The following is a 72,089-nucleotide window of genomic DNA, read 5'->3' as shown; positions in this document are numbered from 1 at the left end:
CGGAGCCAATTAATAAAAAGTGACGAGGTTTTCAGCAAATGAACACGCGCTGATAAATGAGGGTCCTGACTTAATTGCTCGGCAAATTAAGAGCTCACAATGGTGACAATGTGCGCCGGTTTTAATATTTAAAAACTCATTACACATAAGTATGTTCCGCTTAGTTAAGTATGCGGTAATGCTGCCTCACCTTTTCGAGAATTAATGGTCATTTAGAATCATGACCAACTGAAATGATCTGGATATATATATATATATATATATATATATATATATATATATATATATATATATATATATATATATATATATATATATAGAGAGAGAGAGAGAGAGAGAGAGAGAGAGAGAGAGAGAAAGAGAGAGAGAGAGAGAGAGGTATATTGTTGGCACAGAGGCATTGAAGAGAGTAGTATGGCTTCAAAGCTGGTGGTTCAGTTCTGCACGTCTGAAGTTCCACCTTCGTTTTGTGGGATTCCTTTGGCAGGCCAAAAGCACACGCTTATTCTTATTTAGCCGACATTGTTATCCAAAGAGATGTACATCTGACAAAGGCAGGTGAACTAGTTCCTGGAGTAACTGGGAATTAAGCGCTTGTTGGAGTTTTGTGTAAACTTACACAAAAATGTTCTGAGGGCAGAAAGAACATGATTGGTTCTGAGAGATAATCAATTAGATTGTGGGTCCAAGCAACTAAAGGAGGTGGGACCAAGACACCTGATTGGTTGGTCCCGCTTCCTCTAGTTGCTTGAGCCCACCTCATCTCTAATCTGATTGGTTATCTCTCTGAACCAATTGCTTTTCCTTCTGCCCTCAGAACATTTTTGTGTAAGTAAAACTTCAATGAGCAGATGAAGCCCCTTATTCAAAGGTCCCAATGGTGAAATCATTCAGCCAACTATGGAATTGGAACCAGCAACCTTCTTATCACTGATACAATATGCAAACCTACAGAGCCATAAACACTCTGACCAGAGTGTTTCTGTGAACCCTGTGATGGACTGGCACCCCTTCCAGGGTGTCCTCTACCTTGTGCTTCTTGGGATGGGATTCCGGTCCGTAGGCGTGTGTGTGTCTTTGTGTGTGTATATAAATGTAGACCTGGTCTTTGATTATCCATGTACTGTTGCAGTAAATGGTGGACGGCACTCAGTATCACAAGCCTCCAGCAGTGATGCATTACCCAGCGTTTATCATGATAGAGCGCTTTCAATAAATTTGCTTTATTATGATTTGGCAAGATCAATATTTCAGCAGTTCAGTTACGGCCGCAGATGCAGCACATGACGTGTGTTATTCATGAACTTTATCTGCTGGAGGAGGGACATTTTTTTAAAGCTGGGAAAGAAAAGACATTTCTGCAGATCCCCCCCCCCCCTCTGAACTGTGACTGAAGCAATAAGATCATGGGAACCTCTGTGGATACCATCACCCCCCCGCCCCCAATCACCACCTCTTCACCAGCTATACCCTTATGCTATTCTACTCATATATGCATTTACAGTCCCTGCCTATAGTATAAATACAGTGAGTAATCCATGGTGACAAGTCAGTATTTTAACACTGGCCACCAAGACCATAAGGCAGATACATGGATAAATCGTAATTAATTTATGCAGGATAATTGACACATTAACTGCAGACAATTTAACTGTAAGCAGTATAAGAAAGTACTTAATAACTGACGTAAGTTAGCTTTATTGTAGCTGTTACAATATGTTCTCTTCTATAACGAGATATCTATGTTAACAGCTGAAATACACAACGTATACAATATAGCCATTTTTAATTATTTTATTAGTTTATAACTTCCCATTCGTTTCTCTGTAGCAGTTGACAAACCTGATTACATGTTACTATTTGTTGTAAACCAAATGTGGAAACAACAATGCATAAATGTGGAAACAACAATGCATAAATGTACCTAATTTCATCAAAAATGTAGTTCTAATGTGAAACGCTTCATAACAATAAGTATATGACATCCCTCACTTACGCTTCAAAAATGAAATGCTTCATATAATATAATGAAATGCTATATCTGTTTTTTAACTGCATAAAACAAAATAGAATTTTGAAACTGCATATCAACCCATAACTACCACACTAACATCTTTGTTCTATTTTCCATGGACAAAGAAAATATTTCTGCATCCCAAACATGAGATGTTGCTTTGAATCACATTTCTCAGAAATTGTATTTTTTTGATCTCACTGAAGGCTGAGTTGGATCTAAATAATAGGTCTTGGCAGGGTCTCGATGAAGTCTTCCTTTACCTTCGCCAATCACATCTGAGGACATCTCAAACAGAGGTTACTAAAAGATCTCTAGAAATCTGCTGTCGAACAGATGCATGGGATCTTTCTTGCTCGATCAATTTTGTTGATCATGTGACTTACTCATGTGACTTTTTATATCAATTTTTTCTTCATTAATTTCAGGAGGAGGAGGTTCCATTCAGACAAAGATGACGATGGATTTTTAAGTGTTTTTTTTAGTTTTTCCCAGAAAGTAAAATTATTTACTAAAAAGATAGTAAATAAGCAAAAGATAAATCTTTGAATGTTATAATATTTATATGGGAATCTATCAAGATAATGCAGTGATAATGTGTCTCAAAATGTTTACGTCCTGATAATGAAGGAAGGCTTAGTTCAGACCTGGGTTTGCTGAGGTGTCTAAGGCTGCATAGGACCCTCATATTAATAATGTGCCCCCTCAGGTCTATGTCAATCCTTCCATTACTGTGACATGGTTACAGAGATCGTGCCCCCCCCTCCCCTCACTAATTTCAGATACACCCTTACTGGTGTGATTCTGGACCCGGCACTGGTCCAGCTAACAATTCTACCACATCCAGTGCATCAACCAGAATGGTGTACAGAGTAGCGAAAAGAGTGTGGCAGGGGTGGGGCAATTTTTTTTTTTTATATAAAAGCCCCCAAAATCTTTTCTGAAAGAAAAAAAATCCTTTGTAGTGCAGCCACAGTCACGGCAGAAGGCTCCCCGCGTGAGGAACGGGAGAGAGCCATGTGAAGCCAGGGCTGGGCTTGGGTCGCGGTGCAGCTGATTAGATGGGTTTGGTGGTGCCGCAGTAATAGGCTCCTCTCTGAGCTGCAGCGAGCCCCTCGCGCCCCTGGCAGTCGGCGCGACTCGAATTAATCAGCTCTGCTGGGAGCTTCCTCCATCGCCACTCGGCGGGCGAGCCTCTCCGGAGTCATTTACCGGCAAATCCCACTGTCAACCCCTCTGTCATTTAGGGCTTTTCATCACGCCTTCCCACTCTCTCTCCTGCTTGGAAAAAAAAAATAGAAAAGGGGAAAAAAAATTGAAATAGGTGACAGATTAGCCTAATGCCGGGTACTTTTTATAGACAGCTAGTATTATTACCCTTCTTTGTACCATAGTGAGAGAGTGAGAGAGAGTGAGAGAGAGGGAGTAATGATGCAAAAATGCAAAGGGAGTGAGTGAGTGAGAGTGATAGTGAGTGAGAGATGAAAAATAGAGATACAGGAAGGTGTCAGTGTATAGCAAGGCCGCCTTGCCAAGGAACCCGCAAAGTCCACTGGGCAGCCAGCTAAGTCGCCCCGAACGTGCAAACATGTGGTCAACTTTGTTCCTCATCTATGAAACCCAGAAGCCATAACTACCAATTAGCATCTGGTCCCCTCCCCTGGCGAGGATGGGGGAGCCACTGGACTGTGACGCTAAGGCCACCTAAGTGACCTATTTGGGGAGCTCGAGGGTCGGTGAGAACACCTCTAAGGTTAGCTTATCCTATGATGAAACACAGGGCAACTGCACAGTAAATTAAAAATAGGGGGAAAGGGCTTCTGTTATTACCGGAATCCTGAGACCCAGAGCATGAGGCTACATGCGACCAGATGGTGCTGATGAAGACCATAGCTGAACAAGACTGCTGTTAATCAAGAATAACAATGCTTTAAAACAGTGTTTCCCAATCCGGTTCATGGGAACCTGCAGACAGTCCACTTTTTTGCTCCTACTGGGAGCTGGGAGGGAGCAAAAACATGGACCGTCTGTGGGTCTCTAAGGACCGGGTTGGGAAACACTGCTATATAATATTGTTTTTTATTCCAATGTAACTCAGCTAAGACACCTGGCTTGTGGTAATGCATTTAAAAGAATTAAGAAAAATATTCAGGGACATACAATTAATAAGTTATGAAAAATATCAGACTGAGCGGAGAGGCATGAAGTAACACAAGGACCTCGCCAAGTTCTCCATGAACCATGACTGCTTAAATAAGTGTTTTAGATGTTCTAGTGTACAGTAAATGTGAAGAGTTTAGAATGCAGTGTGTAGGCATTAAACTAGGTTGAGATTAGTGTTCTTGAGATTGTAATATGCCGAAGACTTTCAGTAGGCTGAGATTATAGTGGTATTGAGACTGTAATGTACAAAGAATTCAGTACAGTGTGACTAGAACAGGCAAGGAACATGTAATAACTGATATTATAGTTTTTGAAACTGCTGCACCTGCAGATATCACTAAATGGAGATTGCAGCGTTTCACGATTGTAACGTAAGATTTCAGCAAGCCGCACTTACAATTTTAGGGGTAGCAGCGTAATGCAGATTTAAGTAAACTGAGATTACAGAGCTCTGGGGTCGAAACGTATAAAGATTTCACCAGGCTGAGATTACAGAGTTTTGAGGATTACAGCGTACAGTTCAGTAACCTGAGACTGTATTCTGCAGTGTCTAAATGTCACAGCAGACTGACACTGTCGAGATTTAAATGAACAGGGCAGTGAGTCAGTCCCATAATATACATATAGGGGTGGTTTGTAGCACTTGACACCTGGCGCTATGCGAGTAAGAGACAGTAAATTGACAGAGAAATTTATAACATTTTGAACCTTCTTAGTGTATTATGGCTTTCATCTGTTTACTTGGCCAATATAAACTCAAAAAACAGCTGACATTTCAAACTGAGACTGGTGACTGGAAATAAATAAACTGATTTACAAAGAATTTAGTATTGAGCCCTGAAAGCCAGGCTCCTCCGGAATACAGATAATACTAAGTGCTCTGCATTTTTTCAGTTTAGAAATACGTTGGCTAAAAAAAAAGTAAGCATGAGAAGCACTTGTTTGCTATCAAATTTAATCTATTTTCAGATGTTGCAGAGTTAAGGCCGAAATTGATAATTGCATTTAAAGTGACAGTCGGTGAAAGGTCCCCACAAAGTTATTGCTGCAAAAATGCAGGCGGAGGAGACTGAGTGACAGCATGTGTGTGTGTGTGTGTTGGGGGGGGGGGGGGGGTTGGGGGGTGGGGGAGCGGTGTGTGGAGGAGTCTTTGCCTGTGGGGTGATTAATAGGAGAGAGAGATAATGGCGAAATGAATGCGTCTCCTCGCCCATTTCTACCGTGCGGCTCTCCGACGGTGTCTGTTGTTTTCCTTCTGAGGCTGACAGGAAAAAGATGGCGTGGGGGGGGGGGGGGGCAAGCTGAGAAGAGGGACGGAAGCCGGGGTCACCGGATCGGCACAGCAAGGATACTCCGCAGAGATCCTGCCAATTAAATTAAGGGCACCTTGCCAAGTAGAAGCTGTTCGGAATGTTGTCATGTAAATACAGACGACGCTCAAGTCGGAATCTAGGTAACGGGATCCGGAATGAGGCTCTAATTGGGTGAATGTCCTTTTGTAAGCTCTTCCCGAATATCTGAACTCCCGTTTTCCCATGCAAATCTCTCCCAGAGAGCCGCACTCGACTTCCCGTGATTGCATCACGGATTCCGCTTAAATATGCGCCGTGGGACACTACCCCCAGCCATCTCACCCGCTGATTGAGTCGCGGTGGGTTTTCAGTTAACATTAAACCCTTCGGTGGAGCGAGCTTTTTACCGAAGAACAAACACCTCAAGGCAAGGAACTGGCACGCAGACACGAACACAGACGTGCCGCTTCTGCTTCCCTCGCCAAGAAACAACTGCGCACGTTTGGCGAACACCTGATAACCACTTCTGCTTCAGAACCATGTGCCATCAATGCCATGTGACCAGATAAACTCCCCCCGCAGAACCCTATTGATAATAGATGCTAAAATGTGTGGAAGTTATTCTAACCTGTATTTCCATGGACAAGTAACAAACATTTAGGCAAAAGGTTGTTTTTTAATTTTTGGAACTCATACCAGTTTAGCTATCAGGCTGACACAGGCTGGCATAAATCTATGATCATCATAAAATTGTTTGTGCTACCCAGTATATCCAGTATTCATAGCATTCCTGGGGAGTTTCCACCAAAATCCAGCAGAGACCTTTTCTTTTTTCTTTAGATCCAGCACAGCCTTCTGTGAGATTGAAATTAACACTAATTCTGAAATTAATCTGATACATGCAATTCAAAACAACATGTCATGTCTGAATGACATTAATCTTTTCCTTGTCCATGGAAAATAGGACAAAGGATCAAAGATATTAGTGTGGTACCTCTGGATGTCTATGAAGCGGTTTTTGCATGGTTTAGTTGCACACATTTAAAGTAACTCCCCGATCTGATGATTTCAAGGTCAATAGAGCCCTTTTACTCCTGGCCCTGGAGGTGAGTGATTGAACACTGGGCAGCACAGAGCCACGCGGGCAGACTGTGTGGACACCCCCAGCCGCTTGGTCAGCCACACCTGCTTATTTCCATTTGAAAAAGGCCCCCTGCTTTCCAGGAATCAGAGCGTTAATATGTTTGCCATATTGTGTTTCTTGTGGATCCACTTGCCAACAACTGCCTGTGCATAACTTAAAATGAAACAACGGGTGGTAAAACGTAGCCTACTAGCATGCTAACTGGTTATGGAGAATTTAATCTTTGCAACCAGCTGTGGGTTGGATTGCAAAGCACTGTCAATTGACCAACCACTGACCAGTTTAACCTAACAGGACCAGCCCACAGATTCCCATAAGGACCATTTCTCACATCGCATAACCTTTATGGCTCAAAGTTCTCATTAAACTATTAGCAGATACTGAGATTCAGCTTCTGATGCTGATCAGCTTCTACAAAGATTTGACTGTGCCAAGGATCCATACCGATTGAAGGACATCGATTTAGCTGTACTGGGAACCTCTGAAGGCATGAAGGCCTGGTACACAGAGGGACTGGGATGGAGATTTCTGGCTCTCACCTTTCAATACCAAGCAGATGCACTATTCCCACAAGAAGTAGGGCATCTCTTTCCACAAAGCCCTCTTTCTAGATGTTCATTTCAGAAGTGCAAAGGAAGGGGGTTGGTTGGGAAAAGCATCCCTAGCATGCAAGAAACGTGGTTTTATATTCGTAGGCCGAAGAAGGGATGTGCAGAAGGATAGAACTGCTACGTTTTGATAAATCTCATTATTTGAAGGCGATGTGCCGCAAATCAGACCAACGGCCATTAAAACCAGCAAGGCAGAAGGTGACGGAAATGCTACAAGGACCTTGTACTGCTCACGATCTGAACGATAGCACTGCTAATGGTAGGCACAGGTGGCACACTGCTAAAAGGGTATTATTATCTGGACAAACAAATAAAAGTGGATAATAAAGAAGACTCGGTCCTCTGTCCCAAAGGCAATGTGCAGACCCTGACCAGGTTGTTTGGAAATGCTGACTTCCCAGAACTAGGTGTGAGGTTGGCAAGTTAGCCGTGTGTGCCTGAGGTGGCAGTAGACATACACTGTGACAGAAAGGTGAACGCTTAACTGGAACGTGGAGGCCCAACACTGGGAGGATAGGAAGAAACATGCAATTACTAGTACATGCAAGCTTATGGAAACAAACACACAATTACAGCAAGCAATTATACCCATTTACAAAAATACAGGGACAGATGACATATAAATTTTCCTGGGCACAATTCATTATTATTATTATTATTATTGTTGTTGTTGTTTGTTTGTTTATTGTTTTTTTCCCTTAGAATGGGACTTGTACTGCAAAACTGGGGATGAAATAGCCATGTATTTTAAGACACTCTTGTGAGGTTAAACAAACTTATGGGGCAGAAATCATATTGTCTCCCACCAGTAAAATACGACAAACAGAGTTATTACCACGACTGCAAAGTCAGGCAATGGCGAACTCTGTGATTGCTCCTTCACTTGGTGTTCATCGCCATCGATTTATTCCGATGTAGGCAAATTGGAGCTAAAGGCCATTAACTTTATATAGGGAGGATCTTCCATCAAGGGGCAGCTATAGGTACAAAATGGGACATGCAGCAGATAGGGAGTGGTGATGAGGAAGGGATATCAAAATATAAAGGAAGAGCCAAAGTCACAACACTTAATTCCAGTCCAGCTGCCTCCTCATGAATAGCATGAGGCATTAATGCATAATATGGCACATGATGGAGAAGCGAAGGTAATGATACCCGTGCAACCTGTAATTAGCTGGAATTACCCAGAATGCAAAGACAAGCAACAGCATTTACTCAGCTAATGTGGGTTTGACTACATGTCTATTTACATAACTTTCAAGAAAAGCAGATCAACCTCTTAGTAGCTAGAGCGTCACGGCAGAGCTACGGCAAAGAGCTTTGATATCGATTATCCTGCTGCATCTCCTTGCCGAGCATCACCGACAAGTCAGCGCACTCTGTCACGTCCAAGTTGGCCTAGCCTGACCCTCATCTGCAGATCTTGTGTAGCAGAGAGAGGGAGAGCAGGGCAATGGATTAATGAGACATGAACTCCGGGGATGTAAAGCAAGGAGGAGAAAATAGGACCCCCTGCTCCAGAAGCAGTGAGAAGCCCATGGAGTGGGGGGGGGGGGCTGACTCAGGCCTTTTTGATGTTGATACAGTGATGAGCATGGAGACTGCACACCCTCACGCATCAAAGCAAGAGTGCGAGATGCACTTCGACGACTCACACTGACTAATGAGGAAAAACAAGGGAAGTTGCATAATCGGAGGAACCAAACTCATATCCGTCTTCAAGAAAAACAACCCGCAACACGGCTGCTCTCTTCTTTCTCTTTCCCTTAAGGGGCATATTTATCGATGTAGATACACGATTCAGCAGTTGCCTCGGAGGAGAAACCTAAAAGGAGTCATTTTTGGAGGCACCTACAGTATGACGAATGGCATCACCTAGGCTAAGACTGGTAGACAGTTTGCATGGAAGGGCAGGACCTTTGAAGTTTGGAGACAATGGTGTGCCACACAACATTTCTACACAGGACCAGTTAGCAGGAGAGGACTTTGTGGGCGTGTTTGTTACTTCGTGTCAGTTTTGCAGGTACACTGTCAGTTTATAGTGAAAAACCTATTTCATGGTCAGTGATAATGGGTGCTCAGGGCTTCTGTTCTGGAATCTGGAAATGCTTTGTAAAAGCGTACTGATTTGATTGCCTCAAACACCTAGATTGATGGAATTCTAGGACAGAATTCTGGCGATAGGATTCCTATACGCACAGAGTCAATATGGGGTTACTAATGCAACACAGTAACAGACACGCTCAATTATAAAATTAGTTATGGTCATTTGAGACACATGGGTGCAGTTATACCATAAAAGCTGTTAGCGTTGCCCATCCATGTACTTACAAGGGCTTTGAAGACTTGTCGCTCACATGATCCCTATTCTCAGTTGGGCTACATCGATACAGCAGGTCTTGCCTGTTCCACTCCTTGCGTCTTGTGTACAATTTAATACCCGTATAGGACTCTGTGAGCAGCCCCCCACTCACACCAACATCTCCTCGTGAGCCTGCCTCAGATGCCGAGGCAGGGGGAGGGAGGGAGTTTGATGTTCTGTTTGCAGCCATTTGTCACGCGCCGCTAACAGAGACCAGCAGTCCTCTGCACACAGATCAATACTCCCCTAACCCAGACCTAATCTAGAGAGAGTTTCCTCCAATTCCGCCTCCCATTCCCTTTCGGCTCAAAGCCACTTGCCTCCACTTTTATTTCCCCCCTTGCCTCTTTTCCAGCGATCATTTAGACGCCGACACTGTGGCCATTTTTCATCCTCCGGTCGGAATCGGTGACAAAGAGGGGAACGATGTTCCCTGACATGCAGGATGATGGATATGATATGGTGTGGGGGCTGAGGGGCATCCACGTGCCAGCACCGGGAGATAGATTAGCTGCCTAATCGCCCACCTGACATTGCAGATTCTCTCCCCCCTGCAACCCCCATCTCCATCCCCAGACTTCTCCTGCTTGTGGTTCTTTTTGCCTGTTTGTTCCACCAGCCTATAGCAGAAATTACAGGCAGGATGGAGATGCGTATCCTGGACCGGAACTGGGCCAAACGCTTCAGCCCATAGCTTTGCATGCAATTTAAAAATTAAAATGATTATATTGCATTATATATTTAACTATGAACCTTAACACCTACCCAGCTTTATCCCTAACCATAAGTAAGCAAATAAAATATGAGACTTTGGCTTTTTTTATCGCATTCACAGCTCTTTGTGGGGACCTGAAAAATGGTCCCCACAACTTCAAAATAACTGGTTTTTATAACATTGTGGGGAATATTTGGTCCCCACAATGTAATATAAACATATTCCACACACACAAACACAAATAACACACTTTGCAATACAGTAACGTGCATGTTCGAAATAGTCAAATATATATGTATGTGAAATATGAGCTTATCTGTGTGTCTTCAAATGTGTTAACAGGGCCCTCGGAGAAGGTGAGTCAAGGGACCCAGCACTTTATTCCACTGGGGCCCCACTCATCAAAATCTACTGAGGGGGCCCCACCCCCCCCATTCAGAAATATCTATAGCCCCCCTCCCCCTTCTGCCTGCATTTATTCAGATAGAAGGTGCCAAACTAAGTGGAGGGGCCAAGGTAACATTTTGGTCAGGGGGCCCAGAATTTTTACCTATGGTTCAGGTACTTTATACTTACATATATATGCACATATATGTATAGAGTATATACCCAATAAAAAGTCTTTCAAAGGCTTTGTTTAACTAGGACTCAAACAGCTGCCATGTGAGAGTGTGTCAAAGGCTTTTCCCTGACAGATAACCAAGCTCTCCAGTTCTCCCACTCTCTTCCCCTGGAAAGTCTCTCTGACTGACTTGCCAGTGTGACAAAGGGTTCGTTTTTCACCGCAGCCTCACAAAAGCCTGTGTCACTATGGAAAGACAAAGCGCGTTAGTGTCTGGAGTGTTTGTGTCCGCGGAGAGCGGCAAGACAGAAACTGTTTACGGCGAGAGAGTGGCTCTGGTTACATCCTCGCTCGCACAAAAGCGCCTTTCTTTCACAATCCTGCAGAACAACATGAATCGATTCTGCTTCTCGATCTGCTCCTACCTCATGCTCTGAATTTCGGACAGGCTATGCTGAGAGATTAAGTCACCAGTGTTTCGGTGACCTATAGGGCTGTGCATAGCATCTATTAAATTCCTTACACACCTTCCGGCATGTTCCCGGTCAAAAGCTGTCAATTTAATGGCACCTCTCTCACTTCACATCCACAGACAAAAAAGCACAAAAGATACATCACATGTGAACAAATTAGAAATTTAAACAGTAAATTAAAGGCAATGATAAAGGGATTAGATGAGCAACAGCATCGTCCCGCCAGTACAACTTAGGGTAAAAGCTGCATGTGACTACTCTCAATCTCAAAATTGCACTTTGAGAGCTTCTAAACGATCCAATTTCTGTCACAATATCTCCCCAGAGGTTTGAATACTATCATATTTGAAAGAGAATTGCCTTTCTCTCCCTGTTTAAAGTTTTCGTGTAACTGGCCATCCCCAGAAAACTGTCGCTGCTACCTTGCAGCTTTCACAATAATAATCTGCACTGGCTGGCGGAGCAGCAGGGAAATGACAACCTTCACCATTTAAATCTTAAAAAAAAAAAATTAGGACTGACAGAACCCCAATAATATCTCTTCACAGCAATGTTTTTTTTTTTTTTTTACTATACTGCAGGTTGATGCTCAGTGTTGGGGAAGTTACTCAGAAGAGTAACCCATGGACATTTCAGGTCCAGAAAGTACAAATCCAGACCAAGGTTTTACTTCAACCAACCAGTTGAGTTCTCTGTGACTGTGATTATATTGAACTGGTTGGTTGAAACAAAATCTTGGTCTGGATTTGTACTTTCTGGACCTGAACTTTCCATGGATTACTCTTCTGAGTAACTTCTCCAACACTGTTGATGCTGACCATTCTTCATTTCAGGCTCCCCTGAATTAATAAAGATTTTAATCTCTGCCTTATCCAACATCATGCATTAAATGTCAGATTGCATTCATGAATGTTACATTTTCATTTGTTGGTTGCTGTTATCAAGAGAGACTGGATTCCTGGGGCTGAGGAATCCACCTCCGCCACAGCACCACCTCTGTATCCCTGATTATGATGTCATAATGGCAGGGTCAACAGCCTTGTCCTCACAGCCGAGCACAAGGCCTCCAGCTGCATCCAAGCACTGGCCAAAGGTGATGCTGCGGTGATGGTATCAAAGAGCTCCTCTCAAAGCAGGCTGCATGGTCACAAACACTTGTGTCCGCTAAACTGAGGCAGTCAGTGGGAGTCGTAACACAGCTACCAGACAGATTCATTTTAACTGGTTTAGTCAAATTACTCTGGAATCAGTTCCCTCTAGGCTTAAATGAAAAGAAGGAAGAAGAGATCTAGGGTACAGAAGGGGTGTTTCTCAATAACAAGGACGCAAAAATCGTACTTGTGGTCTTGGCAAGACCAGTGTCGCAAACTTGCCTCCCAAGAATGAACTTGGGATGCAATGAATCATGGGATTGTTCTCCTTTGGCGAGGATGCATCCTTTATGTTTGGGGCTGGGCAAGAACGACATTGGGGGATCTTTATTGTCCTGTGTACTTCTTAATATTGGAACTGGCCTACAGCAATGGAAGATGACATAAAATTGGTACACGAGAACACAAGAACGGTCAATTATGCATGTCGAGAAACTCCCAAGGAGGTTCCTGATGTTCTGACCTGGATTGACCCTAATTGCTTCACCCTTAGATGTAAGGTGGTGCTAAACTCAAACTGCTCTAATATACTGGTGAAGTTATAAGGTTGTTTGCCCAAATAATAACGGCCACCTAGCCTTCATTTCCCGGTGTTTATATGCTATGACTCCCAGTCCAGCCCATTAATCCCAGAACCTGTGAAGAAAGGCGACAAAAAAATCTGTGCGCTACCGGATGAATCAGATTTATTCTATTTCGCTGGATGTCATTGTTAACACTCTCCTCCCAACATTTTGGTTCCGAATCCTTGGCCATCAGGGAGTAATGAAGGGATGTAATTCTGTGCCATAAAATATAAGCCAAGTTGTCATTCTGCATAAAGAAGGAGTCTGTGAGAATAGGATGGAATCGCGAGGAAGGGGAAGGAGAAATGTTTACATTAGAGCTGCATTCCCAGCCAAAATGCTGTTTCGTTTTGGAGGCAGGTAATAGAAAAGCAGGCAAAACGCAAGACAGGAGTCGCAAGAGAGAATAATGTGCTGTAAAACAAAAGCAGCGGAATACGACAGAAGAGTCACTTCCCTGATTGTCGAACCAAGCAAAATACAACCTCAATACACAGCGGATCTACGAGGGAACACGTTTAGCGTCAGGGCGAACCTGTGTATGTTTAGGTTACGTTTGTCTTAAGTAGCAAGGATTACTTCGGCTATAATGAACTTATAATGTACAAGCTATTACATGCTATGAACATCTAAAAACAAGTAACAGATGTCTGTGGATAAAGATCTCTGTTAAATAGAAGAGTGTATGCCTTACCTTTAGGTTAACTGCTGATAGTACCTATACCTGTTCATCCTTCATCCAGTCATCCTGGTCAAAGTCGGGGGCGGGGGGGGGGGGGGGGTTATTTAATACTGAAGCAAACAAACTACATTTGACTAAAAACTAAACCTATCCATCCATCCATCCATCCATTCATTGATCCATCCATCTATCCAAAACATACACATACGCTACATCGATTCACCCGTCCATCCACCTATCCATCCATTTTCTGTAACTCCATCCATCCATCCATCCATCCCAAACATACACATATGCTCCATCCATCCATCCCAAACATACACATATGCTCCATCTATCCATCCATTTTCTATACCTGCTTGTCCAATGCAGGGACACAGTGGTCCAAAGCCCATCCCAGAAGCTATGGGAACAAGGCAGAGAAAATTCATAAAAGCAGAATTTAAAAATATTTAAACTGAAATGATGTTGCCGCATACATTTTCATTACTATAAAAATGGTTACACTATGCTTGGTTAGTGTTAAACTAAGTATGTCAACAATGAACAACGCACTCAGGTTCTGTGATGCCCACTTTTATTTCGATCTTCAAAAAAAGCTGATGTCACTCAATCCGATAACTAAAATTTTTTAACACATTTCTTGAATTTTTGAATATTCCTTTCCATTTGTTGAGGTGCAGCAAATCTGTCACAGGTGCATTGTGGATAATCCACCCAATGATGCACCTAAACATGGATGGAAGCAGCGGACTGAGCTAGGGAGTGTTACAGAACCACATCTCCTCTCCGGCTCCCCTCTGTGGCGCAGCAGGGGACAGACCTGTGGCAGTGACATCATCCTCCTGTCTCACGCCACGGGTCAGAGTGCAGGACATGAGTGTGACGCAGATGGAACGCTTCATACGAAACCAGTCATTCAATCATGGATTTAATTACACATAATTTAATTATCAATAATTAAAGTGCATGCGATCAAGCAAATAAAAGCTAAAAAATAGAAACTACATTACCAGAACTACACAAGGGACTATTTCAGTCGTGTATCTCCATAACAAAGACTCACACACCCCTCCTACAGAAAGACTCTCCACTACCTCAGCCGACCTACTGTCCGCCACAATCTAGGCACCGCGCCAACCATAAAACCACACCGGGGACGTTCCGTGGCCATCTCTTGGGCATACACATGCTTTTGATTAATTTCCCTTCACGAGCCCCTCCAGCAGCATCCTCCCAAGATCATCAGCTACGTACGCCGCAAAGGTAACGCCCGGGCTTCCGAAGCAGGCGTCTGAAATTCAATTTGTAACTGAAATCCGTGAAGGAAAAACCTGCTAAATGCAAATACTATGATGCTGCGTCCTGCTCTGGATAACAGCCGCAGACACAGCAGCACGTTGTAGAATTGCAGCAGTAAACAAAAGATGTCAAAGAGGCTCGCAGCTGAACTCTTTGGTGTCTGTCTCATCCGGAGAAAACTGTCATTTGTGTGTAATCTAGAGGGAGAGACTATTTTTAGCTGGCAAAATATTTCAATTGTCTCTCTAGCAGGTGATTACCGACCTGTGGATAAGAAATGACTACATATGGAAGAGAAAGAGGCAAACACAGACAGGGACTGACTCAAAGCCTTTTCTCACCTTGCCCTCTCTATTTCTCTCTATAGTCTTATATAATAATAATAATAATAATAATAATAATAATAATAATAATAATAATAAAAAGAACAAAGAAGCAGATGTTTCTTTTCTGTCATGGGTGTTTTTGTGCACTCTACTTATCATTGGGCAGTCACAAGGATGTAGCCTGGAGAAGCTTTATAACAAACACACACACACACACACGAATGCATGCACGCACATGGACATACACACAAACACACACACACACACACACACAGACAGTCGTGTAAACATATCTTTTTGGGGACCACTCATTCATTTATATGGGGAAAATGCTAATGCTAACTATGACAACCTTAACCCCTACCCTGCCCTAACCATAACCATAAGTAACCTAACAAAATACAAGAGTTTTTGCATTTTTAGTTTTTTAATAGCAGTCACCGATTTTTATAAAATAGAGTTTTCCCTAGTTTACACAGACAGGGAAAAAACGGATATTTATCACGTTATGGGGACATTATGTAAACTCGCTCACTCGTGCGTGCACACACACACACACACAAAACTACTTCTATTATTGTATCCATATTCCAAATATTCTCTAATACATGGTGCAATAAAAAAATTAAATAATTATAATAGTAATATTAATACTACAGTATGTTTTAAACCTTAAAAAGTTGTCTGATTTCTTCCAAATTAAGACATAATTATTGGTAACTGTGGTCCAGGAAAAGACCGAAAATGATCATTCACCATTAGGTTTTCAGAAGAAAAAAAATCTGGTTTAGGCTGGTTCTGTTTTTCTGTATTGTGTGGACTTTGATTACATTCCTTACAAAGAAGCCAGCTGTGAAAATGTAGCCAATTTACATCGCTATTAGAGCCTGTTCAGGTGTTTTAATGACACCTTATCCACAGAGCAAATGCATACAAAAAAACAGATGTGCACCATTTCTGCATATAACTTTATTTTCAATATTTACACACTTGCCCGCTGCCGCAGGTCCACCACTGTTTGGTTCCATCCTCTTATTTATATTCCAGGCTACAAAAAGGAAAATCCAACGGCTGGACCAAAAGCCAAGAAGTCTGTGGCTATTGCTTGCGACTGCCGGCAAGACACTGACCCAAAACAAATATGTTTACTTCTATTAAAGGAAATGTCTGGGCCTAAATATCTCTAGTGTTGAGGAGTATGTTACGGATCCCAGTGTTTTGGGCATTTTTCTTTAAAGCGTTGGATAAGAGTGGCATGAGACTGAGGGGGAGGATTTCTGCCATGGAACGGCAGACTGTTTATGGAAGTAAAAAGGAAGAATAGCTCTTTTTCTTCTCTTTTCACCACACAGCTACCTTGTCTCGAAAGAATCAAGGATTATTTGTCTAATTATTTCTCTTACTGTTTCAGATGAAGAAAAATTATCAGTAATAACATCTCAGATAATGATTCACACATTTATCTGGCTGATAATTACATCCAACATCTTCTACATCCCACATGTGTGTGTGTGTGTACAGTATGTGTGTGTGTGTGTGCGTGCGTGTGTGTGTGCGTATGTATGTGCTTCTCCGTGCCCTGCGATGGACTGGCTTTCTGTCCAGGGTATCCCTCTGCATTCTGTCCTGGTCTCCAGCCCCCCCCCACCCCCTGTTCTGTATAACTGGTCTTGAAGAAAGATGGATGGACCCAATACTTAATTGTACTTTTCACATAAGTCAATAAAAGACCTTTTAAGTCCCTGTGAAAATATATAAACAGTGACTGCAACAATGTTTCTATTAAAAGGTAAAATGGACTTTTTTTTTCAAAACCATAATCTAGGACAGCAGTGAGTCGATATCTGTGAAATCGCCCTTAGTGTGTGGGTGTGTCCTGCAACAGACTGGCATCTCCTCCATGGCATCGCCAACCTTGCTGGCTAACTGCAACCCTCTATTGGATAAGACATATAGAACATGGATGAATGGAGAATATCTATGTATATTAAAATGCAAATTTAAACATTCTTGTAGCGGGTGCTGATCTCTGGATACCATCATTTCCAGCCAGATCTATCTTTGGATACTGTAATTTCGCTTTGGTTTTATTGCTCTGAACGTATGGTCTCACCTGCTGTGATTCCTCGTCTAATGCTGCAATCACGCTGATGGTACCATTATCAAATCCTTATGGCGCTTGTTTGCACCTTTAGTTGCCGCTGGACTTATCCAGGTAATGCGAGCTACAAATGTGACATTCATATTGTGATTTGCCTTGGCGGCTGCGGAGAGCGTCTTATCATCTCCTCATGTTGCCTCAGAAACTACTCACGAATCACACAAACAAAACCGGCGCACACTGAAAGGTCAGTTCATTCAACTGCATCCGTTTCCTCAAGCTTGACATAATTGATTTCCACCCATCAATTTTCCATACCATTTAGCTGATGTCGGTGAGCCCGGAATCTCTTCCGAGATGGAACAAGCCACAAGACAGGGGATGCCCTGGTTGGGAAGGGGGTCCATCACAGGGCCTATATACACACAATAAAGCCAACTGTCGAGACCCCTGTTCAACTTACTGCACAGTTTTACTTTGTGGAAGGAAACTGGAACATACATTGGAAAACCCACATGAGAACAGGAAAAACATGCAAACTGCTCACTCAGAGAGCCTGGGGAAGGGGACTCGATCCTCTAACCTTGCAGGTGTGAGACTACAGGGCCTCCCACTAAGCCACTGTACAGCCCTTAAAGCCAGTGGTTATCTCCGAGTAAATACTTTCATATCTCTTCCACTGTAAGCCAATGATTTGTTTGTTAAGCATAGACTTGAACCAGCAGCCAAAGCTTCACAAGCGCAGAATTACCCACCACTGAAGCTTCCCATGATCCGTCAGATTAGCGCTGTTTATTTACGTCTGCATCGATCCCCGCAGGCGACGCGCCAGGCCCCCGGCCACCCCTAAAACGCAATCGGCCGGGTAATGCTTGCGATGTGTCCGCCCCAAGGAGAGAAGAGAGCCGGATTTGTGATCTCACTGGCAGCCGCATGATTAATTAATCGGCGTGTACACACCAGCAGGAGGCAGCGCTGTGAGGCAAGCGGTCCTTCAGTCTTTCCACCATAAGGGAAAACAATCCTCCACCTCTGGGACCTGCATGAAAAAAAACCTCCGTTGAAACAAACCTAAAGAAGAATAACCTGGAAGGAAGCATTAAACATGTGTCCATCATGAGTAATCGGGCCTCATCTCAGGGTGGGGAGGGTGGGTTTCAGATTGTGTTGACCAAACCAAGTGCTTGAGGCTACAGTACCTAAAATGTGGCTTTCACTTTAAGAGGAACAACACGGGGCCAAGATACAAAACGAGCAGTAAGGATGCCCACCACCGCTGTCACGGTGCTACTCTGGATACGACAGCGGCATCTCCACCCAATGTTTTATTCCTCTTGGAATCACAGGCTCCTTGGAACCATCTTGGGAAGCAGGAGGTGAGGGCGGAAAGGGAACTGATCATATCTAAGTAGGAGAGCTGGGAGCTTGTATCCTTTGGGGAGTTTTCCAGTCCGTTGGCCCTTCCTACTGGTGGCATACTGGGTCAGGGTCATCGCAGGCCAGGGCTCCTTCCTCTACAGCAGCCCAGGGTTGTCAACTGATACGCTTCAACCCCGGAACAGGTGCCGTTTGTTAGTGCCCCGCATTCACGAATAAATAATGTATGACGTGGAAAAAAGGCTTAATATTCTTATGATTGCTGTTACATGACTGTGTATAAGGTGGACAAGATGAACAGTGCTAAATAAATATATCAGAAACACACATTTTAAACGGAAGGAAATGAAAGACGTTTAAAGTTCGAATTTATTTTAGTTTTGAACTGGATTCAGACAGTATATACATTGTAAACTGAGGTTTTTGTTTGTTGTTTTAGATATGTAGTTAGCATTAATGCTCTCAAAATGTCTTTTTTTATACAATGTCTTTTTTATATACATTTTTTTTGTTTGTTTCCCAGGCAGACAAACACGCATGTGATAATTGGACGTTTGTCCCTTTATCTCATCTGCGTCTTTGTACCCTGCGACTGTGGTGCTGCTTTTGCATCTTCCCACAGCAGCCGGTTGTGAAAAATCCCACACTTGGTCTGTTTTCCCCTTTTTATTCCGTATGCGGGAGAAACAAACAGCGTGATGTAATAATGGAGCCAGAGCAGCAGGCTGAATGCTGCTTTTAGCTGTTATTATCCATTAATAGGCTGGCTATTAGCACAGCCATTCTAAGAAAGCAGAGAAACAGAAACAAACTTAGCAGCGTTTGTTCGTTTGTTTACGAGAGTCGTCGAGAGGGGCCTTTGTTCGGATTCCCTTTTAGTTTCCTCTGATATATAAATTATCGCAAATTGCCACCGTTATGAGAGGCCCCAGTGAAGACACCTGAAGCACTCATTACGTGACTCTTGTCTCCGTGGAACGAAAGACGGAGCATTAATGTCTCTGGGACCGCTGAGCGCTGAGCTCCCCCAACTTGACATGGCCACATCCTGTTGATTCAAACCACAGCTGGTGGGACTGTGAATGTGTAGATGGATGTAATTTAATCAGGGGGAGAAAGGCACTTGTGCAGGAACACGAGGAAGCTTACATGGCATTTTTAAGTCGTACGATTTCCCAAGAGACACACACTGCCTATGACCTTGGTGTTGGCTTAACAAGGCCGAACGTGTAAGAGCGTTATACTTAAAAATGGGGGCGAAATTTCAGATCAGCTTTTAAAATAGAACTCATCAGCTGCTGACTTGTTACGATCACATGTACGAGAGCTTTAGTTTCTTCCATTTCTAATTGCAAATAGTCTACACTGATGAGGCAGAAAACCCCCTCGACTACCAGTGATACTCTGGGCACTTTACTTACCTTATTTATCTATCATTCACACATTTATTTTTTATACTAAAACCTGAATAGTCTTGTTTGTTTTTGAATGAGGGAAAAAATCCAATGCAGTTTCTCCTAATAGTCTCTCGGCAAACGCATCACTACGACTGTGTCAGACAGCTGCCCTTGATTTTGGTCGTTGGCCGAAACCCAAATAATTTTCCAATAAGGAGTGTCGAATCATAGTGGCCGCTTTGCCCAGGTCCCCCAGGCAACAAGGACTGAGGCCTGTTGACAGGGCGAGTGGGATGGTGAGAGTACTGGGAGGTGTGAGCACTGGCAGAGACGACAGCCCGATGGTACCCGACACCGGCAGCTATCGGAGGGGATCGCTCCATCCATTTGGTCGCCTCTCACATGATCTGAAACACGCCTCCGCCGGTGTCTCGTTGCCCCGGTCACCTGGGATATCCGAGGTAGTGTTCTCCCCCTGAGTCGTGACTGCCCTGGCAGGGAGGGGGCGAAATTCTGCACCGCCCCAGACAAGGGTTAAAACATGGTCAGTGGGACTCACTCTGACAGGCCGCCACAATGCCCCTCTGTGTTCAGTTTCCTCGTGGGGTTCATTTTTCCCCCCTGTGTTCGGCTCAGGGGTTGGGGGGAATCGCAATGCCACGACTCGCTCCTCGGAAGCCGATGTCGGACGGCTCGCCGTATCGGGTAAACGGCTCCAGTGTTTCACTCCTTGGTTCGGATGACAAATCAGGCCTGCCATCATTTTATTTTGTGGTCGGGCAACATAACATTATACCCCCACAAGGAAGGCCGGCAAAGCCGGAAAGGTGTCTGGATACAACGTCTGCGCACATCTACCAAAACAAAATACTGGGAGTTACAAAAATCTGAGGCGGAATGCAGTGATACAGAGAGCACACATTCTGACACTGCTCTATCCTCTACTCATGTTTCTTAACCCTAAGCTCAGACAATAACTGTTTTTCTACCTTTTTTTGGTTCTCTGAATCAATTCAGTGAAACATGCACAGTCAAAGGATTTATGTTTTCAACCAGAGGCTATTTAGTACAATATCCTGCTCGTACATCACTTTGTCCACATCATAGCCGTGTATATTACAACTGTACATATTGTTCCACTCAAGGCCCCCAAAAGTTACCAGAGTGTGTTTTAAAGGCTTTATGCTCAGACTTCCCACAACGCAGCGGAAACCTAGAATTGCGGCTCAGCTCAGGCTTGAGCACCAACTGAATGAATAAAGCTGTAGCCAGGCTTGCTACACATAATTCTCAGGCCTGTGACAAAATTATTTCAACCAAGCCCCCTAGATGCGCAACCCCTCCCACCAGGGCCCCACCTGGACCCAGGACCACTCCCCAGGTATTCGTCCAAAGATGGCAGGTCGAACTGCAGCCACATTTAGGTGGAAGAAGAAGTGAGGTCACTGAGTGAAGACAACAGAATGTAATGCAACAGTATGTAGAAACTTTTGCCAAGCATCTTATGGGAGGGGGGGTGGAGGGGGGGGGCATGGAGTGATGCTTCAGCAACTTGCAAAAGCGGGCACTTAGCATCAAGCTTCTGACACCCCCTTGGATGTCCTTCTAGGGGTCACTGACCCAGGACCATTTTGCGTGTTGTGATGGAACTGCTCCGCAGACACGCGGTGATGCATTGCGGATTGAACGCAGAGGACAATTCCGGAACCTGCCGACGTCTTTGCATAATTCCGTAATTCATTCACTCGGCCGGACCTTTTAGTAACTTATTCAAGGGCTTCCAGTGCATTAAATAGGCACATCAATAACCGTCCACCCGAGATGTGAATTCACAGCCATTAGGACCGCGGTGTAGCACTCGTGCTTCTAATTTATGAGCTCGGCACCTCTCCTTCACAATTTTACGTGTCCCCATCCTGGTCCCGCCGCTCAAAAAAAGAAAAAGAGAAAACAAGGACTAGTCACTTCCTTATCTTGTCCCGATTTGATGGTATTCAGGGGGAAAATAAATAAATAAGCCTTGAAATAAATAAGCAGGGGAACAGGGATCATGGGTATTTTCGGCACCTAATCTCTGTAAAGTTCCCCACATCAGAAGGTGAATGAAAATAAGAGTTTCGCAGCGGATTACGTGCGGCTTTGAGATGAGAAAGTGGGGCACATGTGTCTGCCGCTCTCTCCCCCGGTGCCGGGGCCTAATGATTTCTAATGCGGCTAAACATTACGGTGCAGTGGAGAGAAAAAAAAGCCCACGTTTCACTGGGGAAGCGCAAATCTTCCATCGCATGTTCCCTTTGTTGATTTGCGCGAGACAACGATGCCGCATGCTTATCTCCATTACAGCCGTACACTGCGGGGAGCTTTGGCAAAGCCTCTCACCCTGCTCGCCTTATTAGCAACTGCTCTCGTCTGTCTCCTTCATCCCTCCCCCCTTTGCCCCGCCAGTTCTCAACAGGAAGGAACTGAGAGGTGTGATACGCAAACCCCTCCCCCCCCCCCCCAAACATGGTGAGTCCTTCCACGGCTCCGTTTTTGGTTATTTTCGAAGCTGGTTCATTTCACCTGCCTGTTCGGCACATTCTTCCCCTAGAAGCTTTCCTCTAATTCTGAGTAAGGAGGATCGATAATAATAACAGAAATTTCATTTTTGCACGTGGTACTCTGATGCTAATTTATCATCTTAAGACGCCTTGCAACAGTCTTCTGTAAATTTGCAATTTCTATTGTATTCTGATTTGCATTTGCAAGTACTGTGAAGTGTTTCTCCTATGTGTCTTGTAAGGCTGGCCAATACGTCATGTTTGACACCAAACCACAAACAATTTTGGTAAGTTTGTCCATACTGGCAATAAAATGTACTGATTTCTGAAACAATAATTAAATGCATGCTACATAAACATTTTAATATACACTACATTTTGTATAAAATTATGTAAGGATCCATCTATCCACCCATTTTTCAACCACTAGTCATGGTCGCAGTCATGAGAGTCTTAATTAAAGAATCATATTATTTTCACTATGCAATAAAATAAAAATGCGAAAATTAATGGTATAAAATAAGGTTGGATGCAGAAGGGCTGCCACAGACCCTCGCTGTCCAACAGGCATACTGTAGCCCCTCGTCCTGAGGCCCAAAGTCTGTTTTTCAGTCGATAAGATCTTGCATTTTTTTTTTTTTTTTTTGCTTTTTGTTTGGTGTCTCACCAGAACCCGGCTGCCCCGGAGCCCTCAGCTGTGGCTGTGTTTATTTAACATGTGTTTGTTTGTTTCAGTTTCAGCCCTGGGAATAATCATCATAACCATATGTCTGGGTAATGTGTCTCTCGCCGAGCCCAATGGCAACACATACTCACAGTTTCCCCTTTTCGTTATTGTCAAAGTTCACTCAGCGTCTCCACATCTCCGGATCATTCTGCAGATCCGTTTTAGATTTTGGTAATATTATCACGGAATAAACACTGAAAACAAAACTTTCACGTTTGTTTGCTATATATATTTGTACTGAGTGTACATTTATTTGTCAGTGGGACTGGCACTCAAGTCAGCCTAATTTGAGCTGAGCTTTGTTTGTTTGGATAAAAGTTGGTCTCCTTGTATTTTCTTTAGACAGTTTGATTTTTATTTAAAAGGCACAAAATATGAAGAAGTAGAATTTGCTCAACCAAAACACTAAGCTGTGTGAAGACACAGTGTAAAGTTATCAGGAGAAAGTATTCATTGTTTAATGTCTTCAATGGTGAAACTGCACAATGAGGCTTCACTTACACCATCAGGATTGTGGTGGAAGTGGTTTTACCCAACCCAAGGTTGTTTAAGGATGCACTGTCAAAACAATTCAACTATTACATTTCCCAGCACATGTGAAAATTTGAACTGGATGAAATATTGTCAGTAAACAGTTTGGTTTATGGTGTCTCAATGTATAATCCGGTTGCCTCTTGCACCCACAGCTGGGGGGGGGGGGTCAGATCTCCCTACCTATATTCTGGAAGAGACTTTCCCTGTATTGTGTCTTGTTTGAGTATCCATCAGGGTGTCTCTAAGCATCCTGGTGTCTCTTATTCTCCCACAGAATGTGGCTGTATACGTCCTGGGGAGAACTAGTATCCCATCCAGGGTCTAACCCTGCTTGTGCCCTGTGCTTCCTGGCACAGGTTCCATGAGATCCTGACCAGAAAAGTGGATGAATTATGGGTGGATTTACTGTGTTTGTGTGTGTGTGTGTACTTGTTTAATTACTGGATGAATGTGTAATTAGCCAATGATATGTTTTGAATCAGTGAATGACAGAGGACGGAGCATTGTGGGGCCAATCAGCTTTCAGCTGGGGCAGTGTCCCTGTGGCCCTGCCCCGCCCCTGTAAACAAGAAAAAAAAAAACAGATTTCACTGTTGTCATGTGTTTGTTCATAGAAGTTGGTGAGGGGCACACAATTGGAGGGTTTGCTTTCTGTTCTCCATGACTGAATACATACTGAGGCAGACTGAGGATCACTAAGCTACTTTGTTGTCTTAGGTTCAAAATCTTCCTCTACTTTTCCTCAGGATTTACATAACAGATTTGACAGTATTCTCTTCCAGAGCTTTAATTTAATGCAAGATTATCTATTATTTACCACCTGGCCTCTCTGCCCTTCACCGTACCTACCCCCCCCCCACCCCATTTCATCACTGTGGAACCCTGCTGATACTCCCTTCAAGGACGAGTGCAGAAGATGAGGAAGCATGCTACCAGCAGTCAGGCTGAATGTGGACATTACAGGGCATCAGAAGTGCCAACGAGGTACAAAGCGCAAACATCCCGGCCCATTACAATGGTACGGCGACGCAGAGGAACAATAGACATACGTATCGTATGTCAATTAACGGGAACACCTCCGTGCATCAGCTTCTGATTTCATCAACAGTTTTAGATTGCTGCTCTCTTTCAGGTTTCCTGACATTCAGCCTGTTTCCGTGTTTATGCGTCGCAAGGTATATAATATGTACAAAATGCATAATATTCCCATTAGAACGGTCCAAGAAATCAAGCAATGCATAAATATCACGTTTCTCATTTTAAACAGACAGCACAATAAGGCCTTCGTAAAAAAAGAAAACGAATGCCAATATTTTATATAAAAAAGGCTGACAGTTACTATGAGGCAGAGCAATTTAAAAATGTATGGTAAGCGGAGAGACAATTAAAGAGAAAATGTGTTGGTTGTGAGCCCAGTCATGTACGGCTGCTCTACCTTGGGCGAGGAAGGTGCTCTGTATGAACCAGAGCCTGATTATAGTGATTGTCATGTTTCAGGGTGGACTTGCCAGTTATTAGTTCCTGCCAGTATGATTTCAGAGCAATTATGGGACATGTTTTCAGCAACCCCACTCTGCTGCCAGTTCGGTTGACCAATAGCGTGGCTGCACCGTGAGGGCGGGTGTCCCCTGTTATCTGACTGCATGCGAGCAGTGGTTCACTGGAGTTGTCCCCAAGTCTGAACACCATAATAATGGCAGAAGTTTTCAATAACGCATTATGTTTTGTATGGGATAATCATGACATGTCTTTTGTGCAAATGGTATAATGAGGTATTCCTCCTGTTCTGTCCCTGTGTGGGACATCGGGACAGACAGGGCTGATGGAGACCCTTTGCAGATATGGTTTCTTGGGTGGTAGGAGCAAAAGAGTCTTATGCAGCCATCAGATTCTGCTTACAGCTCCCGCCGCTGCCCTTACTGGCATGGTTAACCCACGCATGAAATTTAGGAAACACTCCAAAACATCAACATTCTAAATGAGGGGTCATCTCTGCACACAGGAATCGAGCAGTGGATGGAGCATGAGAAGAAAGTCCACCCTGATCATCAGCCATACTGTCACCAACCCTCCGGTTGCCTGTCTGGAGCCTAAACTGTGTGGCACCATAAATACAGCATTATATGTGTTGATTTATTTTATTTATTTTTCTACTTTATTTCAATTCAATTTTATTTTTTTGGCAAGCTAGTACAGCTCAGACAATTTCAGGGACACTCAAAACTCAGATACACTCATAATCAGGAGCAGCATAAAGATAGAGGAGTTAGACGATCCCTAACCCTGAGTGACATGAATATAATTGATCAGAGCTAGGGGCTCAGTATGACATACTTTCAAGAGTCCTGAAATCTCTGGCAGCACCCCCTGCTCATAATGACTCAAATCTGAACAGTAGTAATTGCAATGAGTCTTTTGATTATGTGTTTATGGCATGTTAAGAGTATCAGTCATTGGATACTCTTCCAACTCTTACAGAAGACTGGAGACTGTATTCAAAAGCAAGATCTAAGAAGGGTTTTTAAGAACTATCTCAGCAGCAAAAAATAAATGAATGTCTTAATCCATCCGTCTTCCTTAACCACTCAGGAAACACAGGGCGCAAGGCGAGGGCAGCCAGGCTGGGCGCCAGTCCGTCACAGAGCGTGCTTAAGCGAAGCGAAGCCAGCCAACCTGATGGCGTGTCACTAAAATATGGGAGAAAGCAGAGGACCATGGGTCATTCTCGGTAGGATCTCCGTACATACCAGATAAAGGAGGCGATCTTCAGTAAGGTCTCCCCATGTTAGCCAGCAGTCTATGCCAGAGAAAGTGAGAGAGAAAGGTCAACCCGCCATGATGCAGGCAGCAAAAGAGATTCAAGTATCAGAGCAGAGACAGATCGAAACAGCCAAAACATCCGTGAATGAAAGCTGGAAAAACAGCAACAACAACAACAAAACGAACAGTTACCGTATACAGCCACCAGCAGGAACGGCATCGATGACTGGCAGACAGGCTGATATGAATTGATGGAAGGAGCAGAAGTTGCAGATGTTTTGGTCTTTTATACCTGTCTCCCCCAAAGTCGGTGACTCGGGCTGTCAAGTGTAGGAAGACGAGCGAGACAGTCAGAAAGCACCTCTCTCTTAAAGCAGAGTCTAGTTTTAATCCCAGGTCTTGCGGCATCCCTCCAATCCATTACAGCCAAATTGCATGCAAATTTCCCCAAATGAATGAGTTTTAAGTACTTGACAACCTGTCAGGATAAGAATATTGAAACGTCCTGACGATTAGATAAACAATCAACAATAATCACTCTATGCAAATTTGATATTTCCTCCACAATTATCAGAAAAACACTATAAATAACCAGACACAAAGGAGCTTGGCATTTGTTCATATTTCAAACAGATATGGATGCAAATGAAAAATTATTTTTGATGTAATTGATTCAAATGCTGCCTGCCCCTCTGCCTTTCTCTGTCGCCCTGTTTCAATATCTTCACTATCGAGAAATAATAGGTGATGTAAATGAACCAATAGAAAAGGAGCAATGGAGAGAATAAAGACTTTTGTGTGTGCGTGTGTGTCTCTGTGTGTGCGTGTTTGGAGGGAAAGGGGAACATAATATGTGTTCATTAACTGCACTTGAGATAAATTTGGGAGGAAGAGAAGAGAAGGACTGTCCAACATACCGAAGCCCCAGGAGATTTGATGCTTGAATTCTAGGCATTTTCTAACGTGGGGAAAAATTAACACTGACAAAAACATATCAAGCTATTTCAGGCAAGGAAAAAAATGTAATAATTGTTCAGTGAACTACCTGGTTTTTAAATCCAGTGGAAAAAATGCAAAAATGTGCATAGGAATTGCAGGTGTGCTAAGGCTCTATGACAGTGGTCACCAACATGAGTCCCGCGGGCACCAGGACGCCCCCAAGGACCACAAGAGTCGCCCGCGGACCTGTTCTAAAAATAGCACAACTTACCAGTGAGCAGCGTCTAAAATGTAATTTTATCCTGTTGCTATTCTTCTTTAATCACATTTGCATTTATATAGATTTGAAAATGACAATATCAAAAAAAGCATTTAAAACATGTTTATTACACATGAAGTTTAGATAAGTTTAGGAGGGCATTTCAAACTGGTAGCCCTTCGTATGGCTCAGTACCCGTGAAGTAGCTCTCAGTTTCAAAAAGGTTTTATGACCCCTGATCTACAGTATGAGGTGCACCAGTTCGGCAATGTGACTGATTAGGGTGCAGAATATTCATTATTGTCCTGATAACAGACAACCATTGGCATCAGTCATGCTCAAAATTGAAGTAGTACAATGTCATAGTGAAATTAAAAAGAAAATTACCTATTTATTATTATTATTATTATTATTATTATTATTATTATTATTATTATTATTCCCTTCCTTATGCCCGTAGCTTCTAGAATAGGCTCTGGACGCCCCTGACCCTAAACAGGACAAGCAGGTATGGAAAATGGATGGATGGATGGATGGAAATAATAATAATAATAGTAATAATAATAATAGATGCCATGCAAATGCTGAAATAACTGATGCTGCAGACTGCAGGGATATATACAAATAAATAATGATTTGAAATGAAGGCCCCTCTGTTAATCTGAAATAATGATAACTGGTGCTCTTTAAAGGCCAGCGTTCACCAGTAAGGTGTGGTGAGGATGGGGGCGACCAGTGGAGAGCTGCTGAATCCTCCCAGACCCTCAGCTGTGGAGACAGATATAGAGAGATTGAATGGCGATCTGAAGAGAAGAAAAGGGAGGAGAGTGCCAGGCGTACAAAAGGAGGCTGGAGCTTATGTGTGAGCTGACATTTTGTAGCTTCAGCAGAAATAAAGTACAGTGAGAAACACAAAAGGCTGATGGACAGGGTCAGCTAAGGGGCTGCGGGGTGATCTCAGAGCAGGAGGGGAGGAGGGATAGACGGCGAGGAGGTGGCACAGATAACTGGGCTTAAGGGCAGTGGCTTTTTAACCATACATTTACCCTTTGTCTTTGCACCCATGATAGCCATGCAGCAAATAAAAAAAGAAATAGCAATGATATACAATTGTGGTATTTACTGGAATGTAAGGAAGAGAAAGCTGAGATGGAATCAAGTCATTGCAGCTCTTGTTCTGATAGCCATCGTGTTGAATCTGTCTTGTATATATTAATCCATTATATCCTCTGTACAGTCTACTTATTGGAATATATAATCTCTTCATTACAGGCTCATCCTTCTCGGTCCATCCTCATCGTTATGGGATCAATGATGCCCCACAGCCGTTTCGATCGGGTCACCATGTTCTCCCGCCACATGCATTATAACCTGTTTAGATTTTTGACCTCTTCGCTCTTCCTTCCCCGCCGATGACTAAGCAAGAGAAACTATACTCTGAAATAGAAATATTTCAGTGTGAATACAAAATGTTCTGATGCCCAATATAAAAATTATATAGAACCAGGAAAGAAAATGGGGGAAAAAATCAGAGGTTCTGTGTCACGCCTGGGTAAGGAAGGAAGTGAGGATGAGCATAGTGGGGAACGAAAAGGGCTTTATTGGGTAAACAAAACATGCAGGGCAAACTCAAAGGGCCATGAGGGATCAAAACAGAAAGATGTGGATTGTGCAGGGCTGAAGCACTCTAGGGCAGAGGTGGGCAATCTTATCCACAAAGGGCCAGTATGTATGCTGGTTTTTGGGATAGCCTTTAGATAAGCTATTCAAACCCAGGTGTGGACTTTTCAATCAGTCCTCTAATCAGCAATCTAATTAGGGAATTGTAGGGAAAACCTGCGTACACACCAGCCCTTTGTGGAAAAGACTGCCCACCCCTGCTCTAGGGACACACACAGGGGGCAACATCAATGACTGGACTGGGGAGCACATGACTGGGAGGCACTTTCTAACACCACTGATGAGGGAGCAAACGAGAGGCAGCTGGAGTAATCCACATGAGGGCTAAAACAAGAGGTAAGACAAAACAAGCAACAGATGTGGCTTGTTAAAGCCACATTAGGGAGAGAATAAGAGGGGCAAGCAGGCGTGGCATGACAGTCTGCTTCATCACGACCTGTTTAAAAACCAGTTGTTTCATACCTAAGCTACATCAACCATATTTGTTTTCAGCGGATGTCCAGTTGCTTTCACACCAAAGGTAAGGCATACGGTCTTGTTGGGTGGAGGATCGTTCAAGCAGAGCTGTGTTTTTGGCAGCAGAGAGATAGATTTCATCTTTGTTTTTTTTTTTCTTTTATGGAGGGAAACCTCTGGAGTATTCAGTGGGAATGGCAGATGAGCCGGGTTATCAATCATAGGCAGCTCTATTAATTTTATCAAGGCCTTGACGGCGGCTGACATTAAATGACACCGCGACGGCCACCTCCGTCCCCACGGTGGCAACGGCGAGCTGCTTTTGAAATGCAAATTGCACCTTAACCTTAAACAGACCACCGAATTATCTCGAGCCGGAGAATGGAGGGCCAACCCCCCCACCCCAGCTCAGAGCTCGCCCCCCCAGCTCCTGGTTTGTGGAGATGAGAGTTCAGGAGGTGCCACGCAGACCTGCCGGAAATGCTGACGCCAGCGATGGGCTGGATGAAGGAGCCGAGAGTCGCTGCGACGGTGATGAAGACGTTTCAAGGACACGTCTGCGTGCCACAAGGGGATTGTGCACTCCTCCAGGGTACTTTCTCTCTATTTTTTTTTTAACCTGAACTTCAAACTGTCTAATTATTTCTGACTCACGCAGGTGACTGAGAGACATGCAGAGGGCTTCTGAGACGCCCAGCGCTCTCCCGCGAAACCAGCTGAAAGAACAAACATGGGACCTAAGGAATTAAATCAGATTTTTGTTCCTATTCTGTACCTCCTATCCCCTTAGCATGCCCCGTGTGTCTTTCTGCTAATTCTTCAGAGGCATCACTTTTATGCATGGCAGGACGCCTGCAAGCTTGCTGAAATCACCTTCTTAACAGGGATAACAGGGTGATGCTACGTGATGGCTTTCAGAGCAACGGCCCTACTGTCTTGTTAGCCTACCGTTTTCTAGCGATTCTTCTGCACTATCCAGTCAGACTGTTGGCTCTATGCAACACCAAGATAACTCCAAGGTCATGATGTACCTTGATATTCCAAAAGTTTTTGATGCATGCTAAGGCCATCAGTAAAGGGAATGACAAGTATCCTTCTAAGACTTTAACCTTTATACCTACAGGTATCTTCTCAGGCCTCAAAACTGGTTGTTTCATTAGTTAGTAGAGAAAATGTGCTATTAGAGCAGCCTGTTGTTATGCCGGGATATGGAGTCGTGTGCCTGAGCATGGAATCACCTGAAGAGATTATGTTGCCCTCAGTCCTCCTACATAATTAATATTTCCGTGTGCAAACCAGCATCATGGATTATCAAAAGATTAGTATGAAACATAGTTGCTTGTTTCACAGGTATAAACTGTGGGTCACAGATTATGTGATAAATCCATCTTCTAACCTTGTATCCAGCTGTTGCAATACATAGAATGAATAATGCTAGCTGATGCGAGGTAGAAACAAATCTTAATTATTAAACTACGATCTTGCGCTGATCTTCAGGCAAGCTCACAATATTCAGTGAGTTTCGCACATTATGGTGAAACTCCTGCAGGGACCTATCATATTGGTTTATTCTCACTTGGTGTTTAACATAAAACTTGCAAATCAGTCATCACCTCCTGCTTTAATGCTTTTATCATTTCCTTAATAATAACATTAATTTTAGTTTTGCTGTATTCTGAACCAATAAAGCAAAAATATACAGATTTGGATTTTTTTTAAATATGGTTGAATAGATTTGGTTTTATTTTGGACTTATTTGCACTATAACATTGCAAGAAGAATCATGTATGTATTTCCTGTAAAGGTCATTCTTGAAAAAGAAATGTTCTTGTAAATTGTATTTCTTTATAATGTATGTTGTTCTTCCCTAAGCCATATATAACACAGTGCATCTATAATATCTGTGCTATTCTTCAAACAAATATATGTTGCAGTGCTACTATGGCTAGTCTTCATTCTAACATTACCTGTATACTGTGACGCTCAGGGAGTCTAGGGCCAAGAAATGTAATTTTTTTAGGGGACTGGCAATGAGATATATAAGGATATATGATTCTTTTACCCAACGTATTAAACATCCTAAATTTCTGTATACCTCACTACCATTATTATTATTATTAGACACTTATGACTGACCCTACAATAAACAGAATATGTTACACTAGTAGAAATGGAAAGTTAACTCCCCAATTGAGTTCATGGTCAGGAACAGTAGCCCAGATGAATGAGACATTTAAAGTGATTTAAAATCACTTTTCTTTTACCTACTACATTTCAGAAGAAGCATCAAACATCATCATGAATTTCCCGTTTTCCAAGACAATAAACTTACACAAACTGGCAGTGAAGCAGAGAATAGAAGGCCTGAATAAGATCTTCCACGTAGACATTTCCCCAGTGTTGTTTTGGGGTAATAGTTATCCAGGCTGTTTGCCTACTTCTGTTACGGCTGGCTGCACCTCTGGTCAACAAGTTCGAGTCTGAGCTGTGGGGTTCGCACAATGAGGCGCTTGTGAGATGAGCGCCATAAGTTCGTGTTGGCCCTCAGCCTAAAAACCCAAAAAGGTCCACGGACCATCTCACCTCAGGGCAGCGGCTGAGCGACCAGGAAGAACAGAGGCCCGCAAAGCCAGTCCTTGGTTTACATTTGAACGTCCTCTGGAGACACGCAGGCGACGGTGTGTTTACGCTTGCGTGCCTGTGAGACTGAGGGCTGGACTGCAGTGTTTAACAGGTGGGGGTGCTTAGGAGTTAGCCGGTGAGGCAGCGGGGGGCAAAAGAACCATATTGGGGACAGAGAGGAAGAGATGAGGCAGGTGGCCGACACTAAAATCACGAGCGACTCTTCGAAGAATCATCATGCTCAGGGTAACATTATCATTGCCATAACCTCACATCCTATACTGCAGTTGTTGACTGAGGGGTGGATAAAATTTGCAGAATGGTGCAGGGGGGTCGGTTACACAGTCTGAACTTGTTTTTTCATTCCAGACACACACACACACACACACACACACACACACACACACACACATATATATATATATATATATATATATATATATACATATGGTGAGGATAACATTTTTTAATAAGCTTGTGCATTAAAATGCCTCTGACCTTGCTGCATTCAGGAAAAGAAAAAATATGTTCTGCAAAAAAGGAGCAACGACGAGGAAGTGTGTGTGAGGTGTGGGGTTATTACAGAGAGAAGGGAAATGGGGAGGTGAGCTAAGGTGATGCGTACATGGGGGGGGGGGGGGGCGGGGGGTCCTGCTGGAGAGAGTCTCAAAGGAACAGGAGCCTCAGCAGCAAGACGAGAAAATGAAAGGAGAGAGTTGAGGAGTCCCTCTGGTCTCCTGGGAGTCCCACTGAAACGGTGACAGCGGCAGACTTCCAGCAGACAGACGGCTTTGAACCCGCGTCCCGGGGCTGGAGAAAGGCGCCACGTGACCATCTTCATCATGCTCTCGCCGCCAATCCCATAATCGCTCACAAACCTTTACCTAATGCCACATACTACGGCACACGGGTGCCAATCAAGTGATTACTGCCTTGATTTTCGCCCCTCGATTCTTGTTTTTTTCGTTTTTCCCCCTTTTCTTGTTGTTATTCTCCGTTTGTTATTTTAATCTCACAGCACTATGGCTTTCGAAGAGAACTGCAGAAACAAACCCATTCTTTCAATTCTTGAAGGGGCTGTGATTGGAGACACATGTTTGATCGTTTCAAACAAATACAATGGACAATAGGGGAAGGAGAGTCTGTTTTATTTGCAGCCAAGTGTTTAAGCAAGCATAAATGTGAAATTCATTTTAGATCTCAGGAAATTCTTCTCTTTTACTTCAGCATGGGGGCCAAGCTAGATGAGGTATCTGGGGTATTGTTTGAGTATGATGCTCTAGACATGCAGTACTGTGCAAAAGTCTTAGGCAGTCAAAGAAAATAATGTTTAAATGATCTTCAATAATGTTTGACCATATTCGCGTAAGATTACAATATTATGTCAAGCAAAGTGTGCTAGCTTAACCATTTCAAAACCTCTCCTATAGTCACCCCAGTATCTGCAGCATCCATTCAATACAACAATATATTTTTGAATTCAATGACTAGCGCACCATGTTTGGTCAATCAATACCTCATTGAGTCATTGAACTATTTTAATTAATTCATTAATTGAGCTGGTGATGAAATTTACTAAAGGTGCCCCTGAGAAAAGGTTCTGGAACCTTTCATTTAGCTATTCAACAATATATCAGTATCTTTTTGGAGAACAGAAGAAATTCTTGTTAGTTTTTGTTGTTACTGTTAATTTGCATGCGTTCTAATTTTATATAGTTTTTTTCTGAGCAATTACATAGCCGTAAATATTTTATTTGACTGCCTAAGACTTTTGCACAGTTTGTACCTAGACACAAACGTAAGGCATAGTCCTTGATCCCACCACCGGTTTAAGAGTCGGGACAAAGCAGAAGCGCCGCCATTAGCAAACGACCACACGTTGCAAAAAAACTGCAGCAATCAGCACACCAGTGAGGTATCGATCTAGAGCTGTCACCATGTTTGAATATTTTGCTACGCGTTAATCACACCGACCGTGCTGTGAATGAAGGCCTTAGGTAGCAGAGCTCTTTGATCATCCCCTTAGAATCTCCGTCTTTTCCAAAGCGTGTCAGAGGAGTCCCTCTTCGGAGCTGGGGCCACTAATCCCCCAACCCCCCCCGCTGTCGTGCTCAGTATGGATGGTACATCACTCTTACTTCAGAGTGTGGCAGTGGGCCAAAGAGGCCACATCATGATGGTTTCAAAGACACACCTGTCGGAGAACGTCTCCCCTTCTTCCTCCGGGTCGTCAAACTGTGGCAAGCACAGCCTACCGAAACCGTCAAAACCTTTTGCCTGGGTGAGAGATCACAGAACGAAAGTGTATCAACGTGGGGTAATAGTGTTACAAAATTACCTGTATATTAGACAACACATACCTGCTTGTCTCACCAGACCAGAGAAGTAAAAGTAAGCATTTCGGAGCATACAACGATTATGGGGGAATTATATCTTATTTACATTATCCTGAAAGGACAAATTAGAATGCACTGCTGCTTGTGTCTCTCTGCACCGTATCAGTGGATAATAAATCTGCAGGCTGCTGCTCTCAGCTGGCATTATTTCCTTTGATGTTTGCGTGCAGCACGAGACTTCCTTCTGCAAGCCGTATAAACGGAGTGCGCGCGGTTTCTCGATTGGAGAAGCTTGGGGAGTGGGGGGGGGGGGGGTTTGGGGGGTCTGTCTTTCCTGTGAAAAATAAAGGCCGGCGGTTGATGTGAAGAATGGTGACACTGTCCCTCACTGCGATTAAACGCTACCGGGAAAAAAAAAAAAAAACAGCTCACGGAAATGACAGGCGACAGGTCTTCAAACATCATATTGTTTTAATTTAGGCAAGCAAAAATGATTAGGAAATATACTTTTATTATATTATTATATATTTTACATCCTAGCTGGAGGTTTTAACAGAGTCCGGACTGGCAGTGATGAGGGGTATAACAATAAGGCTAATGCTAACAGTGAGTTTGGGAGTAGGAGAACTCAACAGAAGGAAGGAAGATCGTTATAAACTTCTCGCAGCCTTTTTCAACAGAGATTAACATCAACTCCGCAGCATTTCCCACCTTAATTCCACTGCATTCCTTGAGGCGAGGAAGCATTCAACTACAGCATCTTTCCCTCGTTTTCCTCACCGAAGAGAAACCAATCCTGCGTCACGTGCGAACCTCGAGATTCACTGGTGTATCAGGTGATTTACGCTCACCGTCAGGCAATAGGCAGATTACATTAAAACTAGTCAGCTTGCTCATAGCCACAATTATGAAATAAGATTAGATATATATATATATATATATATATATATATATATATATATATATACACTCACCTAAAGAATTATTAGGAACACCATACTAATACGGTGTTTGACCCCCTTTCGTCTTCAGGACTGCCTTAATTCTACGTGGCATTGATTCAACAAGGTGCTGAAAGCATTCTTTAGAAATGTTGGCCCATATTGATAGGATAGCATCTTGCAGTTGATGTAGATTTGTGGGATGCACATCCAGGGCACGAAGCTCCCATTCCGCCACATCCCAAAGATGCTCTATTGGGTTGAGATCTGGTGACTGTGGGGGCCATTGTAGTACAGTGAACTCATTGTCATGGTCAAGAAACCAATTTGAAATGATTCGAGCTTTGTGACATGGTGCATTATCCTGCTGGAAGTAGCCATCAGAGGATGGGTACATGGTGGTCATAAAGGGATGGACATGGTCAGAAACAATGCTCAGGTAGGCCGTGGCATTTAAACGATGCCCAATTGGCACTAAGGGGCCTAAAGTGTGCCAAGAAAACATCCCCCACACCATTACACCACCACCACCAGCCTGCGCAGTGGTAACAAGGCATGATGGATCCATGTTCTCATTCTGTTTACGCCAAATTCTGACTCTACCATTTGAATGTCTCAACAGAAATCGAGACTCATCAGACCAGGCAACATTTTTCCAGTCTTCAACTGTCCAATTTTGGTGAGCTCGTGCAAATTGTAGCCTCTTTTTCCTATTTGTAGTGGAGATGAGTGGTACCCGGTGGGGTCTTCTGCTGTTGTAACCCATCCGCCTCAAGGTTGTGCGTGTTGTGGCTTCACAAATGCTTTGCTGCATACCTCGGTTGTAACGAGTGGTTATTTCAGTCAAAGTTGCTCTTCTATCAGCTTGAATCAGTTGGCCCATTCTCCTCTGACCTCTAGCATCAACAAGGCATTTTTGCCCACAGGACTGCCGCATACTGGATGTTTTTCCCTTTGCACACCATTCTTTGTAAACCCTCGAAATGGTTGTGCGTGAAAATCCCAGTAACTGAGCAGATTGTGAAATACTCAGACCGGCCCGTCTGGCACCAACAACCATGCCACGCTCAAAATTGCTTAAATCACCTTTATTTCCCATTCTGACATTCAGTTTGAAGTTCAGGAGATTGTCTTGACCAGGACCACACCCCTAAATGCATTGAAGCAACTGCCATGTGATTGGTTGATTAGATAATTGCATTAATGAGAAATTGAACAGGTGTCCCTAATAATCCTTTAGGTGAGTGTATATATACTTTATTTAATTTTGTATAGCATATTATATTTAAATTCTAGTATTTTTTTTTGTTTGTTTTACACTGGTTAGTAAATTCTGGCTAAGAATAAGATGGGAGATGCATCTCTTTAAAGACAATAATATTGTTATTGCTAATAAAAATAATAATCAATCCATCCGTCCACCCACCCATTTTCCATAACACTTATCCAGCAGAGGGTCACAGTAAATGATAACGATAATACTAGCTTTAAGTATGCAGGAATGATTTCTTGCAGTGAGATATGTTATGAACGTTGACCTTGAAACAGAAAATGACACAGTATATTAGTGAGTAAACTGCACTGAACTTTTCCAGAGCCCCATTTATAAATATAAAATGAAGGTTTCAGAAAGGTGATTTTATAAGAAAGTGAGCTTCACTTCATTCTTGATGGTGCCCAATATCTTGATGAATTACATCAATATTTTAGGCACATTGAATGATAATCAGGCTTCAGCAAAAACAAACACATCGCATAATATCCAAATTTTTAAACATGTGCTACATGATTCCAAATTAACTGATACTGGCATAGAAATTAACATATTTGGAAAGGTGATGTTTCTCATTTATTTCCATTCTGAACAAATATTTGCTATTGTAGTCAATGCCAGTCCATCACGGACCATGTAGTCACACATACTCACAAATTATGATCGAATTAGGCTGTGCTTGACACATCTGCATTTTCAGAGACTGCAGTAGAAAACTTGCCTGAAAACAGAGAGAAATGGGAAGATGCTTTATTTTCCATGTGCACAGATACATTGGAATGGTCCATGTCTTATTTCCCATCTTACTCTTTGGAGACATACACAGTTGAGAGTGAAGTGTGTGTGTGTGTGTGTGTGTGTGTGTGTGGGAGGGGGGGGGGGTGTCCAAGCACAAGGTGAGGCCATTTATCTGGCTCCCCTGGAGCATTTTAGGGAGGGAGTGTGTTAAGGGTCTTGCTCATAGGACTTAGATTTGACTACTGCGTAGAGACCAGGGCTTGAACTGGTGATCTTGTGGTTTCAGGCACGGAACTCTGAGCACTGAGCCACACGACATCTCCCAGCTAACCCCCCCCCACACAAACTCCGCAGGGGCACCATCCACATGCACTATTCCTTATTCACATAACGTCGGTTACCTATGTAGCTCAGAAGAGTCTGTAAAAAAACATATAAAATTGACCTACTGGAGTTCATGCGCCTCATACAAAGAATAACCGTGATGGATCTTTGAGTGCCATTCCACTCCACCCAGATGCATTACATTATCTCCTCATTGTCCTCCGATCACTGGGGACCACACCGCTGTTCTCAACCATATGGAGCCACAATACTTTAGGAAGTCACCAGAGAGGAGCGTAATCATGCTCTCATTAAGGAATGCATTTTTAAAGATGTTCCACATATACTCATTCAAACGCACTTTCTTCGACAACTTATTTTATGAAGGCCCTGGAGGACCTCGGCTTGTCTGGATGCGCGGAATTTCTACTCGCTGGTCATACCGATAGGCGGAAGGCTTGCCATTTAGTTCTATGAGCTATTGCTACTTAATTAAGGAGACATTGACAGGTCAGCTCTTCAGGGATCATGCAGGTATTCTTGGGAAAAAAATAGTGAAGTCACATAATTAATTTCAGTGCATAACACTAAATGGGTCGTTTTGTTCCTATAATCATTCCAGAAGCAATTCAAGTGAAGCTATACAAGACACTTTCAGTTTTCGGGGATAATATTTAATCAAATTCATTAACAGGTTTAATGAAGTCTAATTTGGCAGGGTGGCACAGTGGCCCAGTGGGTAACGCTGTTGGATCGGCGGTTTGAATTCCAGCAACGCGGCACATGTGGAGCTCACCTATTCTCTCTGGATGGTATACGGGTTTGCTCTGGCTTCCTCCCCCCCAGTCCAAAGACATGCAGTTATGCTAATTGGTGACTCTAAATTGTGTGTGGACCATGCGCTGTTGTGGGCTGGCATTGTGGAGGAATATGTGGTTATGGGGAAAGAAGAGTTTACATATCCACGGAAAAGTTCAACCTATAAGAATCATGGTTTCCCTTTAAAATCACTGACTGATGCCGAATAAGCTTTGCAGCTCAGATGGAAAGTCATGGATAATCCATTCTGTATTTACCTCACCTTCCAATTACAGACAACTACTAGTGCAGTGGAGCAAAAGAGTAAAGGATGGGCACTTCATTCTGGCTTTACTCTCAGAAGATTATATATCTAGTTGTAGAAACAAAGCAATAGCAATATATAGAACTGCCTTAGCAATACTATTGCATGACATTGTCTTACGTTGGGTTTCCCCACATGAAAGAGAGAAACAGCCAATCCACAAGATGCAAGAAGACAGCTGGAATACGACGCGGCTACCAAGAGATCGGCTTGTGTTCATGAGTGAGCAATGTAGAATCGCACAACATCAAGGCAGATAATGTGAAGGTGTCACATGAGGGAAAACTGGAAAACACTTTCTGACTTCCTCCCCAGAAGGTGATGATAAGCTGAAGACTCATATCTGGCTGCGAGGTTTTGTTCATTCCCACAATTCTGTGTGCACAAAGAAAAGAAACAAAAAAGTGGACCCAGATCACAAATGTGTTCCTGCTTACTGGACATCAGAATTTCCAAGTGCCTCGACCAATAAAGACAGTTTTCCTTTGTGAAAAGTTGGATTTTACATGTTAGACTGTCTTGCACAACTGTTTTCTTGTTCTATTTGTATTTGTCATTGTTGTCATGTACTCTTGTATATTGTTTCTTTTATTATTATTCATCCCCACTCCAAAGTATTTATTGTTCGACCATTTTTTTGTTCTAGCTGTTTGGTGCTCTTAAGATTTGCAATTTTGCTTCATGTATGTGCAGTGACAATAAAGTGAGTTGGCTTGACTTGAGTTCAGGCTCCACCTGTGTGACATGTCACCAGCCTCACACGGCGGCCCTTATAATGCCAGGAAAGCAATGACAAAGTGCACATTGTCTGAGGTGAGAGAGCAACACGCAACTCCCAACACCTTCCATCACGCACCCAGACGTTCATCAGTGAATATGCATATGCTGAAGGTAATTTTGGGATGGTTACCATGGAGACAGCCAAAGCTGTGGCATGTAAGCTGTACATGTTTCACCAGATTTTTCCCATGATAAAATTTGCCCACATTTCAGTTGAGAGAAACCGAGCTGGGAAAAACTGAAGCTTAAAAAGACCCTTCTATTTATAGACAGAAGAAAGGTAGGTAAGTGTGATCATTTTTACGAGGACGGAGGTGCATTTCTGATCATTTCCCATATACCTGGAACGTCTTGTGAGGAGCTCACTGCATAATGGCTTGGTTATTATTATTATTATTATTATTATTACACAATGCATGGTACAGTACAACAATGCATCACAGTAACAACTAATAAGACATTCTCTGTGGATACGTATTCACATGTAACAGATGAAATAATATAAAACTCTTCATAGGATCTCATGTTGCTTTTCTGGGATGCAGTAAGTTTCTCTAGGTTTGAATGGTCCGTTAGCAGATTGAACTAGTGGGTTATGGAAACCTTGGATCTATCTTTCCAGTTCAGTAGTATACTGTAGTCTTTTCAGCAACGGCTATTAATATGAATGGTTTAGAATGTTTGGGTATATCTAATATACAGTAGGGGCATTGCCAAGATTAAGAATGAGGACATGGGGGGATGTTTAGGGTGGGGGCATCATACAGCCTGCTCACGGTTAGGGATGTGTAACAGAGAACTTTTATAATGCAATACTTACTGACTGTAAAAGCACTGCTGACTAAGGTATTGTAGGCCTACATATTTGCAAAAACCAATCACCTTTAGTTAGATAGATAGATAGATAGATAGATAAATAGATAGATAGATAGATAGATAGATAGATAGATCAATTACTAGGCTAAATTAATGGAAAAGCCTATAAGCAAAATGAAATAAAAACGATTTTATTTTCAGATATAATATTTACTGTAATTCTGGTCTCCCTCGGATTGTTGGAGTTAAGTGTGTAGGCTTTGTTTCAACATTGGTAGCGCCGATCGCCCAACTTCGTAAATACACACAGCTACTCTCACCATATTGGTAGGGAAATGTCCCTACTGTCTATGCCCAAATGTACGCCCTTGAGTGCAGATGATTGAGGATTTCAGCCAGGGAAGGATATGTGACTGTCACTGCTGCCAAAGTAGCATCCAGCTGATGTATTTGTATTCGGCCAGCCGAGCAGGTTTTTTTTTTTTAATAATATTTTAATTTATTTTTTATTCTACCCTTGTGGACAGGTTTTTAGTGGCAACGTAAACATGTACCTTAAAACTTACACACACTATTACAAATTGTGAAACACGGAATACAAACAACGGCACACGAGAAAAAAAAAACATATAAGAATGATGATCGCGGCACAGAGCCGCCCATGCCGCAAATCTCTCACTCGTTAAGTTACGATTTCCAAGCTACGCATCCGTGCGGCTCCTCCACTAATTGCTGCTGGTGCTAAATTTAGTGCGAGGGATCTGGAAATCGCCTTGATCAAAAGCACTGAATATGAAATCATACCCAGTCTCGCAGGCAAGTCTATCCGCCTCTCGGCTCCCTCCATCTGCCAGTCACCGGGGAATACGTGAACTATTCCATATGTCAGACTTGTCAATCACCGGCAAATGTGGGAACTGTCTTCCAGGACCGGGGAATGCTCCATTCTCAGAGATATCTTTTTCTTGCATTATTTGTTTATTTATTTTTCTCATTATGATTAATTTTTTTTTTAATAAAAAAAAAATCTATTACTATTATTTGTTGTTCTGAATTCTAGATAATTTGGGAATTTAATCGCAAACAGTAAACTGAAATGAATTAATCGTACGAATCACAAACACAAATGGCAGGGAAGGATTCTATCAGCAGCAATCCTTAATAAAGTGCAATAAAGTACTACAAAGCGTGCGCGTTCTGATGGCACTTACCTATGTTGCCCCGCGCTCAGACCATTGGTCTTGAATACACCTTGGCGTTAGATGTACGCGCGTGTGCAATCAATTAATTTGCAGGGCGTGTCAGTTACATTAGCGGCAGTAGCGTGACAAGATAAATCTTTGGGACATGGAGTCAAGACCCGAATAAAGCACGTTGTTCATCAACCGCCTGACAGTCTGTCAAACCTTTCGATTGATGTAGGAGTTAAAAAAACCTACGTAAAATAATATTAATATTAACCAAGAATAGGCCTATGGCATACAACAACACATGCCAATCAATTACAATTCGAGGGACAATATAGTAGATCGATACGTTTTGATGCTGCAGCTGTATGTTTGTATGTGTATGTGTGTGTGTGTGTGTGTGTGGAGGAATGCAATGAAATAAAAACAATTTTATTTTCAGATATAGTATTTACTGTAATTCTGGTCTCCCTCGGATTGTTGGAGTTAAGTGTGTAGGCTTTGTTTGGAGGAAGGCAGAGGCATGGATTCCATGGAACTCATAAAGAAGGACCAAGCTCTCCATACGCAGGGCAGGATTTGAAGCCCCAAACCTAGAGGAATGAGACGACAGTGCCGGGTCGGGGGGTCTGGAGCCGATCCTGGAAGCTGTGGACGCAAGCCAGGGAAGAACCCAGGACGGGCACAGAGCCATCATAGGGCAGCTACACACACCATTCAACTGGCAACTCCAGCTCACCTTAGCATGTTCTTGGACTGATTGAATGCTATGAAAACACACACAGAGATAATCTGTCCCTCCATCTTCCGTCTACTTTCCCAGGACAGATGTTGTAGCATTGTCTAATTAAACTAGCTATACTTTCAAATTCTTAGCTAAGCTACTTTTGTAGTTGTGCAAATTTTTTACTTTTGATGCATAATTCATTACATGGGCCCATTTCATAGCACCTTCACAGCAGGCTTGAGCAATGAACTCACAGCAGCCAAACCATGGTTTAATATCTTTATTCTGCTGTATAGTTTTCCATCCAGGATTTTTCATTATTTTGTGATTTCTTTAATATTATGCTCAAAACGTTCATTGATCCAAATTGTGCACAAATCTTCCACATTTTTCTACAAAACAACTTGTTAGTAGCAACCAGTGAACTATCAAAAAAGAAACTGTCCTTTAGTTTGTATGTTACCAAATTCAATCCATATATTTAAAAATATGAACAATTGACAATATGCCAATATGGAAATGTGAACAAAATTCTGGTGGATGAATCCGGCTCTTGCAGCAGGGTCAGTGAGTCTGGAGCTTATCTCAGGGGGCACAGGCCGACAGGTGGGGGACCAGCCTGGGCCAAATGCCAGCCCATCACCTGGCACACAGTTTAAGGATGCCAGTGTGCCAACTGACTGTCTCCAGACTAACATTGTTATTGTTAAACTAAAAGTATAAGAAACCATTTTCATAAAATAGTATAAAATCAATCCATCCATCCAACCCCTTGTCCTGTTCAGGGTCGTGGGGGTCTGGACATTATCCCATAGGCTACAGGCATGTGAAATAAAATGCAAAAATAAAATGATAAACAAGAACTAAACGAAAACGATAAATATTGCTTAAGAAACTAATTGAAATAAAAGCAAATGTAACATACTTTCCGTTACTCTTTTTTAGTATAATTTAAGTAACTATTTGTTTATCTTTAATGACCATTAATGGTGCCTGGAACATGTTCTGCCCATTTTGAGGACACTAGCACATAATGTGCACTGTGTATTCATGTAGGATTCTCTAAAGATTAGGCATATAAAACAGCTCCACAACTTTCTCTCTATACCTAGAATATACTACTGAAATGGGAAGACAGATACAAATTACTAGAACTTAACCTTAAAATAAAATATATACAAAGAAAATACAAATAACTCTTTGAAATATAAAGTAATACAAACTAATAAAGCCACATTGAAAACTAACTAAACTGGATTTCTAATAAAAAATAAAATCGAAAACTAACTCAAAATCAGACTAATAAATACTGTTTTAACCACACAGCTCACACAATAACATTTAAAAATTGCCCTTGTTATAGATTTGGTTAAATAAGTATTAAGGTAGAGCTTCACCTCAGTGTTTTAAGAAAAAAGCTGGTGATTGCAGCATATTGCACAGCATTGTAGCTGTGAATGCAGCCCCTGCTCTGTGGGTGGGGTCTGCATGTTCATCCTGTGTTTCCCTGTATTCCTCTTGCATGTTTGCATGCATCCCACACAGGATGCATCCCACACAGGATGTCCCCAGTGGTGCCAGGGCACCAGGCTCCCCCATGACCAGCTAAAGATGGATGGAGAGCTGGAAAATGTGGATACCACTGTAAAATGAGAAGCTTCACGATAAATAAAAAGCAACATTGAAAAAGTAGCTTTCATGGGCAAAGGTATGCATTACCTGTTGTAGGTTTTGTTTATTTTTTTTAAGTAAATCAGTAATTCATATTACATGACAACAGTTAAGGAGCAAGGTTTCCATTAGCCACACGGCTTTCTGAAGAGTGAAATCACTTACATAGTGTAAAAAAGGAAAAAAAGAAAGGCACCAAAAAAAAAAAAAAAGGAACAGAAAAGGTATTAAAAAATGGAATGTTTCCCCATAGGGTTACTGCCCTCAGCAGAGGAATCCATAATTCTTAAATGCACAATTTGCACCGTTCAGCAGACCACTGGGTTGGAGAAAAGTACCTGTACTGTAGAATATTAAGCAACTTGTACTATACTCTAATATTTACATTGCATGTGTCCACTGCGGGTTAATAATGTAACGGATATGATGTATTACCCTCTCTTTTTCACACACAGACACCTGCTCGCTCGCTCGCACACACACACACACACACACACACAAATTATATCTACATACATGAGATGAGGCAGGAAGACACTGAGTGCAATTTGGTGTCCCCATAACTGTTAGGTTGGTCTGAAGGACATCGCTGCCTCCCACACGTCACACATGGACAGTAAACCATGATGAAAAAAAATAAATAAAGAATCAGCGGACCTTCACAGGGCAGGAGGCCGTAAAGGATCTCTGATTTATGGGGAGATTGCATGTAAAGACACCGACAGAGTATGCGAGCATTTTGCAGTCTGTTGATTATCTCTCTGGTAGGGTGGGGCCTCCGCGCGGCTTTAAGCAAGTAAATAACAGCAGGGCTGACGGGCAGTTTCAGACTCCCTGCAGCAGTGCATTGTGGGATGACTGGTGGGCGTCACCAGATTTGCATCAGTCGTCTTCTGCCCTCGAGATGTGCTGCCGGTTACACAGCTGCCTGAAAGCACAAAGGTAAGGAGAAGTGATGTTTTTGGGGCCATTTCACTTACTGTGAAAAGCACGATCATGAATTTACATTAGTCAGTGATGATTAATCACTGGGCTGCCTTTTTTCTAATAATCTCTCTATATAACCTAATTTGATTGAATTGGCAAATTAAATAAAAATTGACATTCTCATAAGTGACACATTTTTACTTTCACCATGCACTCCATCTCTGTAGTGATTTGACTCTTTTCATTTTATCAAACTGAGGTGCTGCTTGTTGATACTGTGCATATGTTTTTTTCTTTCAAGCCAAAGAGAATCCCTATAGCAGGACTGATTAGAAGTCAGATTCTATTTGTACAGTGGAGACAAATGGAAAAAGTGTGCAACATGGAATTCTGGGTAAATATGTCAGTCTGCTTATATCAATATCGTGACCCAAAGCAAAATCCCCAAAACAAATTCACAAAAATGGGGATTCTTCAGCTTTACTCAGTGGGTATCTTTGTAAAATGTATTATTATTTACGATAAATAAAAATAATACGCATATGCACAACAATAACATGGAAATAACCTCAGCATATGGACATTTCAATTATGCAACTGCTTCTCGTTGCGTTGGCACCGTCACAGGAATACTGAGACACGGCAAAGCAGCATCGTCGGTATCTGACTAAAACCCAGTCGCTTACGTCCTGTCAGCTCCAGCAAGATGGGAAATTTATTAGCAATTAATTAGTTCCTCACTTCCTTGTGGTTTGGTCGCAAGTTACAGTCTGGAGACAAATTATATAACCATTTAATACAGCTAGATTTTACTGGTATTACTCAGGTCCAAGTTAAACCAGCAATATTCAAATGGCATGCCCATGTCCTTAAACATTACGCCCCCTGCTGTTGTCCACCCCATAATTGCTTTGGCCGCACTGCTTCATCACACACAATGAGGAGCATTATATTCGCACTTGGCTGCAGGACACCACGTGACTCACGCACAAGGGCTCACTTAGCTCCACATCAGCACGTTGAACTCCAGACCACACAGTAAAGTACACCTCTCACCCCCCTGAGGAAACAACATGGGATTCCGAGACGTTCTCCCCGTCAGGATCCACTGCCAAATAATGAATGCGAAGAACTGTTCCCAGGAACTGCCCCAGTCCTTGGCATCCAAGCGTCCAGCCTGGAAGGGTCCTGCAGAATCCATGCATTAACATCAGAGATACATGGCCCATTGAGAATTCAGCAGCTCTATCAGCATTATAGCCCGATAATCTCTGAAAGGTGAACCCAGCTAATAATAAAATAAATTACCACATTAGCACCAAGTTAAGCCTGATATGCATATGACTGTATCAAAGGAGTCTGGATATTGTATCTCAGCTTGTTCTTTAGCCTTCGCTGAGCTATCATACTATGCCATACCTCTTTATTGCTGCGTCATTTACTACGGTGATGACATGTAAGATTCTCATATTGCTCCTCCAACTTGAAACGCACTGACACTGTGTCATTGGCTACCGCGGGCACCGTGTCATTGGCTACCGCAGGCACCGTGTTGACTAGGACAGCCATATATGGCGAGGATGGATGGCAGCCAGCCCAGCCTCAGCCACCGGGGGCCCGCGTTGCCCTCTGCCGCGGCATCGACGGCGCACGTCCCTGCCAGACGGCACAAATGAAATCGCCAGCCTCCACACGGCTTGGTTAATGTTTCCCAGGCTGAACGGGGGTGTCGGTCAGCAGGCCGAAAGTTGCTCTCCAGACACTCCAGAGTTTTCTGATTGATATTTCAGGTTTTTTTTCTTCATTTTTTTTAAATTTTCACTACATACTTCATCATACAAATCCGGCCTGGCGGAGAAACAAAAGCAAGCCATTGCATCTGTCTCTGGAGATGGATTGGTACTTATTCTCTCTCTCTCTCTCTTTCTCTCTCTAGCGGCTGCTTAAAGATGGTGACGTCCTCACCATGCACATGTTCTGCATGTTCTGCAGTCAGCCTTGCATTACATTCTTCTCTAACAAGAAACCCCATACTATATAAGAATGTAATTTCATCATATTTCTCATGATTATGAATTTAATTCAGCAGTTGTGAGCATATTAGAAACAGAGCATAAGTATGAACAGTTTGTATTATATTATATTATATTATATTGCATATGCTAATCGTATTATTGGAGGCATTCGAGCAAATTTTGTTTTGTCGGCATCATAAAACCTTCACAAAATCATTTGAGTAAATGTTAATGGAAGCGGATAGACAAATTAGGGGTAGTGGGTGGGGTTATCGCTCATTTTCGATTGCTGATTGGCTTGTTTCTTTGGCTGCAATTCGGTTAAATTTGGCAAGACTGGCAATTTCTCCCTCTACGGCTCTACAGGCCTTGTCTCACCCATCAGTATTGTGCGGAGCTCCAGCTTACAGCAACTGGAGCTTGGTTTCAAACTCATAGTTTGCAGCCCTATATCTTATGTCTCTGCTTGCATAAATTAATCATGCTGAGGTGTTTAACGAGGTGGGCTAGATCTCAGCAGCATTCAAAAGGACCCAGACCCCTTTCGACAGCCTGTCTTTCTTCTGACGCCTGTCTTAAGAGCGGAAATGGAGATGAGACGCGCCGCTCTGTTTTCACAGAACTATTTAATTTCATAATGATGGAAGCTAAATCCCCAGTTTGAAGCTCCTTGGCTTCTGTGTGAGATAAGCGGCAGGAAATCGGCTCACAGAGGAGAGGAACTCTCAGAACTGAGCAGAACTTCACAATAGACACAAACACTCTCAAAGGGAGTTTTATCAACTGCTATGATGGAAAGCGCAAATTTATACAGAAATCCGAACCAGGGAAATTCTATTTGTGGCACAGCCGTTTATTTATTTGTTTATTTTTTTTGCACAGAAGCTAGAATGTATATGTCCTTCAAACTCCCTTAAAAATGGCGAGATGCACAGTAAGGTAGTGAATTTGGTCACTTCCTTGTAGAACTTCCTGTTCCATCTATATTCACGGAGGACCTAAAGGATGAATCTTAGTAACAACAATATTCTTTTTCTTCTTTTCTGTTGTTGCTATTATTATTATTGCTATTATTATTAGTAGTTGTTGTAGTGGTAGTAGCTTTATGATGCACATCTATCTATCTATCTATCTATCTATCTATCTATCTATCTATCTGTCTGTCTGACTGTCTGTCTAATATAATTTCTACAAGTACAGTGAACTTCTTACTCGCCTTCCTCCCTGCAGACTTAAGCAGACTTAGGTCTTTTGTACATGTACAGTGATAATAAAGATATTCTGTTAAATTCAATTGCATTCTAATAGTAGTCATGGTAGCAGTAGTAGCAATAGCAGTAGCAATAGTAGCAGTAGTAGTAATAGCAGTAGCAAAAGTAGCAGTAGTAGCAATAGCAGTAGCAATAGTAGCAGTAGTAGTAATAGCAGTAGCAAAAGTAGCAGTAGTAGTAATATTTTGTACATGTACAATGATAATAAAGATATTCCGTTAAATTCAATTGCATTCTAATAGTAGTCATGGTAGCAGTAGTAGCAATAGCAATAGTAGCAGTAGCAGTAGTAGCAATAGCAATAGTAGCAGTAGTAGCAATAGCAGTAGCAATAGTAGCAGTAGTAGCAATAGCAGTAGCAATAGTAGCAGTAGTAGCAATAGCAGTAGCAATAGTAGCAGGTGATAGTAATAGCAGTAGCAGTAGTAGCAATAGCAGTAGCAATAGTAGCAGTAGTAGCAATAGCAGTAGCAATAGTAGCAGGTGATAGTAATAGCAGTAGCAGTAGTAGCAATAGCAGTAGCAATAGTAGCAGTAGTAGCAATAGCAGTAGCAATAGTAGCAGTAGTAGCAATAGCAGTAGCAGTAGTAGCAGTAGTAGTAATAGCAGTAGTAGTAATAGAGGTAGTAGCAGGATCCCAAGAGCTCTGGTCAAGTAAATCATTCGGAAGATGGATGCATTATTATTACTGGCGTAATTATTGTTAAATAATCCCATCATGTTTACTTCGGGTTTACAACCTTCTATCTGTAATTGATCTAACAAAAAGCCCCCATTTAATTTATACTTATGAGCAATTAAATTCTTCTATTTGTGTAATTAGACTTCCTATGCGATTGATTGTTTTTGGGGGCCTTAGGTCTTTAAATTAAATACCAATACATGCGCTAAGTGGATCAGTCAATACGTGGGATTTGTCCTGCTGACAGCTTCCTCCCTCTCTCACTCTCTCTCTCTCTCTCTCTCTCTGCCCATGGACAGGTGGAAGCTGCCTGTGCACTAAACCCCCCTGACTGTTGTTACTATCGGTGTAACTTTCACCGCTTAATGCTAATTTTCCAGGAGCAGTTAAAGTAACACCTGTGATTGAGTGGAATTCCCCTACCGAGTGTCCTCTGCTTCCTGGGAGAGCTTCAGGGTCACTCTGGATAAGCATTATGGAAGATGGATGGGGAGATGAATTAAAGTAACACTAAACTTTACTACGAGCAGTAGACTTGGGTGATAAAGGAGAAAGCTTCATGCTCAGTGGAAGAGAAAAGTCAGTTGGTCACCTGCCTTGGCTCAGTAATGACACCTCTTGTCACATCCAATACAAGCCTTCTTCCAGGCAGCTGCTGGGAAAGCTTTGGGCTCGACCATGTGACCTACAGAAGGCCCGGGCGGCCGGCATCTGACGGCAGATTTTTTATGGAGATGTACAATTTTATGGGGTTCTTTGGATTCCTTTAAAAGATCTGACTGGCCCTGCCTCTTTCCAAATGTACAATGAAAGATGTGTGTTTTGTTGCTGTGGGAGAAAGACAAGGTTGAGGATAAGCTCCCGTTACACAGAGAGTGTCTGGAAACATTGTTCTGACTGTTGTGGGTTTTGGGTTAGAAAACCAAGCCAAAGTTGTTTCTATATATTGGTCAGTGCTCATTCGCCTTTTTCATGCCATCCAATAAAATCACCCCAATCCACACTCCAAATCCTGTGTCCCTGTTCACGCCTTGACAAACCAGGCTTTTCACAGGCACACTTATGGCACTCTTCCACTGGCATTCAGGAACCGACCCGTACCCGAGCTGTACCACGAAGAGACCTAGCTAGAGCGCGGTTCCAGCTTGCTTTGGTTTTCCACTGGAATACAGGAACTGACCCACACCCGAGCTGTATCACGAAGAGACCTAGCTAGAGCGCAGTTCCAGCTCGCTTCGGTTTTCCACTGCAGAAGGGTCAGCTCAGGTGGGTTTGGAGAGCAACCATGACATAAAACTGAAGAGACGCTTATTTACTGTTCACACAGTGTTTCTCATGAGTTACTATGTGCTAATTTCCTAATTTTCTGACACATCTGTGAGAATCGTTGTATTACGCAAGAATCAAACACTACCGGAATTAGCATTCGCTTGTGTAAATTTGCATTATGAATCCATTCCATTTAGCTGTTCTAGAGTGCTTTTTTAAGTAGGACATTTTCTAGTTCCCAGTTGTGGCAAATGCATCAATATACTGCGATGTGTGATACTAGTAATAATGAATAATATATATAATATGCCTTTTTTTCTTTAGATAATTCCTGCATATCGATGCCAGTCACCAGAATTCCCATGCATTTGGACCTATTGGATGGTGGTGGCACAACCAGGTCTGATCACACCATTACAGTCCATAGTCCCCCCCCCCCAGTAACCCCAGTAACACAATACAGTGTCACAAGTTAACAATTATCCCCTAATACAATCACAGACAAACAATATATATTAAAAAACGATAAACCAGACAGGATCATTCAGGTCCTTAAATAGTTACTTTTTTGCCCCACAAGTTGTAATTTCATCTCTCGGCTGCTATTTTTATAATTAGGCAATCAAGGTACCTTTGTTCAAGGTTGAAACCATTTATTCCCCAGTTTAGAACCAGCAAACTTCATGGTCAGAAGGTCGCTGTCGACCATCCTCGACCCCCCCTCCCCCCATATCTGCACAGTTGCAGAGGTCGCGGGCGTAACAGTCACACACACAACGCGATGTGTCCCTCACCTGGCAGGCTGGAGTGCTACAGCAGGGGGTGTGAAATTTCTGAGGGAGCAACCAGCTTCTCCGCAAAGAGCTGTCACCGCTCCTTTCTGGGGAGACTGTGAAATCCAGTCGAAAGTAGAAATAACAGTTAAAATAATTAAAAGTGTTAAGGATAAAAGGATTGACTGGGACCTTGCAAGTATTAAGGTAGTAACAAACCTTAATGCATTGGATCACAGTTATACCACAATAATATACTTATTTAATGCAAAGCTATTGGTATGATATTTTTATATATGTGGAGATTAATACCTGTATTGATTTAGATTCAATTAATTTTTATATTAATTTGAAATTACTTTGAATTGCCATATCTTGATTGCCCATAGAGTGTGTGTGTGTGTGTGTGTGTGTGTGTGTGTGTGTGTGGATTATCTGACATGATATCCAAATTGTTCTCCTGCTTGGTAATCCAGGCCACCAACATGAACTACTGGAAAAGTGGTTGAAGATGGATGGATGGATAGATGGATGGATGGATGGATGGATGGACTGAAGTAACTTTCTATTACAGGCTTATCCTAAACACACATTAAAATGACCCTCATCTTCATACTGTGATCCTGCTAATTTCTCTCTGGACTGACCCCCTGCTGTAGCACTCCAGCCTGCCAGGTGAGGGACACATCGCGTTGTGTGTGTGACTGTTACGCCCGCGACTTTTATCTGACATGATATCCAAATTGTTCTCCTGCTTGGTAATCCAGGTCACCAACATGAACTACTGGAAAAGTGGTTGAAGATGGATGGATGGATAGATGGATGGATGGATGGATGGATGGACTGAAGTAACTTTCTATTACAGGCTTATCCTAAACACACATTAAAATGACCCTCATCTTCATACTGTGATCCTGCTAATTTCTCTCTGGACTGACCAGCCATAGAGCAGAGTTAAGGCATCAACCTCACTGATCAAGGACCTGGTGCCTTCAGAATGCATTCAAACCCTCTCTTTCTGTGTTTGGGAATTTACGGGAAGAAATACTGACATATCACATTTAGATAAGCACTCAGATCCTTTAATAATAAAACAAAATTTAGATCAGAGGTGGACAATCTTATCTGCAAGGACTATTGTGTATGCAAGTTTTTGGGCTAATCTTTATTGTTCTTCTTAAACTATTAATCATGGATTATTGTATATTTGTCATACCATCACAAAGTAAATAATATAATAAAATGTAATAGTCCAGTAATGAGAAATATAGAATTTACCTAGTTTAGAATTTACACCTAGTATCTGTACTTGGTAATGTTTTCTGTGACCATGAAAGCATTTTACTGTCCTATAATCATACCATAACTTTAGTCTAGTTTGCAGTTCAGGAATTTGATATCTTCCCCAATAGTCTGTATCACTGGTGTTATAATGCTTGTATTATGCTTCTCTGAAGGTGTCTTGGGCCAAAGACTCCGCCCCTCAGCTTGTGTCCCACCAGCACAAGCCTTTAGCCATCAGTCTCCGCAGTTTACTAGAGGCATGTCTTCTCCTATAACTTGCAGACTTTTTAATTTAGCCCGGCCTGTGATTGGCAGCGTATCTGGTATCAGACGGTCACCTAAACTCACTTCATCTTGCTTCTTCACGGGGCAGGACCGAACACTAGGATGGTCTGTTAGCATAGCGGAGGCAGCCTTATCTCTGGGCATCTCTCTCAGCAGTCTAAACCACACATGAAACCCGCTGGGGAGTTTTGGGAACGGACTTGCGGTTCAGTCTTTTCTTCGACATGTGTTCATCTCCTCCTACTGCCCAGCCCGGTCTGACTCCCTGGGATATCCAATCCCTCTAGCGACTCAGCTTGGAAGGACAATGGACAATGAGAAGCAATCATTCTCTCTTCACTGCTGCAATCACCGCTTAAGGTCTCTTTCTACAGCCTGCAAAAGAAAGGATGGCCATGATGCCTTTAAATTGGTGCAGGAACTCCTCAGCTGCTTCTCCTCAGCCCTCCTAATGCCCCCACGGCTTGGGCACACCCAGCATGCTGCGTTGATGCCCTCCTAATGCCCCCACGGCCTGGGCACACCCAGGATGCTGCGTTGATGCGCTGGTACGCACTTTGACATTTAAAATTTGCATGGCCGGAGCAAGAAGGGCCTTTCAGGAAAACGACCACAAAATCTGCTTTAGTGGTATCACTTTTGATTTAGTTACAGTTTATTTTTACACCCTTTTCTTTTTATTGGTCCAGGATTCAAGCTAATTAATTGCTTTTTTCCCAGAATTCCTGTAGCTGTATGAATCGTTTCTTGGATTAAAAATCATGCCATTTTAGCTATGAAAATTCAAACATGTGCATAATAGAAACAGATTAACAGAAGAATCAGTTAAAAGTTTCTAGTAATTTTAAATGAAACTATTCGGAGGAGACAAATAGCAAAGTCTTACTCAAGAACCTGCAGTTATTTATGTTTTAGATCCATCAAAAGGGCTATTACAGGAATAATCAGGGTGTCAAAATGTCTTACTTCATTTTTAAATTCATTGTAATATTTATCTTTGAAAATAATACTTCATCTTTTGCCATGACTTAAAACACAGCTATGCTATTAAGTATAAACTCGATTTTTTCAGAAAACATCAGACAGAAAAACAACTGTTTTATTTATAAAGCATCATTTGAATCATAATCAAATTGTACCCTAGAATCCCTGATTTCCCTTGATGCATCTGGGTCCTTACATTAAGTTAAAAAAAAGATGCTCCTTCAATAATTATTAATGACAGTTTTAAATATTTAATAACAGAGGGCTGTGTCTTTTTAGCATCAGATTACGGTCTTTAAATTCTAGCTAGCTGAGTTTGCAGTGTCGTCTGCCCCCGGACACGTCATCGCGTCTTCCTAGCGGGCCTTGTTTTCAGCTCAGGCGATATCCCTGTGTCCATCCTCTCCTGCATCACAAAGATCCCTTTTTTCCCAACACTCACGGCTGTATCCGCTGTCTACACGTGGCAAATGATTGCCCCAGTAAAGGTATTTTCTGTTTCAATCTTACTTTTTTTCCCAAGGGAGAACAAAAGGGACTAGCTTTCTGTAGCTGCTTCTACTGAGAAAATTGTTCCGAATTGCCTCATTCCTCGGCAGATTAGCGAATGCATACAATCCCAGGCTAAGTGCTATTGTATGCTACAATTTGGCTATTATACTTTGTCTTTTTGATTTAGAAACCCCCCCCTTACCAATTAAAGTAATACCGCCTTCCAATACCTGCTCCCAATTAAATCTGAGCGATATTACCTGCCTTTGCTGCAGCTGGCTACAGATTGCTAGCACTTACTCCCATTCATTAGGCCTATTCATGGTGAAAGAGCTGATGGCAAGAATTCAAGCCTCTGTCGTCTCCCTTTTTTTCCACCCCACGCTCTCAAACTCCCCCCCCCCCCCTTCACTCTCACACTTCTACAGCCTCCCCCCTCCCGACTATCTCTCTCTCAGTCTCTCCTTTCTCCACAAAAGCAACGGCGCTTTTAGTGCTTCGACTCAAAATATCAGGCAAGTACAGAGAGGGGACGTCGGACCCTCACCATTTCCTTTTATTTATTTACCCCGCCCCTCTCACTTCTTGCGTTTGCCCCTTTCTTGTCTCCCAGGTAACCGGAGACCTCCGCCTCATTGTGTTCCCCTCAAAGCTGGGTATCCGTGCCGCTGCGCCTGATCCCAGAGCCGCATCTCTGCTAACGCCGCAGCCCGGGAAGGCCCCTGCGTTTGAGGATCCTGAGAGTCGCGGAAACCTTAAAAGCTCACGTACAGGGAGCAGCCATGTTCTTATGCATGCAGGTTTAAACAAAACTCATCTCCCTAGTCACCAGCTTCCTTGCAAGGCTCTGTAAGAATCCAGGATATTTTACCACAAACAGAAGTTTTTTCTTTTTTGGTTCTTCCACTCTGGGGGGGGGGGGGCATCACCATGGCTAATTGTGATGGACATTTCTATTTTTTTTTCTTTTACCACAGAAATGGTATTCAGAAACATAGTCCACATATTTTTTATTTTTATTTCACTCAGTCAAAACATTTTGGCACACACAGACAAGTCTTGCCACGGGCACATTTGTCCCAATATAGGCAGGTTGACGATCTACTTTACAACACTGCAATCTTAATCAATATCAGCTAAAAATGACATAAATCAGAGGAATCCCAATTATTTATGGCAAAATGCCCCATTGAGATGTGGAGGTAATACATTTTACTAAAGGTTATTCTGCTACAGTACATTACACTAGGCAGTAAGACGATGAATGGAATAATGAAAAACCAAAAAGTGTCAGCGAGAGTAGGGCTGACAAGCATGGTGAATCGTTGGCACAATAGTGATGAAAAGTAGGGGATAAAGACCAATGCTGAGTTCTGGAAGCTAAGAAAAGCGCAGGATGATGACATCAACAGGAATGTTAGTGCATGAGGATGTCGACTTCTCTCCAGAGGCTCATGTTTAATTCTAAAGCTATTGTAGTTTTTCATTCTATGCTATGCTATGCAACCACTAATGCTATTCTCAAGAAGTCAACAGTCTTTGATTAACCTCTTGAGATCCGTTGCCTTCTTGACTTGGTACTTCTCATCCAGTAATATCTCGCATCTCTCACCACTTTACCTGGTGGTGGCAGTAGTGGTCAGACCTGACCTCGTCTTCCCAAGGTCACAGACTGTAGCATATGCTGGAAGATCTCTAGACATTCCCAAGCTTGCTGGCAGATTTAATTCCTTCATTCTTTCCTAGATCTTTCCTGGGCCCCTGTTCACTGGGTTATGTCCAGAACATCTACCTTGAGAGCCTTTCAGTTACTATCCTTCTGAAATTCCCAAACCGCCTCAGTTGTTTCCTCTCAATCTGAAGACGCAATGGCTCTACTTTGAGTTCCCTCCAGATCTCCAAACTTGTCACCCTGGCATGGAGAGAATCCAGCAATCCTGTGGAGAAACCTCATTTGGCAGCTTGTATTTATGACCTTGTTATTTTGTTCATTGCCAACAGCTCATGATCAGAGATGAGGATAGGAACATAGCTTCAAGCTTCATATGAACTCCTGCTTCTTCACTTTGGACTTTCTCACTGCTCACAAAACTGCAATGACCAAACCACATTCCCCCATACCGTCACCTGTGTGGAAGATCCAGAGGTACGCAAAATCATTCAGGCTGTTACTCAATCCTACCACTTAACACTCAGCATCAGATTACTCGAGTGAGTGCTGGAGGTCCTAATCAGAGGATACCAATCATTTGCAAATATATGTCACTTCTAACCCCCTGCCTCCTGCAAGACACACCCTTGCCAGGGGTCAACAAGCACTCTCAATCAGTGTTTCCCAATCAGATCCTCGGGAACCCACAGTCGGTCCATGTTTTTGCTCCCTCCCAGCTCCCTGCCACAAAAACATGGTCTGTAGGTTTAGGAGAGCCACTCTAAATGACTGCTCTAAATGATTTGGATTTTGTGCTAAGGACACAGACACAGCTCCTACTGTATCCATGAAGGACTGAATAATACGGACTAGTGGCCCTGGTACTCTGTATTCCTTCATCTTCCATTGTATGTGCTGGGGTGTGTAATCATTTCCCTATGTCTAAGTTCACAAAGCACCTGCAAACAATGTTAACACATTCCTATGGACCCCCACATACCTGTGAGAGAGGGAATAATCGGTCCACTATTCCACAACCACACCAGAATCTGTGTTTCTCCTGCTGAATCATTGGTTTGACCATCACCTGATGTCTCCTCCTCAGTGCCCTCATGTAGCCCCCCCCCAGAGAGACTGAGAAGTGTGATCCCTGTATAGTTGAATCACACTGATTGGGGCTCCTTGCTGGATCTCAATTTGTCTGTCTCTCCCCACAGCTCTCCACCAAGGGATGCCCTACCAGGAATTCAAGCTACATAAGACATACCTAGTAGATCTTCAACATACTCAGGCCATAATCTTTGGGGCAGCCACAAACATCTCTGTTACAGTTAAACGCATCGGTGTCTTCTAAAACCTACCTGAAATATCCAGACAGTTGATTTTTATAGTTTTTGTCAATTTCCTGTTTATTGAATACCCCCTCCAGAGTTACAGTGGTCTATTCTTCCTAATCAAGCTCACTTTTAATATGCAAAGTTTCAAAGCCTGTTTAATTTGTCGGCTTTTGCTGTTTATGGTGTTTGAGTATTGTACCTGACCCGTTCCACTCCAGAGTGATGAATAAATAAATTAAATGAGGATACGGCGGCGACCTTGAGAATCACCGAAACAGCAGGAACCCCGCTCTTTGATATTCTAAATCAAAGGCCTCCTTTGCTTTCTGAGAGCCGAAGGTTGTTGTTTTGGTTTTATTGTTTTCCGCCGTCCACAGTATAAAGTGCACTGACCATGACTCTAACTTTTGCCTTATACATCTAAAGGTGGTTAGCTTTTTAATTAAGCACTGAAGATCAGAGTGACTAAAGTAGGTTTTATGCGCTGGGACGGCTAGCTGTGCACATCAAAAACAAACAACAAAAACATACAAGGCCTCTCTTTGCTCCATTCGCCAGGACAGCCTGCTAAACACCTTTGTTATTCTTCAACGCCAAGGTCACTGAGGAAAGGTTTCTGTACCTGAGTTTGGATTTTCAAATTCGTGGTCAATATCATTCCCAATTAGCCTTCGACGATACACTAGACAGACGATGCGCGCTACAGCAAAGGCGTAGAGGAGAGTAATTGCATTCGGACCAAATGTCAATATACATGAAACAAACAGCACAGTGTCCATGAGCTGCAGTGAGATTCGGAGCGAGGTGGTGGGGGGGCACATTTGGTGAGCTTGCATCAGATTTATTACCCGCCGAAGGTCACGGGCAAAAAGCAAAAAAAAAGGAAACACTCACACTCCTGACAGGTGAGTACAGTTTTGCTGACACTGACATTTACAGCAAAATCTAGGTGCCAGATTTAGCTAACTGGGTTGGCTTTTGCCTCAAACCTGCCATCAGTCTGCAAGAAAATCTTGCAGCTGGCATCCACCATTCCTGTTGCCTGCTTCTTGCATTCTAAAAGGAAAAATATATATATTTACATGCAACCATATTGTGTACCGAGCTGGTCAGTGTTTGGTGACAGCACTTCTTTCTGGTGCATTCGATTTTGATATGGCATTTATATACAGGTTTACCTGTCATCCTTGATGTGTAGGAACACGATGTGCTTGCAGGGGAGCCTTTGTAGTGCAACATTTTGCTAAAGCACAGGTCTCCCTCAGCCTCCCACTTCCTGTGGGTCTCTTCACAGGTATTTCCTAGCCCAGTTCAAGCGTCTTCTTGAGTGACAGCCAAAGCTCACATTTTTGTGTCTCCTGCATACAGAATCAGACAGTCAAGGTGTGTGTGTATGTGTGTGTGTGTGTGTGTGTATCCAGCTATTAAAATGCCCAGTCATCTACACTGTAAACTGTATTCCTACGGATGTGGGCAGCATGCTGACTCAGTGGGTCACACTACAGCCTGGCAACTCCAGGGTTTGGGGTTCGATTCACACCTTTGGTTATGTGGGTGTGTGTGGAGTTTTGAAATTTTTACCATGTTGCGAACAGGGGGCTGCTCTAGTTTCCTTCCGAATTGGTGGTGATGGACGGGCAGGCTTTCCAGGAGGTCCCCGGCAGGCTTTCCAGGAGGTCCCCGGCCTCGCACCCTCTACTTCCTGGGATAGGGTCCAAGCTCGCAGCCACCCTGTACCAGAGAATCGGCCAGAAGATGGAAGCATGGATTTATGTGCGATGCTTAAAAATGCGAAGCTGCTTCAAACAGATGTCTCTCGTACGCAATCTGAGAATGCACTGATCATAATAGAAATAATAGGCTCTCCTTTTCACACCTATCTCCATGAAACTGTGAGCTGCTGCACATGGGGGACCCTGTGGAGGGAACGGCTGGTCAGCGAAGACAACGGAGAGAACAGGCAGGACCGTTGGAGGTGGACGGTGCGTGCGGAGCGTCTGTGGGCACCCACACGCGTGTGCGAGCGTACGTGTGTATGTGGATCACACTCACAGCTTCTAATTGAAGTGATAATGGACTTCCAAACTCCATGGTCACACTTCCTAGCACATACATACAGTGGTGTATATATAACTTGATACATTGTCAGCATCTGTGTCTGCGGAATAAATCCAAGGTGTTAGACGATAACAGCAATCTTCACATATTGAAATGGCTTGCGGTGAAGAAATTTGCACATTTTGAAGTGAATATATTTGAAATATGATTGGGTTTCCCTCTTCTGTGAGTCTTAGATCTTGCGTTCTTCAGCTTGTAAGTCCATGCGTGAGCACACGTTTTGCACTGTCTCGCACAGCACACGCTCATTGAAGTCCAACCCCAACCAACCAGACCCCCTTTTTTCAGCTGTAGAACCTTCTAGATGTTTTAGTGATAAGGAAAACAAGGAAGTAGCAACACTCATTTACCACTCTGTAGGAGTCGCGGCGCGCTGGTGGTTTAATAAGAACCAATTTATCATTATAAACAGAAGGTAACTCAAGAGCAGCACCCCAGGTATAATTCATCCCCCCCCCCCCCTCCAGGGATTTAAACAGCCCACCTACTCCAGAGATTACTCCAAACCAGCGTGGTCAACTACTGCTCACCAGCCATGGAAATTCCTCCAGATGAACCTGGAGCTGCAGTGCAAGTTCATTGGCTCCTCTATTCATTTGAATTGATGTGAAATTAAAAGCCAATAGTAGTATCTCAGCACGGTTTACCTAAGCAGATGACTTTGGTAGGACAGTGAAGCAGTGTTTCCCAATTCTCTCCTTGTGGACCCACAGCTGGTCCACATTTTTGCTCCCTCTTAGCTCCTGGAGCAAAAACATGGACTGTCTGTGAGTCCCTGAGGACCGGATTGAGAAACACTGAAGTAAAGTATCAGCCAACATCATACAGTAGCCTTTGTAGAGGAATAGTCAATTCAAAATGGGGGTTTTTAAGCACATAGCATTTTAGTCTTTGACTGCAAAAGGCCATCATTTAGTGTTAGGTTTCTGCTGTTTTCAAACTGATGTTTATCACAGAGTGTGTGTGTGTGTGTGTGTGTGTGCGTGTGCAAGCGGGTATACTTTACCTTATGGGGACACAATGTCCCCACAACGTGATGAATACCCATTTCCTGGTCCCCATAAGGGAAAACTGAATCCCTCCAGCGGGATCGCCGACTCCAGAGGGTTAATAATAATCTGTGTCTGCAATGAAAAAGCTAAAAATGAAAAAACTTGTATTTTGTTTGGTTACTTACACACATGCATGTGAATAATCAGACATACACACATGTGAAGGATAAGACAAAGACATATATATGCATATGAGGGAGCAGACACACTTTATACATGTATGTGAAGGAGCAAACACACATGTGAAGGAGCAGACACACATACACACGGGTGAAGTAGCTGGTACACATACACACATAAATAAAGGAGCAAACACACATGCATGTGAAGGAGCAGACACACATAAACACATGTGAAGGAGCAGACACACACACATGTGAAGGAGTAGACACACATGTGAAGGAGTAGACACATGTGAAGGAGCAGACACATACACACATGTGAAGGAGCAGACACACATACACATGTGAAGGAGCAGACACACACACATGTGAAGGAGAAGACACACATACACATGTGAAGAAGCAGACACACATAAACACATGTGAAGGAGCAGACACACACATGTGAAGGAGTAGACACATGTGAAGGAGCAGACACATACACATGTGAAGGAGCAGACACATACAAACATGTGAAGGAGCAGACACATATACACACATGTGAAGGAGCAGACACACATACACATGTGAAGGAGCAGACACACACACATGTGAAGGAGCAGACACACACACATGTGAAGGAAAAGACACACACACACATGTGATGGAGCAGACACACATACACATGTGAAGGAGCAGACACACACATGTGAAGGAGTAGACACATATGTGAAGGAGCAGACACACACACATGTGAAGGAGCAGACACACACACATGTGAAGGAGCAGACACACATACACATGTGAAGGAGCAGACACACATACACATGTGAAGGAGCAGACACACACACATGTGATGGAGCAGACACACACACAAACACATAATTTCCAGAGGTGGCTTCATCCAGCGGATCCCCAGGAAAGAGGCTGCTCCTATTGGTGTGGGGGTGTCAGCTTACTGCACTTCTAGGGGAATAATTAATCTGACTAACAGGTAAGGGATACTTAGACATGGCTCAAGGGCCCCTTTCAGGGGTTTGTAAGCGTTTCCACGGTGAAATGGATCCACCTTCACTTTCCCCTTCAGCGGTGGAAACACCAGCTGTGCCCCCGGACACCCCAGCAGGAGTGACCAGTCCCCCACTCCAGGACACCCCCCCTCTGCACTCAGTGCAGGGGCCACAAGGCCAAATTCAAGGGTCCTCTGACACATTTGCTAATCCATCCCCTCCCTGTGAGACGCTGTACAGACAATATCCCCCCTCCCTGCACAACACTGCCATCCAGGCCGTGTGACACGGACCACCAGCAGCTGGGGGAACTTTCTATGGAGCGTGGCAGGGGACAAACAGAGCAGATCCCTGCCTTGCACCCGTAGCTTCCAGGATAGGCTTCAGAACCCTGCAACCCTGCATAGGATAAGCGAGAACAGAAAAAGGATGGATGGGTTTATCCATCCATCCATCCATTATCTATACCGCTTTATCCATCTGGGTCGCGGGGAAGCAGAGCCAATCCCAGCATCTTCGGGGGAGAGGCGGGGTACACCCTGGGCAGGCCACCAGTCCCCCACAGGGACGGAGGGGTTTATTTAATATCAAATACCAATTCAATAAACAAAAAAGCATGTAATTGATAACTGATAATTGAATTGCTGATAATTCCACTATTTCAAGGTCTGTTACTTCTTTCTGAAGGAGTTGGCACGCATCCCAGCACGGCCCACATATCCCAGCAGCCGGTGAAGCGGCCCTCCCCTTACCCCTTACCGGTGACCTGGGCAGTTTCAGTTAGCAGATGGTCCTACAGGCAAGAAGACTCTCGAAGAAAGCATCAGATCCGGAGAGCTGTCTGCCCCCCACTTTCCTTTTGTCTTACCTCCCCCTGGTGGTTATAGGTCCTCCGTCACAAACGTTGACGTCTGCGTAGACGGCCCCTCTGCCACCTCCCCTTCAAATGGGGGGGGGGAATCCCAGGAAGATGTCGTGGTGTTTGCTGGCCATACTTATTCCCTTACATCTTTTTCACTCCACGTGGAGACGCCCGGGACCTCCCGCTCTCCACGGTATACTGTATAAATGCAGCTTCCTCTTTCCGTGATTTAAAAATGATTAAAAAAAAATAAGAATAGCATGAAGTGAAAGGTGAAGGTAATCCGGTTGAGCTAATCGGGTGTTAAATCAGACTTAGGATAATACTCTCCCCGTACATTATTTAATCTAAAGTCATCTTGAAGAGTCCCCTTTTAAACTGCGTCGTGATTTTCACTTCTGTTCGCCCGATATTATGCACGTGTGGAAAAAACAAAGTGAATGAATTGCCATTTGCAACAGAAAAGCTGCTCATCTTTGCACGTGTGTTGTATTTAATAATTATTCAATTTAGCTGTTATGACTGGTTTTCACTTAAAGAGGAAACTGCTGACAAATTCAATTAAAGGGCAGTAGGGAGCTTAATGGGCCATTTTAATGATTCATTTTATACAGGATATTCAATAATATTCTCAGAAAATCTCAGGAAGCCTCAATCTGAAGTTGGCTAATGGGTCCATGAACATAGATCATATGGGATATAGCAATTAAAACCACTCAAAACTGCATCCCACTGCTCTAACTGTGACCCCCCCCACTCCAAACTATAACAAAATAAAACAACAAAACTGTGATAATAATGGTTGAACAACTAACAATAAAGTTGGCAAAATACAATTAATAACAGAAAAGATATTCTTGCAATACAGAATAGAGCATTAAAATAAGAGAATGCCATTAATCTAAAGTTTGGATGCAGCTTGCGAGGTTATGAAGTTAATCCGTTTATTGTCCCGCTGGCAAGCTTTACATTTGTCTTTGGTCCGAGTCAACTCACAGTCACACAGACCGCTGCCTGCCACTGCGTAACTCACAGTCACACAGACCGCTGCCTGCCACTGTTGTGTAACTCACAGAAAGGTGACAGGGCTGGAAAGCTGACAGATTTTCTGTGGCTTTTTTTTTTATAGAGTGCGAGTGGACAATCCTACCCCAAGCCACCCCCCCCCCCCCCCCACCCCACGCGTTCCGCCCCCTCACTGCATTTTCAGTTTCTATCTGAAAACAATGCCACCATACCCTCTGTTTCTCCTTTTCAGTTTTGATTTTTTTTTCCTTCTTCTTCTTTTTGCGGGAAGAGGACAACTAGGTCTGGTCACCGGGGTGGGGGCCGGAGGGGTGGCAGTGGGGGCTCACATGTGGGGTGGGGGTGGTCGTGGTGATGGGGGGGGGGGGTGGAGGAGCAACAAGCAGCTCTCACTCAGTGTGGGGGTGTAGGTGAAGTGGGGTGGAACAAGTGCTATAGAGAGCCCAAGGATTGTGTCTTTCCCATGGTCCGTTACCCCCCCCCCCCCCCCCGTCAAGAAGGGGTCGGCTCAGTTACAGACCTTGGGGCCAACATGTGTTCAATGAATTGATACAGATGAAGAAGCACAACAGAATGGATGGATTACCTCCAGCAAAGTAAACCTGCTAACCCACTGAGTGACACAAGCGCTTGCTCACACACGCACACGCACACGCACACACACACACTGGAAACACGCGCCCGCCCGCCCGCTCGAGAGCTTTTCAATTTGCTGCTGCTGGTAACCAGCTTACTGAACTCCAGTAAAATGATATTTTCGTCTCAGTACTGAATCTAATGGGGATAATCCTTGGCAACCATGTTAATATGTCAACCTACACGCGTGTGCGTCCGGTATGTATTCATCCATATGTCTTTGGCTGCGTGTGACTGTGCGGGAGTTTTGATGTGCAAATCTGGATTTGAATAGATAATTGTTGTGAAATTAAACACATATACTTTGGATTTTGTTGTATGGCGTCAGTTCACATTGCTGTCTCTTCTGATAAGTAAATAGCATATCATTTAGGGTAAAACAATCCTAAATGAAGAGAATGATGCATTTTACATCCGTCTATCTTTTAAGGGAATCTGATGCGAAAGCAACATTTCCTGTTTCTCATTGGCTCTTCCTCTGGCTGCTGTGGCTGCCACAGTGAGGAACTGGTGAATGTCTGGTAATAAGGCACTACCATGCTCACGGATGTGAGCGACTGTGTTCCTCAGCTCTACATGCATGATGAAAAGAGACATATGATTCACACTGATGAGAAATGCAGTACTCCCCCTGCTGCCCTGGAGGTCAATGACCAGGCCTCAACTCCGAGGATGTGTCTTATGGCACAAACATCTGTGTGAATGAATAAACTATTTCTGGGTAGCTTGTCAGATATCTGATTAATGTTCATCCATGATGGAAGCGATACTTCCTGGTCATGAACTTTCCCCTGAAGACATTTTGTTTCTTCCGTGCCTCAAAGCTGTTTATAGTGGCTGCCACTGCCCTCAAATGGAATTGCAACTTGTCACACAGACATCTGGTTGCCTTTTTCACGTGGATTATAAAGGGTTGGATGTCATTGGCGATTCTGTGATTGTCGCTTCAGAGGAGTCTTGCAGGTTTTGCTGTACGTTAAGTTGGAATGAAACCTGCTGAAATGAAACCAACTGAAATGAAACATGCTGACATGAAACATGCTGAAATCTTGATTTTCTCTTCAGCTTCATGTAACTTTAGAGAAGATATTTTGCTAGAAACTGAGTCACTTTATATCCTCTACGAAAGGACATGGAATAATATTTAATTATATGTTTGAGTCCACTAAATTCCTTGGTAACACTTTACTTAAAGCAGTTGTTATAATGCATTCATAAAGTATTATAAACAGAGCTATAACTATTTATAAAACGACATAACACATTACAATGTAGTACAAAGCATCCGTAATTCATATAGTGACTATTATAAGCATTATGAAGGTATGCATAGCGCATAGTGCATAATAAACATGGCTATAATGTGTTACGCCTTTTTATAGTTATAGCCTTGTTTATGACACTTTATAACATGCTTTATGAAGGTATCTATAACACATAATGATGACTGCTTTAAGTGAAGTGCTGCCAGTTCCTCCAAATGTGTTTGAAATTGCAGCAACGCTCCTGTAGGAGGCCATGTGCATTCCATGGCAAGTAGCAGGACACCTCTGAGCATAAACTCTAATGAGGGGAGATTCCCGATACGTCTGTGGATCTTTCATTCCAAGCCCACAGCGTCACTCTCTCATTCTCTCTCCGCCTATTTCTTATTAATGCTTTTGCATCAATTCTTCTGCTCTGCAACCTCATTTTAAATTATGCTGTAGAGACCTTGACTCCCGCTACTTTAATGTAATTTTAATTACAAGATGCAACACATTAATTCGACCCATGCTGGATCATTTCATTAGGGTAAACAAAATATTTGTCAGGAATCCGATGCTTGCAACATGTGATCGATGATCAGCCCCAGGAGGGCGTGTTTGAGGCAAAGCACTGATATTTTCAGGGCCTCTCAAAGCTTACACCATTTTCTTTTTTTTCCTCTTCTGACTTTCTATTCACTAGATCTCCCAAGTAACGTTTTCTTTATGGATCCACTGTGTGAAATGTCACAGAAGAGTGTGATGTTGTCCTGAAAGGGTTGAGGCTGACAATAATTTAACTGTCGAGATTAATTCCCATACAGACAAATCATTCAACCACAGCAGCCAATGGCCATTGAAGTGTAGCGACCGAATGTTACATCCCATGATTCTTTGGCATCGGGCCGCTCCTTGAGGTAAAAATTACGAGCCAGGCGCTTTGCGGAGGGCATCAATTCCTGGCGATAGGTGCCATGTTTTTTTCCGGCTCAGTCACGATTCGTAAGGCGGGCCTCAGCTCATTTTCCGGAAACCTCTCCTGCCAGTGACCCTGTCCAGGAAGGGTATGGGGGGGAGGGGGGGTTAAAAACGAGAATACTGCCGCCCGAGCTTCTCCCCGGCGCCCCCCGATCCATGATCCCCGGCCGTTAATCGATCGCAGGGCAGCCCAGAGCTTTGAGCTGGCCCAGCCGCATACCCCCAGGCCCCCCCAGGCCCCCCGCATACCCCCAGTGGGCTCCACTGAGCCCAGCACGCTGCCAGCTTCTGGGTGAAAGCCAGAAACAGCCCCCCCCTTCCCCTCTGGGCTCGGCCTGGCGTCCCCCCCCCCCCACCCCCATCACTTGTCAATCCCCTAATCCCTCTCTAGCCTCTTTCTCTCTTTCATTTCCCCCCCTTCTCTCCCCCAGTATTTCTTTCTTATCAGTCTAACCCCGCTCCCTCTCTTCCCCAGTCTCAGTTCTCGCTCTCTCTCCCTCTCTGTTCCTCTCTTTCTCACACTCTTCTACTGTAACACTCACCATAATACACAGTTTCCTCCATCCCTGCCTTGTTCCTACAGCACCCCCCCCCCACCACCACCGTTGCCTTCAGAGCCCATAACAGCTGGTCGCTCTCAAGCTTGTCATGTGGCCGAAACATAATTAGGCAACTTTCAGTCACAGCAGGCTTCACAAAATGCACCCCCCTCACCACACTCCCCTGAGTCACCCCGCACCCACCCCAACTCCCCTCTTCCCCTGCTGGGGGACAGTAGGGGGACCGGAGGGTGGGGGAGGGGGGGACCAAGCCAGTTCAAGGACGATCCCAAGGAGACTGAGTCCACATCCCCTGGATGGGCGACAGCGCAGACAGGGCTAATGGCTTAAATTATGGTGATGGTAGGAGCTGTACATGGTCAGACTAACCCTGGTCAGTCTGCGTTGTTATGCAGGGCCAAATTTATGAGTCGCAAAAAAAAAACAAAAACAGTTTTGCCGTCTTCAGCAACATAAATTTACACCAAAACCGTAGCCATTGGCACCTGGCTTCTTCCTGTTGTTGAAGTAAATGTTAAAATCGCGCAGAAGATGCCGCAAAGCCGCATGTTTCCTCGCTAAACGTTTCTCGTTATTCTGATGTTAGCCTTTCCGTACGACGCGCGAAGCCAGAAACGGGTTCCCTTTCAGCCAAAGGACTCCTGGGTCTTCGGCATTCTGTGGCCAGAGGCAACTGCCACGTTGATTTCCCAGGATGCATTGCTCGCGGCCTTGCCTTCACATCCGGAAAAGGGATCTCGCGATGAGGTCTGGAGCAGTGTGGCTTAGTGGGGCCTACCTTAAGTGGAACAGGAAAGCTCTGTGGATGGTATCTTAGCGACACAGCTGATGCCTGTCGATCTGTTCGCCCCATCCTTATCCATTGCAGCCTGTTATTTTTCAGCCAAACTGAATCTAATACTTCTTACCTCTTCACCTCCCTCTATTTACATGTTTAGATTGAAGGATAGGATTACGACTCTAAGATACAACAGTCCGGACCTGAGAGGCTTTGCACGCTACCTTAACACCTGTGTTTAATTCTTCTTCAGTAAGGAACCATCAGCACCTCATCAGCATCTCAGACTCCAAAACACAGCCTGGACTGGGCCCAGTTAATTAGTGACCCAAGGGAAGAGGTTTAAACTCCGGAGCTTTGGAGATGATTCTTACGAAGCTTGCACTGACATCGGACAGAGGAGGCTGTCTCTGCATTCTCAGTCAGACGGCAGCCGTCCACAAAACAAAGCATGTCATTCGAATAAAGCAGGTGGGGAATGAGCCGCAATTTGCCGGAACGTTCCGGGGACTGGAAAAGGGGGATATTTTCCAGCCGAGGGCCTGATTATGCGTTAATATTTGATGTTACAAAACAGCTGAGGGCTTCATATCTCAGTTTCTAGCGGGACCTTTGGGGAAGACCGGTCACCCCTACTTGCATTTGACGCACACACATTCACCCGAATAACGGTGCCCCACCCAAACCCCAACACACATGTGAATACGAATCGCATATAAGTGTGCTTGAGAGTGACACACAAGTCCAGCCGCTGACCCCCTGAGTCGTTGGAGAATCTAATCAGTGTGCATTAGGGGGATAATGCGTCCTGATGGAGCCCATGCAGACTTTAGCAGGACCGCGGAGCCCGGCCCGGACGCCATATCTGCCCTGTCCACCGTGAGGCGGGCATGTGCCTACTGATGGATGGTCTGTCACTGCAATTGTTGATCGGTGAATTATTTATACTTACTGCTGTTTAATAATTCAGGGGGGGCCATCTTAACAAATTACGGCTCAAAGCAAAAAGGCAGACTGGGCCGTGGGGGCGGGGCTATTTTTGTCGTGGGGGGAGTCTTCATTTCCACTGAACTTTCCTCGTTTCCATCTCATTGCAGAATTTCTGCTGACTCGCATCCTCGCCTTGGAAACGTGGCGGTCATTCAAATTGGAGGGGTTGCATGTCTTCGATCTCCATAGCAGGCCCAGAGATTCAGGCATGGGAGGGTCCTGTGAAGTAGGCCACAAACCCACCGCCACGGAACCTTCCAGCACATCCATACACATTCATATGACATTTTATGACTTTTATTGAATTTATCTGTTCTAATTTGCACACTATTTATCATTATAATGTTGCCATTTTTTTGCACATTTATAATTTGCAGTATTGTTTTTAATTCCACTATTTCATCACTACTGTTGTGAACTGAACAAGTTTTTCACTCATCCATACTTACAGAGTATCAAGTGACGAATAAAGCAGTTTGATCCGATGGGATTTAGGGTCCAACTAGGAGTGTAAACATTTCAGTGCTCAATGGCTCTGCACTGCAGCCACTGGAGGAACGCAGTGGCCCAGTGTCGAGACTGAGCCGACTTTATTGGGCTAATTATATCCTTCTCTTGAGACAGTTCAACTGTAATCAGCAGCCACTGAGATTAGTGATCTTCAGGTAATCATCTTATTACAGCCTCCCAGACACTCTGCACAGGGAGACAGAAAAAAAAACCACCATCTTGATTAATTTATCTAAACTTGTTATTTTGAATACTTCTTCTCTCCGTTGAAATTCGGTGCACAATCAGTATTTTTTTTTTTGTTTTTTCCCCCCCTTTTATGTGGAATCCTAATTAACAGTTGTGTTTGTCTCAAGAACAATGGTGTTAATATCGAATTTTTGGGGCATGAAAGGATCATTAAAAAATGAAAATTTTAATTGAAAACTCCCCACATAAATCTCATGTACTGGGATTTTCTGAAAAGGTTTATTTATTTATTTACTTATTTCAAAATATGTGAGTGTGGGAAAATGTATAAGACAAGCACAGTTGGGTATTTTATGTCAGTTTAGCTAACAAAGTAACAAAGTAACAGTTCAGAAGGATTACTGCTTTAGACACGAGTGCTTTGGTCATGAGTCCGGCCTGCTGGCAGTGAAAATTAGAGGCGTCTAGTGCAGTGATGAAACAGGCATGTTTTGTGGCACACCCCCCCTGTGTCTTTTGCCACCTTGGCACTGGCATCTTCTGATACCCACACAGAATTACGCTTCACAAGACCCCGTTACAGCAGGCACTTTCCGGCCTCTAACGAGGTCGCTAATTAACTCTCACACTCTCGCTCTTTCGCACTCGTCTGAGGTGCAGGTTGCTTTTTTGACAGGAGAAAATTGCGGGGCAATTAAATAATCTGGAGACACAGACTTCAGCCCAAGGACCCAAGAGATAAATATTACATTTATATCTGTCGATAACACAAAGGGGATCGACCTCGTCTGCCACTTTACGCCGTCCGAGGCTTTGCGGTCGAGTCGCTTGGCGCTTGTATCCGTGAAATGAAATATGAACACGGACCAACGTATTGTAACAAACTGCACTCTGAGAGACTTGGAGAAGGAAAAGACGTAAACCATCTTGTGCGTTTTTTATACTCATCTGTTGGACTTAATGCCTACTTTCAAATGTTTTGACGAAAGCAAAGCTAACTGACAGAATTATTTATAATGTGAAATATTACATGCTATAACTAGTGCAAAAAAAAATATATATATATATATATATATATATATATATTTACACACAAAGCGTTATATATATATATATATATATATATATATATATATATATATATATATATATAAAACGCTTTGTGTGTAAATATATATATACATATATGCATAAAGTATATTCCTACGTATATTTATGCCTGAATAAAATATTCATACTGAATATTTATCATTCAATACTGAATGATATTGATGACTCATGAGGTAGGAATCTTGAATGTGTTATTTTAAATACAAAAAGGAAATAGCAAAAATGCAAATGATCTAATTAAAACTTTTTATAATGTACAACAACAGCAACATAAAAAATACAGGAGAGCAGTTTTGTTTGGAGGACATTCCAGCGTCTGTTTATTTTTAAATGGTCTGACTGAGTTTCATTCTCATTTTAGTCTTTTGAACCCCCCCCATTTTTCCGTTAACCTCGACCCCCACGCAGGGCCGGGGGAGGGCGAACTGCAGACCTGAACAATGGCGTTCTTGTCATCTGTTCCATGGAGTAAAGAAAGAAATGGGGGTGAACGTTCCTAATTTTTGGCCTATTATTACCACCCCCCCCCCCTCCCCGTTCCCTGCCGCCCCCCCCAGGCCTGTCAGAGCAAAGCGGGAGAGGGCCCCCTGACGAGCCCTTTTTCGGGGAGGCATGGGGTGTTTGTCATCGCGTCAGAAGCAGCGCCCATGGCGTGAGCCCCGGCCAGCGGGGGGGGGGGGGGGGTGGTTTAGGGGGGTGGGGGGGGAGTATTGTGCATACTCCATTCTTTCTCCACACACGGCTACGCTTCAGCGGTAGGATTAGAGCCTGATTTGGAGTCTTCATTTTTGATTCATCTCTCTCTCTCTCTCTCTCTCTCTGTCTCTCTCTCTCTCTCTCACACACACACACACACACATAGACTCACACAGCAACAGGGGTGAGACAGAGGGGAAAAAAAATGCAAAAAAAAAAAAGAACATAGAGCAGAAAAACGAGTGTGAATGTGAGGACTGCAGGCCGTGTGGCTGTAAGTGTTAAATTCACACTAATGGCTACATGCTGAAGAGGCCCCCCGTCCTCCTCCCCTGCATCGGCGATCGGCAGCGTAGCCGTGATACTACGCCACAGTAGGTGAAAGCTTTTGTAACCCCCCCCTACCCCCCCACCCCTTTAACAAGAGAAAAAAGGTCAACATTCTTCACGAGGGAGGCCAAGACGACATCCGTGGCCACTTCCCGCTTCCGCTTCCGCCCCACCGGCAAACAAGCAGGATAAACAAGCCACAGGGCTGCCATTGACGTTACTCATTAGCCTGGGCGAAGTAAAGATGATCTCAG

The 72,089-nt window shown here is 43.4% G+C and overlaps 2 long non-coding RNA genes across 2 annotated transcripts; one reads left to right on the top strand and one right to left on the bottom strand.

Moving 5' to 3' along the window:
• The first annotated feature begins 30,140 nt into the window (after nt 1-30,140).
• On the top strand, nt 30,141-31,882 carry LOC111843687 (uncharacterized). The gene is made up of 3 exons (XR_002838231.2): nt 30,141-30,197; nt 30,489-30,725; nt 30,792-31,882. It is a non-coding gene; the product is annotated as an uncharacterized lncRNA (long non-coding RNA).
• A 26,945-nt stretch (nt 31,883-58,827) lies between these two features.
• On the bottom strand, nt 58,828-60,875 carry LOC140578829 (uncharacterized). The gene is made up of 3 exons (XR_011983102.1): nt 60,767-60,875; nt 59,224-59,373; nt 58,828-59,000 (listed from the first exon to the last, which is right to left on the bottom strand). It is a non-coding gene; the product is annotated as an uncharacterized lncRNA (long non-coding RNA).
• Between the last annotated feature and the right edge of the window lie 11,214 nt (nt 60,876-72,089).

The sequence above is a fragment of the Paramormyrops kingsleyae genome, chromosome 16, assembly GCF_048594095.1.
Source record: "Paramormyrops kingsleyae isolate MSU_618 chromosome 16, PKINGS_0.4, whole genome shotgun sequence".
NCBI lineage: Eukaryota > Metazoa > Chordata > Actinopteri > Osteoglossiformes > Mormyridae > Paramormyrops > Paramormyrops kingsleyae.
This window is presented reverse-complemented; position numbering and strand designations above follow the sequence as displayed.